The sequence below is a fragment of the Peromyscus eremicus genome, chromosome 13 (assembly GCF_949786415.1).
Source record: "Peromyscus eremicus chromosome 13, PerEre_H2_v1, whole genome shotgun sequence".
Taxonomy (NCBI): Eukaryota; Metazoa; Chordata; class Mammalia; order Rodentia; family Cricetidae; genus Peromyscus; species Peromyscus eremicus.
Window position 1 is genome coordinate 32,400,165 of NC_081429.1, and position 72,089 is coordinate 32,472,253.

Sequence of the window (72,089 nt, forward strand, 5' to 3'; positions counted from 1 at the left end):
AACGTCGCCCATGTGTTTCAGTAATACAGCTTATGGCTCTACAATACATCTGCTCTACAGTTGAGGCATCCATTTCTTCTGGCTCAGGTTGAAGTCCTTAGTGTTCGTTTTAAATTACAACCAACACTGAAAGTAACTGCAGACTACAGACACTGGAGAGAAACATGGTTGCTTTTGCCTGTAAGGTTTGCTGACCCTGTTTCTAGAAACACCTTTACCAATAAGAAGTCTCCTTTATAATCTAAACAGGGCACTTCAGCACACTGTTAAAAGCAGACTCCGACAAGCTAACACTTCTTAGGTGTGTGACATTGACAGTCAACTGTCGCCATGTTTTCGTCTCCTTCTCTCTAATATAACGACAAAAATACCTTCTCATGTACTTGCCATGAAGTCCAAAGGAGTGAATCTATACAAAGGATTTCGAGTAGTGGCTGGCACAAATGAAAGCTGTATGCTAGAGCTGCTGAACAAGCTTTAGTTACTGGCTATTTCTGGGGGTTCCTTCCTCATCATGAAACTGTGTATTTCCTCAGGGATGCTGGTTGTGGTCCATTCTGGACAACCCCAACAGATGATTGGGCAGATTAAATCCTCCGGCACTTCCTTATCAGCTTGACTCTTTGTTGCTGGCTTCAGGTACCAGTGTTCGCCTCACACTTGGTCAATGCAGCTGTGGTCTCATGCATTCAGCTGGACGAATGCGGAAGGTAAATGAAGTTAAACTGGGAGGAGCAAGAGAGACTCCAGTGAGTTTTGATGGAAACAAGAAACAGACAACTAAGCACGTTTCTGAGACTATGTGAGCAGCTAGTAAGTGTAGCTTGATAACGATGAGTTTTGTTATCATAAACTAATTAAACTTTTGTGTGTGTGATGGGATCTATTTGTGTAGCTAGGCTTGAGATCAACTCAACCCCAAATTTGACATCTCCCTAAGAGCTGGAACTGCAGACATCTGCTACTAGGCCTAATTTTAAAAGGATACAACGAGGACTCAGAAATTGGGCATGCTTGCTTCACTTGGTTGCCATGGAGACAGATGAAAAGAGCCATGAAAGACAAGATGATAAAATAGTAGAATGAGAAAGCAAGTTTGATAGGAGCACAAGAGAGTTTCCTAATTGTCTCCATGGTTGATATTGTATGAATGTCCCCACCACAACTCGTGTTGAAATTAAAACCTCATTGTGATTTATTAAAAGGATAAGGGCACAAGGACAGAGCCTTCATGGATGGGTTCATCCATTCATGGATTCATGGACAGGTAAGTTATTCCATCATTTCAAGAGCGGCTCTGTGATAAGACTGAGTTTGACTCTATTCCTCACATGTGCCCACCTTATCTGAGGTGATGGCCTACTCTCTCCTTAGAGACCATGCAGAGTATACCTGTCAACAAGAAATTGGATACCAGATGTGGTCTCTCAGTCTTGGCCTTCCCAGATGCCAACACCGTAAGAAAAAAACTCCTTTAATACATTGCCCCATCTCAGGCTTTCTGTTCTATCATAGAAGCAGAAAATAAACAAGGAAAATGGACTCCCTTTGTCTTAAAAGAGATGTTTATTTATCACAACAGTGTTTAAATGAATATGAAAGAACTGAATGTAAGAGAAATGAAGGCCATCTTCCCTCTAAATGACAATTTTGTATTTTATTGAGTGAAATTTGTAAATGTTTTCTAGACCTTGCGGTGGCACATTTTATGATGTTGCCTGTTACATAGTTACGGTGATGGCTGTTTTTAAATGGTTAATTTGGCTTCTTTTAAACATGTATTGATTTATATGCCCCTTAGAGAGAAAACATAGATTATCTCTTTGGGTGTAGGTGTTTTCTATCATCTTCACAAGTGCCATACTTAATACAGATGCTTCTCAGAAAAAAAAAAAAACAACAACAACAACAACAAAACCAGAAGACCATCCAGACTTCTGAAGTGAACTTCACTGTCAGACTGGGTTGGAAGTCATAGGCTTCAGAAATACATTTCATGTTGGAAAACAACCATCTTAACTTGAACATGTCTTCACTAACTTTGCTTCTCAGTTTCTAACAGATTATACGTCAGGCTGGCTGGATGTGATGCCAAAGCTCAAACAGACACGCACACCATCATCCGGTGACTCATTTCCTTCAGCTCCTGACTCATAATTCTTCTTTGTTCACTCGGATCCACGCAAAAGGGCTCCAGATAAACTTGAAGTGCCCTGTGTTCTTTTGTAAGGAGGCAGGCACACACCTCGTGACATTTTCATTGTTTTTCCAATATGGGTTGCTTTTGTGAGAGGTCACTGAATACCACCCACAGGGTTCAAGTCTTTTTCTTCCCACTTTCCATTCTTTCAAGCATATTCTCCTTCAAGGTCTTTCTGTCTCCAGAATGATGCAAATTAACTTTGTTTCTTGGAACCAATTGGAAGATCCTCTATGTGGGAAACTGGTAAAACGGAGTCAACTATCTCCTCCCTTTCAAGGTTCCCTTTCCCTTAGCTACCTGCCAGTTAGCTCACCCACTTCCTAGATTCAGTTTGCAGTTCAAGAGTGACTTTTCTCTTTTCTCCCATCCTGATGTCCCTCTGCCAGCCAGATTAGGTGTTGAGGCAGGCTGATAGAATCATTCCTCAGGGAACATGACCACTGAAATGAAAACAAAGAGCAGATGTCTCAGAAGTAGCCAACTTGGACCCACTCTTGTGATCAGAATGTATAAAAGCCATTATCTTGATATATTTGGGCAAACTTTATTACCCCATCTCAACTCAACTTCATCTGTTTGAGGAAAAAAAAAACCTTAGAGAAATCAGGTTGAAAGGCCAGGAAAAAATAAAAACTAGGAAAGAATTTTATGCAACTTGGGACCTTAAAAGAAGCCAGCTCTAGGTGCTGAGGAGAAGGGTCACTGAGGAAAGCCTGCTGCATAAGCTTGAGGATCTGAGTTCAGATCTGTAGCCCCTACATGAAAGTTGGTGAGGCAGTACACACTTGTCACCTCAATGGTGGCAGGTTGGTGTTGGTGGAGAGGATGTAGAGACAGGTGGATCCTGCTTGCTCAGTGGCCAGCCAATGTAGCCCAAATGTAAGCTAAAAAAACCCCAAGCATAGCTCAAAAACAAAAGGCATTTGAAGTTGACTTCTGATCTCCCAGACATACGCACAGCTGAGACTCTACACAGATAGGTTTAAGAAAGAAAAAGAAGCCAACTTTAATTGAGATATTGTGGTGGTATTGTGTTCCCCCAAAATATTGTGCATGCTAATAAACTGATCTGGGGTCAGAGAACAGGACAGCCACAATATTAAACATAGAGGATAGGCAGTTGTAGCATACACCTTTAATCCTAGCATTCCAGAGGCAGAAATCCATGTGTTCAAGGATACAGCCAAGCATGGTGACTCACACCTTTAATCCCAGAAATCGAGCCTTTAATCCCAGGGAGTGATGGCAGAAAGCAGAAAGATATATAAGTCGTGAGGACCAGAAACTAGAAGCATTTGGCTGGTTAAGTTTTTAGGCTTTGGAGCAGCAGTGCAGCTGAGATCCAGTTGGATAAGGACTCAGAGGCTTCCAGTCTGAGGAAACAGGACCAGCTGAGGAATTGGCACGATGAGGTAGCTGTGGCTTGTTCTGCTTCTCTGATCTTCCAGCATTCATCCCAATAACTGGCCCCCGGTTTGATTTTATTAATAAGAACTTTTAAGATTCCTGCTACAAGATATATTCTCCAACAGTGATTGCACTGGTTTGTGATGAACAGTGTACCCTCCTGTAGCTGAAAGTTTTTCTGTGTCCCGGCCAGTCAGCCAGTGGTCAGGACAAATCTTTCCCACTCAAGTCTTCCAAGTAAACACACAGGCTTATATTAATTAAAACTGCTTGGCCATTAGCTCAGGCTTACTACTGAGTAGCTCTTACACTTAAACTCAGCCCATTTCTGTTAATCTATATGTCGCCATGTATTCTGTGGCTTTACCTGTGTGCCATTACATGCTGCTCCCTGGACAGCAGCCGGGCATCTCCGCATGTAGCCTTCCTCTTCCCAGAATTCTCCTTGTCTGCTTATCCCACCTATACTTCCTGCCTGGCTACAGGCCAAGCAGCGTTTTATTAAACCAGTGTACAAAAGCATTATGCCACAGCACCCTCCTTAGCTAGAATGAATTGCAATTTTAAGAAATAAGCCCAGAGAAAAGATAGAGCTTTAGGTTCAAGACAGTATCCATTTTAGTTTCTCCAAAAGTCAACACAAAATCAGTTTGAAGGCAAACTCCCATAGTTTCTCCTACAGAGGACTGACGGCTTTGTTTAGTGAGCACTTACAATCCTGGACTGACATTCAGAGGCGTAGCAGGGGATGATGAAGTTACACAGTTGATATTGAGCATATTCTGCTCACATAGCTGCTTTTGACAGCATTTTAATAAACAATGATGTGTCAGTAGAAAGGCCATGCTGAGAACATGCTAGAAAAAAAAGATAAGACTACAAAACAAGGAAGACGTTCATAGAGGTGAGAGACATATCCTACCAACGCAGGAAATGGATCTCTACCCAACCCCAAGCCTGTCTCAAGGATTGCTCCCACAGAAACTTGTATTTAACTGTGTCTTAAATGATGATGTGGGTACAGAAGGTCATCAGACAGTGGGGACATAGTGAAGGCAGCGAAAAAGTATTCTCTCTCTCTCTCTCTCTCTCTCTCTCTCTCTCTCTCTCTCTCTCTCTCTCTCTCAGAATTGCTCCCAGTAGATTCTCCATCAAAGAGAATGTCTCTTCTGGTCCAGGTATATGCTGTGTTATGACCTTGGCAGTGAATTCCTGTGTCTTGCTGTGACTATGTCCTTGCCTTTGTAAAATGAATGGTTTCCCCCCTTGTGATGACTCTAAGCAATCTTTCCGCTTCTCCTTAGTGATCTTAATCCTGGTGAGAACCTAGTTTGTTCTAAATCCCAGAGGTCAGATCACAGTGTTCTTTAAACTGAGTCATAAATGAAAGTTAAATGCATCACCTGGTCCTTAATGAACAAGTGGGTGTGAAATCTCTCTGTCGTTCACATGACTCACAAGAAATAAATGAAAAGGGCTTGTGGAATAGCATCAATGTGATCAATTGTGCCTTCTCTTGGTAATTACAAGACCCCAATCTTATTTGGGCTGGCACAGTCAATGAAAGATCAGTTTCTATGGCAAACCATTTCACTTAAATGTATGAGCCAATAACTAGATCACATGAGCATCTTTCAGCTTCAGGAATTGTGCTTTTCGGTTAGTAATATTTTTTTGAAACATGTTACATTCTAAAAAGTACCTAGGGTCTTAAAGTACTGGTGGGGAGTTATGACAGTCATGACCCCGATGTTATCATCTGGGAGCCTGAGAAAAAAAATGTTGGAAAATGTTAACAAGCCATGATATATCTCAGATAGTTAGTGACAAAATGTTAGGTCCGTGGACTTATAGTTACAATCAACTGAGTCCTCTGAGATTTTAAGCAAATACATTCTTTCCTTTTGACACAATGCTGTTACCTCATGTAATAATTTCAGTTTGTACTTACAGACTAAGAATAGTTCCAAAAGGCAGTGGGATTTAACATAACAATAAAAATCCAGAATAAGAAACAGACTAAGAATTTTATTTCTCTCCATTTAAAGGGAATGTAAGATTGTGAAGAAAAATTGTGTCAATGATAGACACAGGATTTTTATGCACAACCACAGTGTCTTTGCTTGTTACATTGTTCAGAAAACGTAAGAATGTGTCTAAAATATTTCAGTTCCTTTAGGAGAACTGTTCTTTGTAAAAAATCACTTTGCAGCCAGAAGCCATATGTGGATAAAATAGTGTGACTTCATACAGAAACGCGGGACCACGAGGCCATTCTTGCCTTATGCCAAGGAAGCATTGGCACGAGGTAGAAACCACTTCTGTTAAATGGAAATATCCTAGGAAAACTAAGGAAGGAACTCACAGGTTTTATTTAGTTGCAAATTCTCTTAAAATTAATTAGGAAAACTAAAAACTCACTGGAGAGAGGAATGGGGAATGACTTAGCTATTTGCTTGACTGGATTATAGAGAGTTGTTTCTAATTTTTTTTTCTGATCTAGGGTTATGAACTGTGGGTGCTTACCAGACATCTCTAAAGCTTTTAAAACACGCATTTGAGCCCTGCCCACATCTATTGAATTTGTATTTCTGGAGCAGAGTATGGTATTTGCAACCTGTAAGCTCTAGGATCTACTCAGAAGGACAGACTGGGTTAAGAATAGAAGCCCAGAGCTGTGGTGATGGATGGAGACTGAGCTCCATGACTCCTCTTTCCTGTCTTTCTTAGAACGTCCGGGGCTATGGTTTTAGTTATTGCGTTTCCTTGTGTGAAGGCTTAAGAATTGTTTGAAGGGGCTCATAGTTTCCTCATTGCCTGTTCCCTGCTTCCCTCCCTGTCTTGGAGAAGACAGAGAGGGTGCATGTTCTCTGGAGAAAGAACAGAGCACTGTGGAGTAGCAAGGACTCAAGGGACCTTGACAGTGTGTCAGGATGACCTGGTAAGATCCTTCGTTTTAGGACGTTTAGGATGATATAGGAGTGGAGAAAGTAGAATCAAATATTCCAGACAGAAGATGAGGGCCCAAGTGTTGATGTGTTAGCTTTGTAGTGTGGTTCCTCCGAGGAATGCGTTATGGGAAGGGAGACATTTTATCGGCTGGGAATACTAAAAGCCTCTGTGAGATTCTTAATGGCTTCAGAGATCTGGGCTCTTCCCATCGCTCCGCATCAGCTTTAGTGAGCTGGCCTTTTGTTATCATGCTTGCCCCTCATGGTCACGAGATGGCAGCATACAGGATCAAAGCCAGGAGAGAAAAAGGCAGGAGCCAGGGGCTCGTGGAAGTCCTTTCTACAAAGAAGCTAAAGCCTTGTGGTTCTGCTTTTTGCTTGCCCCCTGTGAATTACCGGACAAATTATGTTAGTTAGCCATCATTAATGGGAAGAAACCACCACTGTATACAGAGATTTTTGTTTCCTACCAGGGCAGATGGTAGGAAAGGAGAAAGGAGCTGCAGTTAGCTGTTGAGTAAGTGAACAGAGGCATGCGATGACACATTACCTCTTCATGGGTCTTGCTCTTGAATGATCAAAAGCAATACTCAGAAAAATAAATCTGCCAACTATTGTTTTAGAAGGTTCTCAAGTTCACAGTCTGACTTGGTTTGGGGTAAAGCTGGAGGCCTGTTTTTTTTTGTTTTTTTTTTTTTTTGGAATCCTCTCTGGTAGTTCTGATTCAGGAGATCTGTGGAATCCGCCTTCAGAAAATGGTTTTGAGAAAGCTGAAAATTGGTTCAGCGGCTTTCAAACCAGCTGACTGTTAGAGACCTTCAGAAATGTCAAAGCAATGCTTGCACATGGACCTTTTCCACAACCAAGTCAGTACAACACCGCGAATTGGAGCATCAGCATCCTTTTGCATCCCCTGCGACAATTTTACCGTGGAGTAAGAGAGTTTTCCCAGGGACAGCCTCAGTGGTAGGAAGAAGGTACCAAACTCTCCACGTTGGCTCTTGGAAATCTTTAGAGGAATGGATTCAGGGGAGACAGAGTGAAACAGAAGAAACATTAGGTAAGATAAACACCGATTGATTTGCAAGAAATAATAGAAAAAGGCAATTATCTTAGTCAATGTTCTATTGCTATGAAGAGACACTATAACCATGGCAACTCTTATAACGGAAAGCATTTAATTGGACCTTGCTTATAGTTCAGACATTTAATTAATTGTCATCATGGCAGGAAGCATGGCGGCATACAGGCAGACATGGTGCTGGAGAAGTAGCCTTAGAATTAGTTCTACATCAGGATCCGCACTCAGGCAGCAGGCAGAGAGAGACACTGGGCCTGGCTTGAGCATTTGAAACCCCAAAGCCCACCCCCAGTGACATACTTCCTCCAACAAGGCCATATCTACTCCCAGTAGGCCACACCTCCTAATTCTGTCAAGTAGCGCCACTCGCTAATGACCAAGCATTTAAATACATGAGCATCTGGGGGCCATTCCTATTCAAACCACCACAGCAGTACATCACAAAATAACTCACTCTTTCCTGGCTTTAACTGCTGACTTTGAATACAAGTCTTAGGCACAGATATCTAAATGCTGCTCTCAAGGTATTTTAACATTTGTTATAATATATTTATGAGCACACCTGCATCAATACTTATGCATATATTATAATTAAACACTGAGTTTTTCAGGAATATTAAAATTTTATTAAGCCAGGCATTGGTGGCGCATGCCTTTAATCCCAGCACTCGGGAGGCAGAGGCAGGTGGATCTCTGTGAGTTCGAGGCCAGCCCGGACTACAGAATGAGTTCCAGGAAAGGTGCAAAGCTACACAGAGAAACCCTGTCTCGAAAAACAAAAAACAAAACAAAAAAAAATTATTAAATCAGTCATGTCTGGAATCTTCTATATTACATATTACTAAAGCTAAACTTACCAGTTGATTCTGACATCTTAATGTAGCCCCAATTCTGCTACACAGCAGTTGTGTGCTGGCTAGTTTTAAAAGTTAGTGTTGTTTCTCAATTAAGAAAACACATCAACCAGATTGGCCCACGGGCAAGCCTGTGGGGGCATTTTCTTAATTTGTGATTGATGTGAGAGGACCTAATTTACTGTGGGGCCATGCTACCCCTGGTCTAGTGGTCTTGAACGCTTTATGAAAGAAGGCTGAGCCATGAGGAACAAGCCTGTAAGTAGCATTAAGCACTACTCCATGTTTTCTGCTGTAGTTCCTGTTCCCAGGTCATTCCTTGAGTTCCTGCCCCAGCTGCCTTTGATGAAGATGATGATGATGATGATGATGATGATGATGATGATGGGCTGTGATATAGAAATATAAGCCAAATAAACTCTTTCCTCCCTTGCTCTTGGGTCATGACATTTTATCACAGCAATAGAAACTCTAACTATAATAACAGGGTTCTGGGGAACTGAAGAGCCTCTTGTCATAAGTAACAGGTTTAGCACTTTAAATAATGACCATTTCAAATTCTTACAGTGAATCTAGTACCACTGTGCTGATACAGCATTTATGTATGTGTAACTTTCTATATGACACCAACCTGGCTTCCTAACATGAATGTCTTTGTGACTGATGTCTGTGTGTTTATGCTTCCAAAGAGCCAGGAAGGTGTTAATTCAAGCAAAGTGTGCATCGTGCTCAGCTCCATGGGGATGCACGGCACCAGGTACAGGCATGCTTTGGGTGTTGCTAGTTGTACTTTCTTGTCAGGAAAATGATAACAAAGTGATGGCATGTAAAGAAACTAAAGGAAGGGATGGAAATCCTATCCCACAAACACTGATGAGACACCATCCGTGTGTAAGAGCATGCTCATGGAGAAAGCACAAAGTTCAGAAAGAAAGAAAAATCAAAGAACAAACAAAAACAGTTCTACTTTCAGGAACAAAAACAAACCATGTGGTATAGGAAACATGTTTCATAAGTCATGTGGTATTCAAGACATGACATTCAATGCAAATACACAGTGGGGAACTTATGTCATGTGGGGATGATTTTGAATGAAGCAGTGATCTCAAATGTGAGGATTGAAGTGTAGTATTATGGGATCAATTATGTCCCCCAACTCTCCAACTCACAATAAAGTCCTAACCTCTGTGTCTTAGGATGTGAACATCATTGGGAGTGAGATACTTGATGATGTAATAGGTTAAGATAAAGTTAAACTGGGGTATGGTGGGCTCCTAATTTAATGTAAGTGGTGCCCTATAAAAAGGGAAACTTTAGGGACACTGACAGGAAGCACTTTTTGTGAACAGGAGGGCAGGGTTTGTAGGTGTACTTTAAAGCCAAGGAATGAATGCCAAAGTTCCCAGCAAAGTCCTGGAATTTATTGAGTGACATTCGCACACTCTCTCTCTTGTCACAGCAGTGCTAGGGAGCCACATGCATGGGTATCATTTTGGCCACCAACAATTAGGAAGAAAGCTGTATGACAGCTGCATGGATGAAGTCATGGAGGGCAAAGCATGTTCTGGCTGCAGGTACCAGGTTGCTGTGACCTGGGGGTAGGGGTGTGGGTAGGGAAGTTCAGCCAGGGAAGTATTTTATGGAAGATTCTGAAAACCCTTCAATACTATGTTAGGGGTCAGGGTACATCTTATTTTTTGAGTTAGGAAATATTGAGGAGCTAGGAAGAGCTTCCGCTGGAGGGTAAGATGTCTGACCCTACAGTCCCAACCACCACAATCCCAGAGTTCAGTAGGCTAAGGCAAAAGGGTAGTAAGTTTGAGGACAAAAATGGGCCATGTAGTGAAATCGTGTCTCACTAAGCAATTGAAACCTAAGTTAGTTTTAGCTGTACAAATCATTTTTGAAGGGAATATCTAAGGAAATATTCCTGGAACACGGTATAAGAAAATGGACATACTCGCATTAGCTTATGGATGAGGGACCCTTGTTTTTTCCCCAATTCTGTTGAACACTGCTGTCTCAAGCCACAGCTTCAGCAAGGCTGGGGTACTGTTATGCAGAAGTACTCTTTATATATATATATATATATATATATATATATATATATATATATATATATATATATATTTCCTTTTACTGAAAACAGACTCTTTTCTTATACGATACACCCTGATTACAGTTTCCCCTCCCTTCCCTCCTCCCAGCTCTTCCCCACCTCCCCTCCCCTCTGGATCCACCCCCTTTCTGTCTCTCGTTAGAAAAGAACAGGCTTCTAAGCGATGACAGCCAAACATGACAAAATAAAACACAATGAGATGAAGCAAAAACTTTCCTATCGAAGTTGGACAAGTCAACGCAACAGAAGGAAAGGAGTCCTAGGAGCAGGCACAAGAGTCAGAGACCCACTCATTCTCACACTCAGAAAGTCCCATAAAACACTAAGCTGAGAGCGATGATATATATGCAGAGGACCTGGTGCAGGCCTGTGTAGGTTCTATGCATGCTGACACCGTCTTGCGAGCTCGTATGCACCTTGCTTAGTTGATTCAGCGGGCCTTGTTCTCATGAATATTCTTCTTTTTTTTCTTTTTGGTTTTTTCAAAATGAATGTTCTTAACGGGCACACTGGCCTTTGATTGCAACAGCTGTTAATCACACAGAATTTTCTGGCACCCAGCTTCTTGTATATGGTTGGTAGCTGAGCAGAAGAATTGATCATTATAGAAGTTTAAAAGGGGCATTATCATTTAAAGCACTGGGTGGAACATTTTGTGTTTTTTTATACCTCATTAGTTACTGGTTCCCCTGATGGATAAAGCCAGAATAACAATACCGTAAGCCGGGTATGCCTTAGTCAGTCAAGAGGTTTGCCGTGAGGAATTGGCTCATGTTATTAGGAAAACCATGCACTCTGTCATCTGAAATCGGGAAACCTAGGAAAACCAGCTCTGCAAAGTCTAGGCCAAACCCAAAGGTCAGAAGCCAGGTAACATTAATGGTGCTGAGGTTAAAATCTCCCTTTCTTTTGCTCTCCATTCTGTGTTCTTTCTGCCTTCTACTCTGCCTGTGTAATTGGTGCTGGCCCACCATACTTAATGAGCTTTGTTTTTTTTTTAACCACACTTTTGCTTGTGTGTGTGTGTGTGTGTGTGTGTGTGTGTGTGTGTGTGTGTGTTTCTCATTACTTATCTCTCCTGGCACATATTACAGCATCACATTTCCATGAGAACTCCTCATCTGTGTCAGATATGACAAGACTCAAGCAAACTTCCCAAGCTGCAGGGGAGGAGCTGTGGGAAATCACTGGTGTGAGAAGCAAGCGTGGGCGAGCGGGACCTGCCTCTTATATAAAACGGCAGCACTGATGGATCTGAGATGAACAGACTGCTCTCCAGAGAGACTGGGGTCCCAGGGAAGCAGCAGGCTCCTGAACACAGTCAGCAGACTGCACACTGCTCTAGACAACATTGCTTTGAAATAGGCTGAGGAAGACTTTCTTTTAGGGCCTTTTGAGATCTCATCCCCATGATCCCTAGTAACGAATTATGGTTGGAAAACACAAACAACAGGACATCTGGGTAAACGTGAACGTTAACATCTGGCAAGAGGTGTGTTCCTGCCAGGAGCTCTTCCTGTTTACCTCTGCAAGTGGTATTTATAGCTGGAGGCTCTCTCTGCGCTTGGTATTCTTGCAGATGGCTAATTGCTGAGAGTGTGGCATTCATTGTGACCAAAGTTCACAGGAAAGCTGTACTCAGTCATTCCCTGATTCATAAACAAAATCTATACCATCGACGGATACCTTTATCTGTCAGGAAAAACAAGGTCACACTGCAGTAACAAGTATCCTCATAGTATTAGTGGCTGTTACAACATCATTCTCTCTCTCCCTCTCTCTCTCTCTCTCTCTTAACATTTATTTTTTTTTTTTAGGTTATTTATTGTGTATACAGTGTTCTGCCTACATGTGTCCTTGCAGGCCAGAAGACGGCACCAGATTTCATTATGGGTGGTTGTGAGCCACCGTGTGGTTGCTGGGAATTGAACTCAGGACCTCTGGAAGAGCAGTCAGTGCTCTTAACCACTAAGCCATCTCTCCAGCCCCGTTGCGTCTCTTACTCTCTCTTAGCACAAATGCAGTGAATTGATAGCTCTTGCTTTCCTTTGTAACATCTGCTTTTGAGTATCACCAGTGTGGGAATATAAGACAAGTACTCTGCATATGGTATCTCCTTTAATATATTATTATACATATTATCTATGTTCTGCAGGTATGAAAATTGAGATCACGTTCAGTAAGCGGTAGACCGATTTGTTTTCAGACCCAGATTTTCTGATGCTAAACCTAGGCTCTGCTGCTCTCTTGAGGTCTCAGAATTATTATTATTATTATTATTATTATTATTATTATTATTATTATTTTATGTGTGTGCAAGTGTATCTGCTCACCAAGACAGTGGCCCGTGGAAGCCAAAAGAGGACATCGGATCCCTTGCGACTGGAATTACAGATGGCTGTAAGCTGCCATGTGGGTGCTGGAACTTGAATTTCGGTCCCAGAAGAGCAGCTAGTATTCTTAACTGATCCATGTCTCCAACCTCTTCTGGACTTTGTTTTGAAGTGTGTATTCACTGATGTTATCTCACTACTCTTTTCAGGGTAAAGGAACATAGAAATCTCATTATTTTAACAAGTAGACCATCAAACCAAGGCATGAGACAGTATGAGCTTTACCTGTTTGGCCAACACAATTAGAAACAAAATTTAAGGCCATCTTGACAGCATTCTCAAGGCTGAATCTCCTTGTGTAGCTCGTGGAAACGCAGACTGCAGAGTTCCTTTGAGTGAGGCTGAGGTGATTCCCATTCTGCTGAGAAATAAGGGCACCTTGGGGGACCAGCTAGCTGGGTCTTCAGCTCCTTTCCTGGGACTATTTTCGGTAGTCTATGCTGTCAGTTAGAAACCACTTGGAGGGCAAGGTTGACCCTCTAATGTTGTGAATGCCTCTGCCCAGAGAGAATGCCTGAACTTGAAGGTTGAATTTGAAAGGGTCATGGGACTTCTGATTAAAGTCCATCTACTGTATTAGCTGTGTGAGGATACAGTGTCACTGTCTATAGTGCATTCAAATCGACATTTCTGCAAAGGCAATTAGCTTAATTAGTGTAGTCATGAATAATGTTAACCTTCAAAATATCATTATAGAGTCTGAAATGCCAGCTTACTTCTGTCCCTTGATTTAATTTGTCATTTGGTATTGAGATGGAAGTGGGTAACTTTATAACTCAAACCACTGCTCAATTAGGTGGCACAGGGGACTGAAAACATGTCAAACTAATGGTGTGAAGACGAAAGTATCTGATGGATTATTTAAATGCTTCCCATTTTAATATGATTGTTTCAGCACTGTGACAAGATTGCGGAAACTGAGCCCAAAGGTTTTGATTTGGGGCTGAAACGCTCTTTGATGGTTGTAGGTTTGTTGGTCCAGAATGAGTTTATTGCCATTTTTTTAGTGTGTGTGCTGCCAAAATGAACACTCATTTTTATTTCTTCTCCAGGCAGTGTTTTCAAATCGGCTTTCCATTAGTTTTTAAATGTAAGGATTGCCAGGATTGGATAGGCAGGCCTGTAATCCCAGCTATCTAGGAGGCTGAGGCAGAAAGATAACAAGTTTAAGGCCTGTCCGTATTACAGAGGAACTTTGAAGCATCTCTGGGCATTTTGGCAAGATTCTATCTCAAAATAAAAATTAAAAAGAAGACTGTATTTACAGTTCAGTACTGGAGCACTTATCTTTGTGTCTGAGGTTCTGGATTCAATCTCAACCACTGGAAACAACTATGGAACTTAAAAAATGTTACAAGGTTCCTGATCCACCCTGGGATTCTAGCCAGCATTTTAATTCACTCCCTGAATCTGTTTGTGTCTCTCAATATAGCTGAAACTGGCCTGGAATTCATCCTGTAGCCTAGATTGACCTTGAACTGATAATCCCCCTGCTCGGATTCCTGAGTGTGTCAATTTCTACCAAGATACCCTTTCTAATGGAAGTGACTTAGACTTTACCCACAGCCTACTACCTACCTCAAAGATAAGATGTCTTAGTTTTGGTTTCTACTGCTGTGCAGAAACACCATGACAACAACAGCTCTTATAAGGCAAACATTTAATTGAGGTGGCTTGCTTACAGTTTCAAAAGTTCAGTCCATCATCATCAGGGAGAATGGTGGCATGCAGATGCTGTGCTGGCTACATCTTGACTTGCAGGGAGCTGGTGGTTGACTGAGACACTGGGCAGTATCCTGAGCATAGGATGCCTCTAAGCCTGCCTCCACAGTGACATACTTTCTCCAACAAGGCCATACCCACTCTAACAATAGTACCACTCCCTATGAGATTGTAGGGGACAATTACATTCGAACTACCACATAAAGGATCCCAAAGGGTTGCTGAAAACACCCTTTGAGGTCTTGGGATATTTTCTACAGTTTGGATTAGCATCTCATTGGTCTACATTGAACTCCATCAAAGCAGAGGTTACAGTGTTTTAATTATGGATTTGGTATCTGTAAAACTCCAGCTTCACTTTTCCAGTGTGGTAACCAATGCTGACCCAACAGGTACCACTCAGTTTTTCTCTAAACTGAAAAGAGTTAATGCACTTCTGTGTACAACGGACAGTTTAGTGGAGGAAAACTCCAGAAACTTTCACCCGAAAGCTATGGACCTCACTGGGTGACATGAATAATGGAGCAGGACTTCCAACAAGTGGGTCTGCCCTACCCACGACTGTAGCTTGCCCTTTTATCCAAGGCTCGTTAACAAATCTCTGGCGTCTGTCTTTCTGATATGCTCCCATATTAGAGAGATGAAGCCAACGTAGTTCCTTATGGAGGAAATCAGAGGCAGTGCACACCTGTAATTTCTGGCACCCTTGGAGGGAAACTGCGGAAGGCTCTGGAAACACTGGCTGAATATTTCAGAAGCATTGCCGGTCACTTCCTGAGATGTAGTCTGTTTCCTAACTCCATGAAAGCCAAGTCCCTATAGATTTTGTAGACCTGCCAGATCATATATAATATAGATATAGTTAATATGATAACAAAGTAAAATGTGTCACCATGTAACACATAAGATAATAATTTATAATATGGCATCATCTTGTATTAGAAATATGTTTTAAGTCAGGCTTTTACTTGGAAGCCAGATATATATTTTATAGTAATCATCCTGTTTTATTATAGTACATATTTTATATAACATTGATCTTATAATATAATCCATGGCATATATAGTGTATGTAATAGCATATCATTTTATCATTGTTTCCGGTATTTCCATGGTAAATGCACACAACTGAGATTCTCTGCATGTTTCTGGAACAGTTTACACTTGACAATAACGTTTTTCTATTGTTATTCATGTCTGTGTCCTGGTAGTACAGTTATAGGGTACAAGAAGATTATGGTTTTTTGTTTTTGTTTTTATCTTTTTTTTCTTGACATATTTTCTCTGTGTAGCTTTTCCTGGAACTCATTCTATAGCCCAGGCAGGTCTTGAACTCACAGCGATCCACCTGCCTCTGCCTCCCAAGTGCTGGGATTAAAGGCGTGTGCCACCACTGCCTGGCAGAAGATTATGTTTTACTACTTTTATTGAGACACACAATGATCATTTGTCATGAAGTCTTTCAGTGACAAGAGAATGTGGTGGCTTGGGAACAATTTCTTCTGGCCTCTAGGTCTTTGGTCCTATGGAATCCCCTCTCATCTGGCATGACCCACATATGTTTGCATATTTAAACGTCTGCATATGTAGTTAATAAAGAATCCACCCTAATTCTACTAATATTTATAACAGTGATCAAGAAAGAGGAATGCCAGGCTAGGTTGTGGCACACAACTGAGACCCCAGAATTTTGAAGGCTGATGCGGAGGTTTATCATTTTGAGGTCACTCTGAACCACATAGTGAGACCATGCCTCAGAAAGTTACAAAACAGAGCAAAAGGAGAAAATGATATCTACTTGGAGCTTGGTGAGCACAGGAATTGTGCTGCGGACATACTTGTGTCCTAATCCAGCTTCAGGATAGGTGTCAGAGAAACTGAGCCTTGGGGTATTTAAGGGACTTGTCCAAAGTCACTGGGCAAAACCAGAACTTTATCCAGTCTGACTGTTTTTCCGGCTTACCATTTTACACTTCTGAACAAAAAGATACAGTTTATCTATATTTGTATAAAAACAGTAAATGAAATAAGGATATAGGGAAAAACTCAACCTCTGCCTTAGCATTTCATAACTACTGTTAATGTTTTTTTATGTAGATCTTTTAAGAATGCCCTTCACATACATACAAATACAGATGTGACAAAATACAAGCAGGGATATAATTATCAGAGCACACATATGATAGAAGTTATAAGACTATATTACATCATTTGTATTGATACGTTTAAAATATGCATTTAATTTTAATAAAAGCATATAAAATAGATATCAACTTCTGATCATAATTCAATATCCACCCTTTTTTTCTAATACGAGAACGTATCTCTGTATTTCAGCTTATCTCTCTATTACTCACAGTAATGGGTATATCTTTGTCCTAACTAAGGAGGCTAAGAATTCCAGTTTATGAGTAAAAAGACTCATTTCACCAGCTGCCAATTATTTAATATGTGTGTTCCCTCTCATACTTTTCAATCACAAATGTTTCTTGAGGGACCCAAGAGATAGCTTAACAGTTAAAAGAACTGGCCGCTTGCTCTTCCAGAGGATACAGGTTCCATTTCCAGCACACACAAGGCAGCTCACAACCATCTGAAACTACAGTTCCAGAGGACCCCGTGCCATGAGCTGGCCTCTGAATGCAAAACACACATACACACACACACACACACACACACACACACACACACACACACACACACACAGAGTGCACAGACATACATGCAGGAAAACACTCATATACATAAAATTAAAAAGTACTTTGAGAGACCATCTTACGCTTTTACCTTTGTTAATGTGCCCTCCTGTCTCAGTATAAACTCAAAGAACTAGAATTACAAAGTCAGCATGTAAAACTCAAGGATCATTCCACATACTGTTAAATAGGCTTGCAAACAAAGGCAACTCCACTAGTGTAATTCCCAATGGTATTGTGTAAGAGGGCTTTGTTTCTCCATCCCAGTTTACAGTATACTATTTTTTTTAATCTTAGCCTATTTAATAAGCAAAAAAGGGCACTTTACTTTTCACTTTTATTATGTGTTTATTATTGACTTATCTTCAGTTATGAATTTTATACTCATGTTTTGCCCATTGTCTTGTCAGTTTTTATATATATTAAAGACATTAGTACCTAATTGCACAGTTTGTTCCTCCATTTGTAAAACTATGCCTTACTTTTCAAATGTTGGGTTTTGCTTTTATGAAATCATGGTTCTCCATTTATAAACTTCAATATTTTTATTGTAGCTTTATTGAGATATAATTTGCATACCATTTCAGTGGATTTTTAGTGTAAACATGGAGTTGGACAACCATTGCCACCATTTAACTTCATAAGACTTTCATCACTCTAAAAGAAAAGTACTGCCCAACACCCATTCCCCGTTTCTTCTCCTCCCAAGCTGCTGGGAATCATTGGTCTATTCTCTACCTTCATAAATTTTTGTTTTTTAGACACTTCATATAGATGGAATCATAAACATTTGATCTTTTGTCTGCCGTTATTTTTGTCTCTTGGCTTTTTTGAGCTGGAGTCTTACTCTATAGCCCAAACCAGCCTTGAATTTATCATTGTCCTCTTCTCCAGTGATGAGATTATGTGTGTGAGCTAGCACATCTCTCTGTCTTACTTCATTAATCATGCTTACACGGTTATTTATGTTGCAAATAATTCCTCTAGACTGTCAAATGACATTCAAGTGTATAAATGTAACAAAGTTGTTTATGCATTTAGCAATTGATGGACATGTGTGTTGTTTGTACGTCGTATCTATTGTGAATAATGCTGCTGGAAGCATCTTGTATAGATTTTTGTTTGGGTATATGTTTTACTTCTCTTTAGGTATACATCTTGGAGAGGAATGACTGGGCCACATGATAACTCTATATTTAATGTGTAGAATTAACATTGAGAATGGCCAGCCTATTTCCCAAAATGGTAGAACCAGTTTAAACTCTACCAGTGTGGTGGTTGGAATGAGAATGGTTCCCCTGCAATCAGATATTTGAATGTTTAGTACCCAGTTGGTAGAACTGTTTGGGAACAATTAGGAGGTTGAGTTTTAGAGGAAGCATTTCACTGAGGGTAAGCTTTGAGCTTTTAAAAGCTCAGACAATTGTCACTTAGCACTCTCTCTGTCTTTGTCTGTCTGTCTCTCTTGCTGTGGGATGGTCTGTATGTCAAGTATGTTGCTGATTGGTCAGTAAATAAATCACTGATTGGCCATTGGCTAGGCAGGAAGTATAGGCGGGACAAGGAGAATTCTGGGAAGTGGAAGGCTGAGAGGGAGACACTGCCAGCCGCCATGATGACAAACAGCATAAGAAGATGTCGGTAAGCCACGAGCCATGTGGCAAGGTATAGATTTATAGAAATGGATTAATTTAAGCTGTAAGAACAGTTAGCAAGAAGCCTGCCACGGCCATACAGTTTGTAACCAATATAAGTCTCTGTGTTTACTTGGTCGGGTTTGAGCGGCTGTGGGACTGGCCGGTGAGAGAGATTTGCCCTGACTGTGGGCCAGGCAGGAAAACTCAAGCTACACTCTCTGACTCTATCTCTCTCTTCACCCTCTTTCTACCTGTAGGACAAATTGCTAAACGGTCTTATTAATAAAAATCCAGAGCCAGATATTGGGGTGAAAGCCAAGAGATCAGAGAATAGGACAAGCCACAGCCAAACTCACCTCACCAACTCCTCAGCTTCCAAAGAGAGCTATTTCCTGTATACCCCACACCTATATGCCTTTCTGTCCCTGCCATCTCACTTCCTCTTTCCGCCCAGCTACATCACTTCCTCTTTCTGCCCAGCTCTGTCACTTCTTGTCTGTGTGTACAGACCATCAGATCTTTATAGTTAACTAGTGTTGGAATTCAAGGCGTGTGCTACCATGCCTGGCTCTGTTCCCAGTGTGGCCTTGAACTCCTAGAGATCCAGATGAATCTTTGCCTTCCCAATGCTAGGATTAAAGGCATGTGCTACCATTGCCTGACTCCTATGTTTAATGTAGTAGCTGGCTTTTTCCTTGGGTCCTCAGATAAGCTTTATTAGGGTACACAAATATTGGGGGACACAATATCTCATCACATCTACCCCCACTCCTGACCCCCTCTGCTTCATGCTTGGGATATAAGGTTTCGGCTACTGCTCTATCACTGTCCCTGCTGCCATGCTCCATCCCATAATGATCATGGGCTCACCCTCTGGAACCATAAGCCCTAGTAAACCTTTTCTTTTATTAGTTGCTTTCATCATGGTGTCTCTTCACAGCAATCAAAAAGTGACTAAGACATCCAGCATTGGTGAAGTTTCTAATTTCTCTGCATTCTTCCAGCACATTATCTGTCTTTAAAAGAACTAGCTATTCTAGTGGATGAGCAATGGTATTCACTGTGGTTTCGATTTGCATTTTCCTAATGACTAATGATACTGAATATTTTTTTATGAGCATTTGAGCATCTGTGTATCTTTGGAGAAATCTATTTTCAAGTCTTTGCCCATTGAAATATACAGTTTGTCTTTTCATTTTTCTTTTTACATTCTGAACAGTAGACTTTTTAAAGATATACAATTCAAATTTTTCCTTGTACTTTTTTGGTTGTCATTTTTACTTTCTTCTTGGTAGTCTTTGAAGCGAATGATAATTGAAATCAGATTTATCCTCATTCTCTTTTTTTCAGATACGCCTTTGGTGTCATCTGTACAAAAAACACGATGTAACTGAAGTTTACAAAGATTCACTGCTATTTTCTCCTAACAATTCAGCAGGTTTTGCTGTAACATTTAGGTCTCTGAACCATTTCAAGTTAACCTTCTAATATGCTGTACAAGTACAAATTCATTATTTTATAAATAGAGATCCAGTTGTTCCAGCCTAATTTCTTATATAGGCATTTATTTTCTTACTGAACTGTATTGGCATGCTTGTCAAAATTAAATGAGCATAAATTCATTTCTGGAATCTGTATTCCATTAATCTTTGTTATTTGGGGTCAGGGAAGGAGGTTTTGCTTTGTGCCCATCTTGCCCCAAACTCCCAACACTTATGCTTCCCTTGTGGTGCCCACCTAATCCACGTCTGTGTCTGTTCTCACACTGGCTCTACACTGTTGTGGTGCCCACCTAATCTACATCTGTGTCTGTTCTCACACCAGCTCTGCACTGTCTTGGTCATGGTAATTTGTAGTAAGTTTTAAAGTCAAGGAAGTGTGAATCCTCTGATTTTTTGTTCTTTTTCAAGATTATTTTAGCCTTCGTGTCTCCCTCAAATTTTCGTATGCACTTTAGAGTTAGGTTGTTAATGTCTGTAAAAAGGCATTTGGAGTCTTTTCAGAAATTACACGGAATCCTTTGCTAATTTGAAGGAATAATAATACCAGGTAGGAGAGATGGTTTTAGGGTTAGGATCACTTCCTGTTCTTCAGGAGGAAGGGAGTTAGGTTCCCAGCACCCATATCAGATGACTCACAGCCATATGTAACTCCAGTTCCAAGGACTTTGATCCCTTTTTGTTCTCCACAGACATCCGCACACATGTGAACACACACACACACACACACAAACATACACACACCATAAATAAAAAAGTAAATAATTGCCGGGTGGTTGTGGCACATGCCTTTAATCCCAGCACTTGGGAGGCAGAGGCAGGCGGATCTCTGTGAGTTTGAGGCCAGCCTGGGCTACAGAGTGAGTTCCAGGAAAGGCACAAAGCTACACAGAGTAATCCTGTCTTAAAAAGCCAAAAAAAAAAAAGGTAAATAACTAAATAAAGTAACAAAAGGATGAGTACCATCTGAACAATATTATCTTCCAATTCATACGCGTCTTCCTTTTATTTAGTTTTTAAATATTTTTCAGTTTTTTCCTTTTAGTGATTTATTTTGATAAATTTATCCTTAAATAGTTATTTTTAAACATGGTTTCAGTACTTTTAGTTTTCCTTATCATCAAGCTGAAAAAGTATCTCTTCATCCCACAACTAAAATAAAATGTCTCCTGCATATTCTAATGCTCTTACTTGTTACTGTTTGTATTAATACTTTAATCCAGGTCAGGCTTATTTGGCCATGAGAAATGAGATAGGGAATTATTTTTCCATTTTATACTTTTCAGAACACTGTCTCATGAGTTATGTTTTGCATACGAACATGTCATGTTAAGCTTTTCGTATGGACTGTCTTATTCAATCCACACTTGTATACCCTCATACAGACCCACATAACAAGATCCTGTCATAGAATTAGGTAACACCAGCATAGTAGATAATATGTTTAATACTTTTCATTATGTTTATTTGTTTAGTGTGTGTGTGTGTGTGTGTGTGTGTATGTGTGTGTGTGTGTGTGTGCGCGTGTGTGCGTGTGCATGTATACTGATGTGCAAATGCTTATAGGCCACAGCACACATGTTGAGGTCAGAGGGCAATCTGCAGAGGTTGGTTCTCTCCTTCCACCACATGGATCTCCATGACTGAACTCCGGTCATCAGGCTTGGCAGTAAGTAGCATTACCTGCTAAGCCATCTTGATGACCATAGCAATTCTTTTCAAATGTGTGGCGTTTGTACAGCTTACTGAGGGTGCTGAAGAGTTTTTCACTTGTAGTTTGTATCTACCATAATTTGCCATATTAAATAGTAAATAAAAACATTTAATGCTCATTTGTCATTTTGTTTCTTCAAAAGAACGACAAGAAGCCCATGATTTGTCACCATTATACTTTCAAATGAAATATAGACGAACGGGGGGCTGGAGAGATGGCCCAATAGTTCAGAGTGTTTGCTGCTCTTGTAAAGGATCAGAATCCAGTTTCCAGACCCGACATGGTGGCTCACAGCTGCCTGTAAGTCCACCTCCAGGGCGTGTGAGATCCTCTCTGACCTCCACCAGCACCGCCGGCACACCGTGCCCGTACACATGTGCAGGCAAACCGTCGTACGCATGAAATAAAAAGAAGTCTCAAAGAGTAGCCACATTTTCCCGAAGAGTGGCATTAATTTTCATTTTGGGGAGATGTGTATTTAATGACTTGCTTAATCTATGACTTCAGGAGGATTCTCATAGTTTATTCTACATTTAAATTGTGGTAATACATCACATCGTATGATATATGGAAAATGTAGCACTCAAGAAGAAACAAGTATAAAGGGAAGGTCATATCTTAATGTGCTTACGAAAGTAGCTTTGAGCCCCCAAGTGTCTGAACAGCTCTTGGGCTTTTCTGGTGAAATGTTGGTGTACAGGACGGTTGCTGGGATGACTGTACAGGAAAGTTGTTGGGATGACTGGTAGAGAAGCCAGATGTTTGAGTTTGAGTTTCAACTTATTTTATATTTTTGGCCCAAAGTTTCCTTATTTGTAAAGTAGGAGATATGGTAGTGTGGATTAAAACCACAGGAATACCAAGATAGACAAAACAGAGCCTTAGAAAATGCATGCACATAGTCTATAATAACCAACACTACTGTTATTATCATCTCCTTTCTATACTGAAAATGAGGTCCTGAAATGGGAATTGAATTATATTTCCACATTTTAAAAACATTTTTATTTTCTCTCTGTGTGTGTGTGTGTGTGTGTGTAAGTCAGAAGCCATCTTGTGGGAATCTGTTCTCTTCTTCCACAGTTCCCAGGGATTGAACTTGGGTCCTCAGGCTTGGCAGCAGATGCTTTTACCTGCTGATCCGTCTCACAGGCTCTGCCACCCATTTTTAGCTATGAAATATTGGCACTTTCTTAGTCCTTGACAACTAGAATTCCCATTTGGAGGCTGAGAACAACAGAAGTAGTTTCCAAAAGAGATGTAGTAAAGTGTTGAATGAGACACACATGTAGAATAGTATGATGTCTTCTAAAAGGCACACCTTTGTATTTCTATTGCTATAATTATTACTACTATTTATACACAATTGTTCATATCTTATGTAACTTATGATTCAATACTTGTGTCCCTCCAAAATCTGTAGTTGAAATGTAATCCCTATGTGATAGCATTTGGAGGTGGGGGTATTTGGGACACGATTAAATTATGAAACTATAAAGCTGAGCTTTTGTGGATGGGATTAGTATCCTTATGAAAGGATCCCAAGAGAGCTCTTTCTCTCTCTCTCTTCCATATGAAGATATAAGATGTCAGCAGCCTGCAAAACCTGAAGAGCATCCTCACTAGTGATGTTGGCACCCTGGTCTAGGAGTTCAGTCTCCACCACTGTGGGGAATAAATTTCATTTGTCTCAAAGCCATCCAGCACATAGCACTTTGTTATAGCTACCCAAAATGATTAAAACACTTGCAATATTATCAATGGCCTCTGGGGACAAGCAGGTAAATCATGTCATGGTCAAAATAGGCTGTTCGACTTAATTAGAAATCTGGCCAGCAGGTTGCTGTTTGCACTTCGAGTTTCTGAAATCAGTTGAGAGTTTCCTTTTATTAACATTCAGAGGCAGGAAGCTATGGATGTCAGTCAAATGCCAATCTGCTAATGTCAGTCACCTGGAGCTCTTCATGGACATTTGCCTTCATTCATTAGGAAATTCTAACTGCTGCCTCTTGACAATTAAACCTGAAGAGTCCTACTCTAACATAGCTAAATGGTTGGTTGGTCTTTTGAAATGACAATTTTAGATTAATTAGAAATTAAAGCAGCATGATATTTTACATGTAAAGCTGGGGGATTGTCCAAGCTTCCAGTTCTGTTAACTAAATGTAATGTGTAATGATCTCAATTGATTGGGATTAATTTGTTTGTTTTGCAATAAATAATACTTTCAGGTAAGTTTTATTAATGTGCCTCTGGTACCACAAAAGCTTGTCCTTCGAGAGGGGCTTTCAGGCCAGATCCATCTTGGATTCTCTGGATCCTGTGTCTGGAGTGTTTGGTGTCTACAGCAATAGGAACTTTCCCGAAACCTCTAGGTGGGTGGGGGTAAAACCAAAGGCAACAGCAATGGACAGTGTTTTGGGAGTCTCTTGGACAACCCTGACCAACATCTCAAAGGAGGGCTTCTCATGCCTGGTGTTGGTGTATTTTTTACATAGTCTGCGACTCTGGGGGAAGCATTGCTGGCTGTTTAACTATGTATGTATATCAAATAGTAAATGGCTATGGTTACATGTGCTCATGCTTAGGTTTTCAGTTTTGTTCCATTGATCTACATGTCTGTTTTTGTGTCAGTCCCGAACTGTTTTTTATTACTATGGTTATGTAATATATCTTAAGATCTGAAGTGGTAATCTCTCCAGCATTATGCTCAGAAGCATTTTGGCTATTGGCAGTCTTTTGTGCTTCTCTATGGAATGTAGAATTTTTTTTCCTATATCTGTGAAGAATGAGATAGGGATTTTGATCGAGATTGCATTGAATCTATAAATAGATTTGCATAAAGTGGTCTTTTTCACAATATTAATTCTACTAATCCATGAGCACAAATATCTTTCCATTTTCTAGTGTCTATCTTTTTCTTTGGAGGTTTAAAGTTTTCATTGTAGAGGTTCTTCACTTGCTTGGCTAGGTTATCCCTAGTTATTCTATTTTCTTTGAGGCTATTGTAAATGGAAGCATGTCCATGAGCTCTTTCTTTGTATGTTTGTTGCTGTTGTACAGAAAAGCTATTGGTTTGCTCAAGTTGATTCTGTGTCCTGCCACGCACTGAATTTGTTAATCATTTGTAGGAGTTTGCTGGTAGAATCTTTGGCATCTCTAATATATAATATCACGTCATCAAATAGGGATAATTTGACTTTTTCATTTCCTATTTGTATGCTTTTAATAACTTACTTTATTACCCCAGATAGTGTTTTGTGCACATTGTTGAAAAGGCATGGGGATGGTAGACAGCCTTATTCTTGATTTCAGTGGGATTGCTTTAAGTTTTTCTCCACTTAGAATAACATTGGCTCTGGGTTTTTCATATATAGCTTTTATTATGGTAGGTGAGTTCCTCAATTCCTACATTCTCTGGGACTTTTATTTTGGTTGGGTTTTGTCAAAGGCTTGCCTTTTCTGTGTCTATTAAGATCATCATGTGATTTTTGTCTTCATGTCCATTTATGTGGTTTATTACATTATTGATTTGCATATGTTGAACCATCCCCGAATCTCTGGGATAAAGCCAACTCGGTCATGGTGGATAATCTTCTTGATGTATGTCTGTATTCTGTTTGTAAGTATTTTGTTGAGCATCTTTGAGTCTGTGTTCATCAGAGAGCTTGTCCTGTACATTTCTTTTTGTATTTTTCTATCAAAATGATACTGGCTTCATAGAAGGAGTTTGGGCATACCCTTTCTGCTTCTTTTATGTTAAACAGTTTAAGAAAGCCTGGCTGCAGATTTTTAAAAGTCTGGTAAAATCCTGCTTGTGAATCCCTCTGGCTCTGGACTTTTTTCAGTTGTAAGGCTTTTCATTACTATTTCACTCTCCTCATTTGTTATAAATCTCTTTTTGGTTAATTTTGGTGGTTTGGCAACATCTTAAAAAAATCCATCTTATTTTTCCAAGTTAATGAACTATAGGTTTTTTAAAGTATTCCATTGTAATATCTTAATTTCTTTGGTGTCTATTATGATGTAATGAATGGTTTCTGATTCTGTTAATGTGGATCCTCCTTTGTTTAGTTGGGCCAAAGGTCAACCAATCTTGTTTATCTTCTCAAAGAACCAACTCTTAGATTCAGTGATTCTTTGTATTGTTTCTACTTCATAAATTTCTGTTCTGCATTAAGTCACTTACTTTTGCTCTTTCTGATTTTTTTTTAAAGATGTAGGCGTTGAAAGCTGTAAATTTCCCTCTATGATTCCTTTCAATGTGTCCTAGAGATTTTGTTGTTTTTTCATTGAATTCCGGGAAAATTAAAAAGTTCTTTCTTGATTTCCTCATTATTACTCAAAGAATCCTTTAATGAAGTTGTGTTTACTAGATAATTGTTTGCTGTTGATTTTGTTTCATTGCATGTGTATATTTTAAGGAGAATTAATTGAACTTCTGTTTTCTTTCAAATTCCACTGCCATTGGACATAGAGACACATTTGCTTCCACAAATACAGGCTTAACTCAATAAAATTGCAAACCTGATTATGTCTGAAGAATTTGGTATTTGGGGAAAATCTATATCTCTCTCTCTCTGTGTGTGTGTGTGTGTGTGTGTGTGTGTGTGTGTGTGTGTTCATCTTAGATTGGAGAATAAATTGTATTATTTGCAAAATGGGAAGAATGTAGACCCAATTTCTCCCCTTTAAGGGAATAGGCCTACATTCTCACAAAACTAAAATGAGACGGAGACAGTGTCTGCAGCCCAGACTGAGAAGCCTGACCTGTAAGCAGAGGTAAGTCAGTCACTGTTGTCAGGTCCAAAGGAAGCCCCAATTCTCCAAACTCCAAAAGGCAGTCCAAATAGCCAGAACTGAGTTCCACCTGAACTACAGGAAGATTTCTGACAGTTAGATAAAGGCAGAATTCCTTAGGAACTTGGGAAACTTGTTCTCATCTGCCCAAAGGAGTCATTTCCCTTACCTCTGGCAGAGGGACATATGACCCTCCCTTGACAGACACCTGGGTTGCATATCAAAGTGCATGCTGGTCTCCCAGCTCCCTCAGTCATCCATACTTGTTATCCAGTTTACAGCCCCCATGCCAGTCTTCTGGCTCTCCCCTGTCCCCAGCGACTCATCCTTTTTTATAAGCTGGCTATTCTCACTATTCTCTCTCTTACTCACAGTTTCTTGCTCTCATTCTCTTACTCTCTATCTCTTGCTGTCCTCTTGTTCTTGATACGCTCTATTTCTTATCCTTTGCTCTCTCCCTCTCTCAACTATCCCACTCTCCCTGGCCCTGGCATGTCCAGCCTGCTGGCATGTTCAGCCAATTTCCTTTCCTCTCTGCTCTCTCTCACATCTATAAGAAAAACCTTCCCCTCATCATACCACGGAGTGGTCATATTGGCAGGGTCTTTACTGTGCCCCTTCACATTCAGTGGTCAACTAAAGTCTCAGTCCACCTTTTGGTTTTTCATTTGGGGTTACACTTTCAAAACTCTAGCTTGGATGCCTTTTGCTGGACATTGAAAACACCAAGTGAATTTGACATGCCTGGCTTTCTTCTCTGTCTTGATCAAACACAGAGCAGCAATTAAGAGCGCTTTCAAACCCTGGGAAACAAATTAGGAGCATTTAGCAATTAGCCTCACAAGATTGCTTGCTTTGCAGACCCCCTGTCGCAAAGAGTTAATGCCGTAGCTACTTAAAAATCCAGTGGTGGTTCTGAACACTGTTTAAGGCTCTTTGTTATTTCATGATCACATCAGATTTTCCTTATAGATTTTTAAATATTCACAGTTTTTAAAGTAGCTGAATTTCTTGTTTCATTGCAAATTTCAGATGAATAATTTAGCAGTAACTCTTTTATTTTTTATTTTTTCAATTATGCCATGGGATACTGCCATGCTTCTGGACTAAAGTGATAGGAGTAGATATTCTAAACTATTATATCCTCCTTCTTTGCTAATATAAACCAGTTCTCCCAGGTTCCCCAGCCTCTTCCGTGATCTTAACCTAGTAGTGAGGATAATGGGGCTTTTCATTGACATTCTTTTACAATTTGAGCTGTATAAAGTTGCCTTCATGATTCAAAAAGAATTTTTGAGGTTGAACTATGATGTTCACACTGGGAACTTCCAGTGGCCAGTTGAGGCTCACTGTGTCCTAACACAAAACGAAATGAAAAAAAAAAAAAAAAAAAAAAAAACTCTATAAGGAAGATAAAACCAACCAACCAAAACAAAGACTTTGGTGTCTGCCCTTGACCTTGGAGGGGAACATTAGGGAAAGCAGGAAAAAAGTTATGCATTGAATCTTGAAGAAAGTAAGTGAAGTTGTCAAGCAGCTTGACCCATGTGATGGGTCAATGACTTAAACACATTGTCACTGTACCACCAAGCAATGACGTACACACAGTGTCACCATGCCACTAAGCCGATGGCACAGTGTGTCTTCCTTCCTCAGAAGACATGTCATGAGCTAAGGAACTCCACTGAGCACCCCATTTCACTCATTTTTATCGGCTTATTTCCCTCCTTTGTCTCTCCTTATAGAGGCAGATGATTTGCCTAAGTTCTTTACAATGCTTTACCCTCACTGATTTTCTTGGTTTTTCATGTTCTAGCCCAGATAAAAGTCTCCTGATGTGTGGTATAGACTAGAAAAAAGAGAGGCTGGGTAATGTTTTCTTGCAGCAGCCCCCAGGACCAGTTTCTCTTCTATTCGTCTTCTTCCTTGTGTCAAGCTTCATTCTTGCACAACTGCATCCTTCTTCTTCTGCTTGTTTGGCCACTTCCCATGCCTGTCTTTGGAGCATGTCATGTCTCAGGAGCTTAAGTATCTACCAAAGCCTGTCACTGGCTGTTGATGATGTTTTATTTATTTTTTAATTTATTTATTTTTATTTTTTTAAAATAATTTATTTGTATTTTATGTACATTGATGTTTGCCTACATATCTGTCTGTGTGGGGGTGTCAGATCTCCTGGAACAGAAATTACAGACAGTTGTGGTGAGCCGCCATGTGGGTGCTGGAAATTGAACTCAGGTCCTCTGGAAGATCAGCCAGTGCTCTTAACTTCTGAGCTATCTCTCCAGCCCTGATGATGTTTTAAAATGAGCTTTTTCTTCTTCCATAATTCTTTTGGAAAGACGTTCTTCTTCTTGGAAGTTGTGCCGAACTCATTAATATTCACATTTATTCTGTTGGTTTTTTCTAATCCCTGACAATGTATGGAAGCCTTCCTTAGCTAACTAGAGATGGTCCTATAGCACTGTCCCATTGACCAGCTTGCCCAAGGAGAGCTGCATATTGCAGAGTGAACGGGCTAGAGGGGTAACTAACTGTCCCAAATCCCCTTTGATGGCAGCAAGCTCCTGATAAGGAAAGAAAACACTAGTTCTCAGCTCCCTCCTGTTTTCCAACTTGTTCTTTGTCCCTCGTGCTGTGGGATGGTCTGTATGTCAAATGTGTTGCTGATTGGTCAATAAATAAATCACTGATTGGCCAGTGGCCAGGCAGGAAGTATAGGCGGGACTAACAGAGAGAAGAATTGAGAGAACAGGAAGCTGGGTGAGGGAGACACTGCCAGCTGCCGCCATGACAAACGGCATCTTCACCACGTGGCAAGGTATAGATTTATAGAAATGGATTAATTTAAGCTGTAAGAACAGTTAGCAAGAAGCCTGCCACAGCCATACAGTTTGTAACCAATATAAGTCTCTGTGTTTACTTGGTCAGGTCTGAGCAGCTGTGGGACTGGCAGGTGAGAGAGATTTGTCCTGACTGTGGGCCAGGCAGGAAAACTCTAGCTACACCCTCGCATCTCTGAGTCACCTGTGCTTCCTTGAATGAGGAAGGAAGGGACGATGATGAACTTCTTTCAGAAGATTCTACAAAATTTTCTTGGTTTTGTAGTCAGATAAGATTGTCATCTCTCTCTCTCCCTCCTTCCCTCCCTTCCTCCCTCCCCCTCTTTCTCTTGCTTTCTCTCTTTCTGTTTCTCTCTTTTTCATCCTTCCTTTCTTGGCCAGGTCATACGTAATGTAGCCCAGGCTGACTTCAAATACACTATATAGCCTAGAATTTTGGATCTCACTGCCTCTACCTTCCACATGCTGAGATTATAGGCATGAATAAACTCAGGGCAGTGTGAATGTTACATTATTGCTGTACCAACTGAGGTACATTCCCAGTGTCCCATCAGAGTTTTTATAGCTGATACCCAGAAGGATGAGCTGAACAACATGACTTGTTTCAAGTGTCACAGTTCAAATAAAATAAGCAAGCTGTGGGCACTGGAGACATGGCTCGGTGGTTAAGATCACACACTCCTCTTGCACAGGACCCAAATTTGATTCCTAGCACTTACATCAAACAGATCATAAGTGCCTATAGCTCCAGCTCCAGGTGATCTGATAGCCCTCTGACCTCCTCCTGTATACACTTCCACACCCCAACAAGTAATAAGTAAAATAATAAAAGAAAATAGTTAAGCCGGGCAGCGATGAGGCAGAGCCAGGTAGATCTCAGTGAGTTTGATGCAAGCCTGGTCTACAGAGTGAGATCTAGGACAGGCACCAAAACTACACAGAGAAACCTTGTCTTGGAAAAAAAAAGTTAAAAAAAATAAGCAAGTTGTGACCTTAAGAAATATGCCCCCTTTTTTGGCTTCAGTTTTCCTGGCAATAATAATAGTGCTCACCTAATAGGATTGTTCAGCCTATAATAGCTCCATCTATCTAAAAAATTCTTTTCAGGACTTGTTAACGTTGTCCTAAAGTATTAGGGAATTTCTCTTGCAAGGCCATCTCAGTAAATTATACTCCTTTTGCAGAAAGTGGTTACGGCACATTGGATTAACCTCTTTTCAAGCATTATACTCCCTTCCTAACCAGGTCACTTGAAATAATGGTAATAATAACAATGACAAAAATTAAATTAGATGAGTATTTGGAATAATATCGAGTCATGCATATTTTTTTTTTAGGAGAGTAGCTACACTATTTCCCCAATGTCAGATTGAGTTTTTTAATGAAGATGTTGGTACAGGGTGACTCTTGGCAGATGTATTGAGATGGAATGAGGTCTACCCAGAGAGCTACTAGCTTCATAGCTCACTGGAGAGATTGCTGAATGAGAATCTAGCCTTCAGCTCTGTAACCATTACTTGCCCAACATGAGTTTATTGAAGAATGGATTTTGAGTTGGAGAGGAGAATGGTTCACATACTTAAAATAGCCATATAAAAGATTTTTACACACCTGCCTTTGCATTATGGCTCACATGTTTTATAACTGGGAATGAAGAAGTATGCTCAAGTCAAGTTATTCAAATTGACTATTCTCCATCTATTGCAATTAAGAGATATTTATGACATAGTTAGGATCCAATTTGTTGGGATGATTTGATTTGAAGTGATCAACATCTTTACTTAGATATAACCTTTAAAAATGACCTTCATTTCATAGAATAATTGTTTGTGTGATATGTTTTACAACCTGAAAATTAGGGGCTATAATAAGGATAAATGGTCTGTCATTGTTAATTGCAAAAAAAAGTCATCAGTTAGTGGGAAATACAAGGCTGACATAGCAGTTTTATTCACAGGTGTCTTCATAAAGATCCTTAAGGGCAGTTTTGTGCTTGACCGAAACAGGGAAATGTCCCAAGACTTCCAAAGACAAAGCCTAGGTGTTCACTTCTGTCTTTGGTCAGTGTTCTGTCCTGCTGTGATAAAATATTGACCCCAAGCCAACTTGAGGCAAGAAATGGTTTGTTTGGGTTCTACTTCCACGCTACAATCCATCATGGAGGGCAGTCAGAGCAGCAGCTCAAGAGCAATCTGAAGGCAGCAACTCAAGGCAATACCATGGAGGAAGGCTGCTCGCTGGTTCATTTTTTATGGCTTGCTTTCTTATGCAATTCAGGATCATCTGCCTAGGGTGGCATCACTCTCAGTGGGTTTGGTTCTCTCAGATTAATCACCAATCAGAAAATGCCCCACAGACTTGTCCACCAGCCAGTCTGATGGATGCAATCCCTCAGCCGAGATTCCTTCTTCCTAGGTGACTCAAGCTGTGTCAACTTGACAAAAACTATCCTGCACAACTGACCACTTGTCAGCTCGACACAAACGCTTTACTCTCAAGTCATAGGCTTTCTTTTCTCATTTTTCCCCAAGATCTCATGTTAACATCACAATATAAAACTTTAAAAGTCTCACGGTCTTTAAAAAATTGAACACTTCAAAGGTTCAAAGTCTCTTTAAAATGCCAAAGTATCTTAACTGTAGATTCCTGTAAAATAAAAATTAAGTTACGTTAATACTGCCTTATTATTCAAAGGGAAGAACCAGCATATAAAAACAATCATATTAATAGTAAATCTAGCAGTTTAGCTCCAAAATTTTATATCTCAATGTCTGACAGCTGGGACTCACAATCTTCTGTGCTCCAAAGGGTTTAGGCAGCTCCACTTCCCTGCCTACAGCACACACCCTTGTAAGTAGACTTAGGAGGGCTCTGTTCCACACCTACCAATGTCTTTGGTGGTTGTCTCATGGTCCTGGCTTCTCCAATATCCTGGGATCTCTACTGCAACTAAGGCTGCACCTTCATCAGTGGCCCCTCACAGAGTCTTAGGTGCTCTCTGCAACCCCATTAAATCTTCACCATGTGGGAGACTCTTAGACATGACCAAGTTCAGCTGCCACCCTGAGGTGCAGCCTTGGCATGCTCTGAACTGTGGCTTCTGTGCACTGACCCTGAGGAAATACTTCCAGAAGATTTCACCTCAGTGATGCTGTTCTTAATCACAGGTGATTTCTCAGCCCCAGCTAACCATCATCAATTGTCCCAGTAAAGCAAATATTTTACCTGAGAGGTACTGGTTTATTATTAATCAAAGTGGAGTCTTCAGCCCAGCTCACCAGAGACCACAAATTCTCAATTCAAAACGTGACACAAATAGGCATAATGGAGTCATTGCTTCCCCTGGAAACTTCACAAGCCAGGCTAGCGTTGTGTGTATCTCTTTCAACATTTCTATCATTGAAACTCTCATGAGCACTCAACAATCTCCTTTAGCCCAAAGCTCTAAAATCCTCCCACAACCGCCCCACCCCCCACACCAAAAAAAAAAAAAAAAAAAAAAAAAAACCAAACCAACACGGTCAGGTCCATCATAGCAATATCCCACTCTCTGGTTTCGATTTCTATTCTAGTTTGGTTTTTGAGTTGTGATAAAACACTAACAAAATCCAACGTGGAGCAGGAAAGGGTTTATTTCATCTGAGGCTCATAGCCGATCATGAAGGGAAGTCAAGGCAGACACTCAAGACAGGAACCTGGAAGCAGGAGCCAAATGAGAGACCACAGAACAAAGCTGCTCATGGACTTCTTCTTCATGGCTGCCTTCGCTTGCTTTCTTATAGAACCCAGGACCTATTCAGAGTGGCATTAACCATATTGGGTTGGGCCCTCCCGCATCAACCAATAACCAAGAAAACGCTCCACATGCTGCTCTGATGAAGATAATTCTTCAGTGGAAGTTCCCCCCTTCTAGGTAACTGTACTTTTGTCTCAAGCTGACAAAAGCTAGCTGGCTCAGTCAGAAAGTTGACTCATCTTAGGACTTTTTTACTACGTCTGTTACCATTTAGAGTAAAAGTCCTCTCATCAACAGGTCATTAGTTTCGTCCTTTAACAGTCAATTTCACTAGCTCTTTCAAAGAAACACTCATTGGCTTGGGTGAGTTTATTGTAAACTTCACTGAGAATTTGTAAGCCACAAATCTTTTTATCTCATTTCCATGGCTGTCTTCCCAGCCCTACTTTAGACCTTAGCTTTCTAATTGATTAGTCTGTTACATAATTCTAATTTTCTCTCCTTCCAAATAAGAGTTGCCCGATAGGTGTTGAATACAGGTTCTTTGTCTTATTTACTACAATTTATGAAGTACCAATAAAAGTACTGTGCATATTTGATTGAGTGAAAGGGTATCATATTAGGCTAGCCCCTCATTCATGAAACAAATAAAATCTAAACAATGCCGCTGTACTTTAATGGGTCCTCTTGGATTTGCATAGTTAAGTTCTTAATTCAGCACTCATAGCCCACTCTAATATCTCATCTCACTGTCCACTCTCATCTCTGTCACATTCTCCACTCTATCCCACTTCCACTACTTCTATAGTCTAGGTTGATCTGGAAGTTCCCTGTTGCTGAACACACTTTCCTGGAGTCTTGACCTTTGCCCTTCTCATTTCCTAAAATCCTATTACTAAAAAATTCACCTTTGAGTCTCAGCTCTGGTATCATTTCTACTACACTGCATGACTTCTGTATATTTCTTTCAGCCTTTTTATCTTGTAATATACTGGTGGGACCTTTAAAAAGTGGGACCTATTGGAAATTAGGTTAGGGGCTTGCCTTTGAGGAGAATGTTGGAACACAAGTCTCTTCTTCATATCTCTCTCTCTCTCTCTCTCTCTCTCTCTCTCTCTCTCTCTCTCTCTCTCTGCTTTCTGATTGCTAGGTAGTGAGCAGCATTCCCTCTTATGTGGTCTTGATATCTTGTCCTGTCACAGAACCCAAGTCACATGGACAAGCCATTTGGACTAATATCTCTCAAACCATGAGCTAGAACTTTGGACAAGCCATTTAGACTAATACCTCTCTAACCATGAGCCAGACCTTTCCTCCTTCTTTGTTTGTCTTAGATATTTGTTCACAGTGATGGAAAGTTACCACATGTGCGTTCCATGTATAAGAGATGTTCTTTCCATCAGGTAATGCATCCCACATGTTGTGGTAGGCCAGTCCAGAAACGAGGGCACCACAGTTGCTCAGGTAGATGTTTTGCAGTAAAATGTCTCCCATCAATCTGCCCTAAAGCCTCTTCACTCAGTTCAGATCCTATGAGGCTTTTGGAGACAGTGTTTTAATTAGACTCAGGCATCATGTTGTTTTCGATTCCCTGGGAGAGATGTCACAGTAATTCATTAGTGTAATGCTTGGGATGAGTAAGTCTGATTAGTAATTCTATATCCAGGCCTTCTCGGGATTATAGACAGCAGGAGTTCTCAGCACCAGTTGATTATCAGAGTCACCTGGGATCCACTTAAAATCTAACTTCCTGGAGGTTTGGATTTGAGTAAGTTATGAGCACACCAGGAAAGGTGTATTTGCAAAGGGCTGCTCTGGTGAGTCTAGTGCCAAGCTGGGTTGGGGACTAATGTGTTGTAGAAGTTGATGTTAGGACAACTTCTGTATCTCCAGTTGCCTTCTCTAACTAAGAAAGTTCTTTCATGTTGTTTTATTTATTTTTTTAAGACAAGGTCTCATGACAAAGCTCAGGTCAGCTACATGATGCTTTCTAAAACTTGTACCATTAATTTAAAATTAATTTTAAGCAGTGAGCAAACTGATGTGTTTCATCACTATAGCATTTGGATGTGGATACATCATTGTACTTTGTACATATTTACCCCCATTAATTACTCTCGATTGCCTCCCTCCTCCCTCCTGCTGGTTCAATCCTTCCCTCATGTTTCTTCTTTTTCTTTCATGCCTTGTGTATGTGTATATATTTGTAGTTGAATCTAAATTCTGCATATGAAACATCCAATATGTATCTTTCTCTAGTTTCTCTCAATTTTTCTCTCTTATCACTGATGAAAACAATACTTCTAAGAAGTATATGAAAACACATAATAGAACTGAATATGATGTGTATAAGGGCATGGAAAAGAGAAAGAGAATCAACAAAAGTCAGCCACTTTCTCACTGACAAGTGCTCTTCGTTGACCAGCCTAGGTTGTCATGGGGAACAGACTTGACTCTCACTGGCGTTCTCCAGTGAGGAAGACTGGTAACTCAAGCATTAGAAAGAGAAGAATACAGGATAATTTGCACGTGTGCCTGTCCAGGACATGGGGGTGAGAGAAAACCCCAGGGGAAGATCTACAGTTAGAGTATACAGAAGACATGTGCTGAAGAGGAAGAGTGTCGCCCAAGAGGGACATTGTACACATGAAAGGAAATGATGAAAATAGGAAAGGCATGCGAAGCAAGGAAGGAGGAAGGTGTAAGAACTGTTCAGAGTGGTACCCTAAGATGAACATTTTGGCTGAAAACTGGATGATGGACTAGAGACGGCTCTGCAGCTGTCATCTGAGTGAAGGGTGGTGGTCTGCATCAGAGCAGCAGCAGTGAGGATAGGAGGGTGGCAGTGTGCAGAGAATTTGGAGCTAAACAAAAGTAGGAAGATTCAGGGATACATCCATGACTCCAGTGTGTACAATCACATGGATGGAGTTGCTATTCTTAAAGGTAGATGTAGTTGGAATCTTCTTTGGGCCACCAACCAGGTCCCAAATAAAGACACAGAGACTTATTATTAATCATGAATACTCGGCCTTAGCTTAGGCTTATCCCACTAGCTCTTTTAACTTAATTTGACCTTTTTCTATTCTATTCATCTGTTTTGCCTCAGGAGTTTTTATCTCCTTTCTTTCTTTCTTTCTTTCTTTCTTTCTTTCTTTCTTTCTTTCTTTCTTTCTTTCTTTCTTTCTTTCTTTTTGTTTTTCTTGCTTCCTCTGTGTCTGGCTGGCCCTGGCATCTTCCTGGGGTCTCTTTTTCTTTCTTGCCTGAGCCTAAATTTCTCCTCCTACTTACTCCTCCTGCCTGGATGTCCTATTTATACCTCTTCCCTCACTATTGGCCATTCAGCTTTTTATTAGACCAATTAGGTGCCTTGAGCAGGCAAGGTAAAACAGCAACACATCTTTATACAATTAATCAAATGCAACACATCTTTACATAGTTAAACAAATATTGTGCAACAGACAGAGCTCACAAAAATGGGAATATATTTGTCAAAGACAGGGGGAATGGTCATTGTGAGTTATAATTTCTTGATTTTTGAATGGTCTTGAGAGTATTGTTGATTTACTTAATTTTCAGTTGGATAAAGGGACCCACATTTCAGAAAAGATTCAGACCAGACAAGCAGGTTTAAAAGTAGTAAGTTTAATAAAATTAATAATAAAAATGAGCTCTATATCCCCCTACCATGGGTTTGCCATCAGAATGCATGTGTGAAAAACACTGCTAATTTTAAGCCAAAAAGGGGAAAGGAAATGACTCAAATCAACATTGTCATCATTAGGCATGTAGATTCTTCCCAATGCATCATGACCTGCCATCTTATCTACAAATGTGGTTAAATTGACAATGGAGCCATCAAGAAGTCAAAAAGGAGGCTACTAAGATAAGTGAAGGTTTCTTCAAGCATGTCTGGGTCTTGGACAAACTGAAAGCTGAGTGTGAGTGTGGTTCAACTATTGACATCTCCCTGTGGAAATTTGAGACCAGAAAATCCATGTGACTATCATTGATGCTCTAGGACACAGAGACTTTATGAAAAACATGATTACAGGCCCAGCTCAGACCAACTGTGCTGTTTTGGTTGTTGCTGCAGATGTTGGTGAACTTGAAGCTGGTATCTCCAAGACGGGCAGACCTGTGAGCATGTCCTTCTGGCTTACACTCTGGGTGTGAACCAGCTAATTATTGGTGCCAACAAACTGGATTCCAGCAAGCCACTGGACAGCCAGGAGAGATAGGAGGGATCTGTTAAGGAAGTAAGCACCTACATTAAGAACATTGGCTACAGCCCTGACACAGGTGCATTTGTGCCAATTCCTGATTGGAAAGGTGACAGCATGCTGGAGTCAAGGGCTAATATGCCGTGGTTCAAGAGATGGGAAGTCACCCAAAAAGATGTCAGTGGTGGTGGAACCATACTGCCAGAAGCTCTGTGTTGTATCCTGCCAATAACTCATTCAACTAAAAAGCCCCTGCCACTGTGCCTCTAGGATGTCTATGAAATTGATGGTATTGGTACTGACCCTGTGAGTGGAGTGGACACTGGTGTTCTCAAACGTGGCATGGTGGTTATTTTTGCTCCAGTCAATGTCACCATAGAAGTAAAGACTGTTGAGATGCATCCTGAAGCTTTCGGTGAAGCTTTTCTTGGGGATAATGTAGCCTTTGATGTGAAGAATGTGTGTCAAAGATGTTAGTCATGACAACATTGCTGGTTACAGCAAAAGTGAACCACTCCTCGAAGCAGCTGGTGATTATCTAAACCATCTAGGTCAAATTAATGCTGGTTATGCCATTGTGCTGGACTGTAACACAGCTCATAGAGTTTGCAAGGCTTCTGAACTTAAAAGAAAATATTGGACACATTCTGGTAAGAAGCTGGAAGCTGGCTCTAAATCCTTGAAATTGGTGTGTGTGTGTGTGTGTGTGTGTGTGTGTGTGTGTGTGTGTGTGTGTGTGTGCTCATTATTGATATGGTCCCAGGCAAGCCCAGGTGTTGAGAATTCTTTAACTTTCCTCCACCAGGTCATTTTGCTGCTCATGACATGAAGCAGACAGTGGCTGTGGGCGTCATCAAAGCTGTGGACAAAAAGGCTGCTGGAGTTGGCAAAGTCACCAGCTCTGCCCAGAAAACTCAGAAGGTTAAATAAATATACTAGCCCCTAACAACTGCCATCCCCAAGAGTGGATGAGTGGTCTTAGAACCGTTTGTCTCAACTGGCAATCTAAGTTTAATAGTAAAAGACTGGTTAATGGTAACAATGAGTCATAAAATCTTCAGGAGGAAAGGAGACTGTTTTGTGGACCATTTTGTGTGTGTATGTGTGTGGCAGTTTTAAGCTACTGGTTTTCAAAACCAGTACTTTTTAATTGAAACAACTTGACGAAAAATCTGTAACAGAATTTTGAGACACATTAAACAAGTTTAATGGAAAAAACAAAAACAAGGAAGTGAGGGTTTAATACACACAGACATTGTTTTATAAGTGATGTATTCATTATGTCTTTCCTCATAGCTGTCCTAAGTGGTAGACATCCCTACTTGTGAATGTGAATGTTGAGGTTTAGTAGACTTAATGAATGGCTGAGCTCCACAGCCTGTTGTTGGCAGCAAAATCTAGGGTCGAGCTTAGATGGTCTTACCCCACAGTGCACCTGCCATCTAGAAAGTCATTGAAGGCATGAAAGTAGGGGATGTCTAAAAGTTTCTAGATTGTAAGGTGGTAAGAGGGTCAGGCACAAAGCCTGGAATCCCCTAATACTAAATGGCAGGCAGAGGATAAAAGAACTCAGGAAGGACATGAGAGTACATAGTGATTTAAATAGAAATAGAATCTTTGTTAAAATAAAAGAACAAGTAAACAATAGTAAACCTAATTCTTCTTAGATGGATATCTTTGTCAATTTAAAATGATAGAGAAAAATAATTTAGGTAATCTATGAGCATCAGAAATTCATTTATCACAATTCTGGGGCTAGAAAATCCAAGATCAAGGGCGAATTCATTATTTGAGAAGGCTCTGTTCTATGTACAAGATTTCATTATCTCCCTCTGTCCCTCCCTCTTCCCCTCGTTCCTTCTTGCTCCCACCTCCGATGTGCTGGGATTATAGGCATCCATCACCATTCCTGGCTGCACCGTGACATCTTCTTGAATCCTCCCACAGCAAAGGAACAAACAAGCCACTTTTATAAGAGGCCTCTTTTATAAGGACTCAACCAAACTAACTAGATTATGAGGGCAGGGACCTCAAAACCTAATCATTTTCCCAAAGACCACATCTCTTAATGCTATCACATTGGAGATTAAGTTTCAACATATAGATCTCTCTCTCTCTCTCTCTCTCTCTCTCTCTCTCTCTCTCTCTCTCTCTCTCTCTCTGTGTATGGCAGGGAGGAATGGTGGATACAAACATCCAGACCTCAGCAGGGGTCAGTAAGAACTGATTAGTAGTTATCATGATCTAGGTGATGGTGATGTCATTGTGAGATTGTGAGCACAGTGTGTCTTTAATAGGATGGTAGGAATAGATGACAGATTTCAACAGTTTGGGGTGTGTGGCTGTGCAAGGAAGAAGAGACAGGAAGTAGAGATCACTCCTTTGAGAAGTTTCCTTCCAAGAAGAGACCAGGGACATGCATGGGAGTTGGCTGAGATATGAAATCAATGAGGGCTTTTCAATTTTTTAAGGGTGGGTTTTTAAGTGATAAGTTCTATAATGATAGAACCACATATTATTAATATTAACTGGTCAGTAAAAGGGAGATTGAAAATAGAGTAGTGAGGTCATATTGTCATAAGAGTCCTGGAAAAGGGAGAAGGGATCTACAAAGGAGACTCGGCTATACTTAGGATAAAGAGCTGTGGTTGTTTTTGTTTGTTCGTTGGTTGGTTTTTTCATTGTCATAGGAAGGAAGAAGAAAATGGCAAGGGGCAAATTGAGTGAGGAAGCTCATTGAATTAGTTTAGAAAATCGATGGAGCTCTTGTCTGATTTCATTTTTTTCTATGAGGTGGAAGGGGAAACAGTTTTCAGTCTGTGAGGGGGAATATGTGTCCAGGGTAGAAACATCACAGAGGTGGAAATTATCCCTTCCATGGCATGGGATAGAAGGTGTGACTAAATACAGTGTCTGCAGGTATTATGAGGTCCAAGATGTCAATGGTGGTTACCGAGCATTCTGCATCTGTGCTGTGTAGGTTTGCAAGCACAGCCCAATGCTCAGACTGTAGGAAAGGCAAGCAGTTAGGTTGAATTGGAATTCCAGCATGATGGATCACACCACACTCATTGCTTTCATCATTTTAAATAGAATCCCAATTATGATTAACATCTCTCTTTATATTAGAGATGTCCCTTTGGAAGGGTGGCTCACTAGAGAAGATGGTCCTGGTCAAGCTAAGTCAATCCCTTACCAATGATCGTGACATGCATAAGTACATGATGTAACTCCAGGAAACAAGAGGGATTCCTTAGACATGGACATATTCCCTTGACACTGAAGTGATAGATGTTTGATTTCTATCTGGGAATGAGGTTCCGCTTGCTAGTGATGTTTATGAACCAGCCTAAAGTGAAGGAGACATATAGGATACCATTATGAGAAAGACAGTCGTTAGCGATTAATAACATAATTGTGCCAGAGCCCTACTTATTACATGGGATAACCCCATTTCCTTACCGTTTATTGAGCAACACATAGGAAAAATATAACACAAAAGCTATTGGGGATACTAACTAAATCCTGTTTGAGGTGGTAGACTCTGCAATATAAGGTGCAAAGGGAAAGAAATAGCTGAAGTATGATAATAGGAGATGGACTGTATATCAGAAACTAATACACTCTTGGCTTGAAAGACCCAAAGAAGTCAAAGAAGCAATGTCTTGGGAACAACAGAGAATGAAGGTGGAGAAAAGAGAGGGAGATGGAAGTGGACTCGTTCAGATAATTCCAGAGTTTCGTAATGTTTCCCTTTGAGGGTCCAATTGACTATCTCAGCAACTGAGTACTCCCACAAAGATATTACTAGAGGATCCTGTCAGTAGATGTGGGAGAGGCAGGAGCCCTATTGTCTCCCAGGTGTTTTTCAAATAAGAAAGAAAAATGGCATGTTCCTGAGAACATTTGTGAGGAGATTTGCTCCATTAGGGAGCTGCAAATTGTATTTCTCAACCTAAACTCCATGTCAATTGGAGAAGATGGTAATTAGCAAGGCACACACTGTGGTTCCTTTTTACACATGGAATAGCCTACATTTGATTCACAGACAGTGCAACACAGGGTAGTTTCTGTGAAATAGACCATTTTATGTGGGGCATTTACTTTTAATGGAAAAATTTGTGCTATGATATTCATAGTCTAACTGCCTGACTGCTCCTGCCTTCCCCATTCTTTTCATTGATGCCATTTTTATAACAGGTTATTCTTTTAGAAACAATGTCCAATGTTTTATTCATACTTTATGTGAAGTGATGAATATTGGGCTCAGAGGGAAGTTGTGCTGTATTTTTGAGTGGGCCCTTGGATTGTTCATTCTGACACACACATCAAACATGCCAATCCTCCTGTTCTAGAAAGCTCCTTCTAATTGGCATGTCTTACACCCCACTTCTTAGTGAGTTTTTTGAATTGTAAGATTGATAAATAGGACAAGTAATTTACACAGACAAAAATCAGTCAGTACACTCTCATGACTCTCTTGGCATTTCCCCAGATTAATGTTGCAAAGGCATGTGGCCTTCTTTCTTTTAAATTGTCTTTTTTTTTTTTTTTTAAACTCCTGGATGATCTGTACCTTGATTGTCTAAAACCCTCCCCGTGGTATGTAGTGTGCTCAATGCTTTTGCCCATCTCCTTCTTCAGCAATTCAGTGACCCGGCAATCAAGAAACAAAGATGATATTTTGGCTCATCTCCTCCAGATGAAAATCTTCTTAGAGCTATCTTCCCTAGGGTGGGAGCCCTTAGCAAGTGCATTTCTGGAGACAGGAATGCCTGAGCTCTAAGGGTAGCACTACCTGAAACCAAACACAAGGCAATATGATGAACACTTGGGTTTAGGATGATAATCTGATGCTTTTTCCTTCCTTCCATAAACAACTTGACTTAATATGTTCTAAGCACAGACAGTTCTATCCCAGAGCAGATGTTTTCTATTTTTAAAAGGCCCAATTTTGTGCGTACATGATTTAGAAGATACAAGTCAGAGTCAGCAAAGGTATGCTGCATTAACAGCTAACTTGAGAAACCACACAATTATTTCACAGTTAGTTGTTACTGTACAGTGTGTCTCTAGACCCGAGTGATAGAAACTCTAATATTATACATGAACTCAGTATTACACATTGCTATGATGACCCAGCTGGGGAGAGAAATGAGACGAATCATAGGATAGCTCTTTTCCCTGGCCAGGCAAATACTCTTGGCCTCCCCTAAAGTTCAAAAACACACAGGAAAGCACAAGTCCTTATGTGCCTCAAAAGGCAGCAAGTCCAAAACATGTACTAAGCAGAACGGGTAACCTTTTCAGAGACAACACAAATTAACCACTGAAGAAGATTTGAGAAAGTAGAAAGAGAGAAAAACCAACTGTTTTAGTCTGCTTGGGATTCCACAAGGAAAATCCATATTCTGGATGGCTTAAATAGTATGAATTTATTTTTACACAATTCTGGAGGTTAGGGAGTCCAAGTTCAGTGTCCCACCTATTCAATTCCTGGCTTGTGGATGACTAAGTTTTCATTTTTCTGACTTGGCCTTTTATTGGTAATACACACAGAGAAAGAAATGAAGCTATCTGTGTGTCTTCATATAGGGACACTAGCCTTCACACAGGGTCCCTACGCTTATAAATACATTAAGATTTGATTTCCTCTTTAGGGCTCTACATTACTTTCCTCATCACTGCGACAAAAAAATCTCTGACAAAAGCTATCTACAGAAGGAGCTCATTTTGGCTCCTAATTTCATAGGACATAGTCCATCATGGCGGTGAAGCTGTGGTGATGTGAGCAGTTCCATTACTGGCTGGAGTGTGAATATTAGCAAAATGTAGAGAGGAGATCTCGGGTGAGAACCATGAGTAGATGTAGCTGTTGAAAGCATGCCCCTAGCAACGTATGTCTGTCCCTATGCCGTATAGTCTTCTAAAACACTGTAATTAGTTGGGACCAAGTGTTCAAATACAAGAACCCCAGAGGACATTTCAAAACATAACCAGCCCTACCTCCAAATACAGCCATATTGAGAGTTAGAGCTTTTAACCTATGTGTTTTCAGGGGTGCAAACATCCATTCCACAACATGAATATCAACTGTAGATGTAATTTCAGTAGCCTGGAGGATCGACTAACTGTAGAAATTATCATCACAACAAATACTTATGCAATACGGTTCACTTCCAATACTTATTTGAGCTTGAAAAAATTTAAAGGAGTTCAAAGCCAGAGGGGAAAATTGACAAGAAACTGATTTCCCAGGGACCTCATAAGTCCTGATGTAGATGCTGGGGAATGGGGGTAGGTATTTCCTGCCCAGTGGGAAGCAGAAGAAAAACCTTATGAGTGGACCTGTGATCTAGTCCACTGCGGCAAGAGGACAGGAAATCTTTGCCCAGTGGATCGGAGAAAGATAAGGAAATTCAATGTTCATCTACGAGAGAAACAGATCCCTATGAAAAACTATGACTTCTATAATTCTGCCTTCCAGACTGGTACATCCAGCCACACAGTGCAGAGGAATTAACACAAAAGCTTGCCTAAGTCATAAGCATCCCCGGATCCTCAGCAGAATGAGGTACAAGTTACTCCTTAAGGAACTGGCATAATTCCATAGGAAATAGCTTGGCATCTCACCATCTAAGATGGAAATACCTTCATAGGTTAGTAACATTGCCTGTGGGGATTTTCTACATCTATTACATGTCCACATCCGTACATCTATGCTTGCATCCAGTTGCTGCCCTGACAGTTTTACTTGTGGCAAGCAACATTTTCTTCAGGGGAGATGTGGCTAGCAGCTGCTATCAAAAATGAAAGGGAGTAATTTGAAGCAAATGAGGAATTTAGGGAAAGGTAAGCCATGAGAATGTGGCTCCGTAAGAAGCAGTCCAAGGCTAGCCAAAGTGATGTAGTGAGACTCTGTCTTAAGAACAAACAACACAAGCCAAATGACATTATTGTCCCTAGTGTGTTGTGACAAGTGTAAAGCTATTTCCATTTGATCGATTTGTGCAGGTGTTTCTCTTAGCAAAGAAGCTTCCAGATCTCCTCACCCCTTCATGTCAATGCCTCATGGTTATCTCCTTCAGGTCTGATTAAAGTCAAAGAGGGGTTATTTTCTCCAGAGCATCCTGTGGGAATTTTTCAAAGGGATGATACATCTGCAGGCTGCTTGGATGAATTCAGTGTCAATATATCTCGCAGGATGAGCAGCAAAGATGCCAGTTTTCTGGAAAGCTCCTTTTCAGAATTCTGAGTAGTTACTTAGGACATCTTCTAACCCTTTATCACACCACACAATCTTTCTCTGGACAGGTGGACAACTTTATGCCTCCAGAAACAGCTGGCTTTATTTTTTGGAATGTTTTAGAGATAACTAGCAACTTGCTTCCCTTTCTGGCAGGTTCTATCTAGTTGAGGGCTTATCCAAAAGGAAAAGTGGGCAGGAAAATGTAAGATACAAGTTTTTTTTTCAAGAATCCTGCAAGGCTTCTTTAGTATTGAACCCAGGCTTGCAGGATCATAGAACTGACTTCCTTGCTCAGTTGTAAAGTGAGAAATCAGAACAGCAAACGATGACTCTTGGCTGAATACTGAGCTTGTGGAAGATATTTTTATCCTGCATCAGTAGAAGACTTGTTCCTCACCTCTCTCCTGGAAGTTAGGTGGACTGTTGCAGGAGCAGGGATGTGACTGTTCTGGGATAACAGTCCACATTCTAAGGAGTCCAACTCCAGGTCAAAATCCTATGTGTGTCCAATAGCTCAGAATCAACCACAGGCAAATACAAAAGCTAGCCTCCTCACTCACCCTGGTCTTGGAACACACAGTGTTTTCATTCTTTGGAGGAAGCTGTATTTAAGGAGCAGGCTCCCCTTTCCCTCCCAGGGCTGCTGGGCTTCTGCAACGCCTATCTGCATTCTTAGTCTAAGCAACTCTGGGGAAAGCATCCAAAAAAGACTAGGGTATTGAAGACCCTTAGAGCCTTTTCTTCATTCTGAATCAGTGCCTTCTCACTCTTCAACTCCACCCACCCCTGTCTTCTAGTTTCCAGGTCTATACAATGCCAGGAGCCTTTGTAGGATCCTTTCCCACAGTCCTGACCCATCAACTATGATGCGTGTCACCCGATCCTTACCTGAAACTCATCCCTGCTAAAAAAATTAAATAAGGGAACACCGTGGGAACCAGCATTTTCTGTTGAGTATCTTGCTTCTGTTACCCTGGTGAGCAAACAAAAGGTCGATTCCTCTTTTAGTGTGATCTCTTGTCTTACTTGACATCCCTCATACATACTGCATCACTAATCCTCTACTTTTGTGAAGATGCCTGTGGTCCCAAGCTAGGTGTGTGCCACAAGACTGAAACAACCATCCCATGGAAAATAATAACCATAGTGATATTCTCAGATCCAAAGCAGAACTTAGATGCTGACTTTTACTATAATGTTATCAAAGCTTACCATAAGGGAAGTGTGCACCAAACTGGAAGGAAAAACATTCACCACTTCAGGGCTATACATAGGTCTAAGGTGGCAAGAAGGTTAAAAAACAAATGTTTCAGTGATTTTTGTCCAAGGCAGAAGTCATAAAGGACCCCTTGTTTAATAGGGATCAGTGGATGCCCAGCTCTCTCAGGACTTTCCAATTATATTCATTACTCTTTACAAAGGACGGGAGAATGGAGGGACATAAGAAGATGGGAGTAAGACGATGTTGGTCCCTTTGGAGAAGAAAGTAAAATTCCAGGAGTGAGCACTGTGCAGACCCAATCCTGACATCATGTTCATTTCTGTTACTCCACCAGGCAGGCCACCCAGCTTGGTGGGGCTGTTAAGGTAGAAGAGAGGCAGTGGGAGTTTTAGTTATGGCTTCAAGGCCAATGGCACCAGATGGAGTTTCTAATTTGCTTCTGTAACATTTAACAATCCTAAGGGGGGAAAAAAATCAATCAGAGTCTTGGCAAAGCCATTCCCAGCTGGGTTAATTCTCCTATAAGACATACACGAGTTTGAGTGATGGAAGGGGTAGACTGTAGAGAATACGGAGATCTTCCACTCCTAGGAGCTAAAGCATCTGTTAGGGAATAGAGCTGACAGGGCCATTCCTCAACTGCAGGGGGTGTCGGCTGTCTGCTGCTTGTGGCTGTGTCTCTCACTGGAATAGTCTCAGGGATAGAGATCTGTCTCCACTAACATACATTTTCCCAGTGGATGTTCCAGAGCCACTGACAAGAGGAGGTAGAGATACAAAGTCCTGGGCCCTTGTCTCAAGTCACAGTAACTCTGAAAGGTGCCTTTGCTCGAGAGCTCCCATGGCATAGATTCAGGCCACCAGTGTAGACCAGCTTCTCTATCTGCCACACCCTTTCTTCTTTGTTTCCATACACGTCTATCTTCGGTGACTATTTCCAAATAAAGCTGCACGTAATTTCATGCTAATGCTTGGTCCCAAGAAATTCACCCCAAGTCGTTCTCCTTTTGGCTGTCCACTCTTCCTGCTTGGATCCTAGGAAAGGGAGTAGATAGATACGATACGTTTCTAGTATGTGCCCTGTATTTTAAGTCACTGTTTTGTGTGACTTCTAATATGAAAAAGGAGCATAAGGAGTATGTGTGAAATTACCAGGGTTTTTTCTATAACTGCCAGCTACTGTTTGCAGCTTTTTTCTCTCTCTCTAATTTTTTTACAAGTTAGATAAAGGAAACCCAGACAAGTACTATCTGCCCCTGTAGACAGATGGCTCGAGTGCCCTCTGTAAACCTCCCTGGTGTCGTCCATTGTTGCAGTGAATGTGCTAATGCAGAGGACATGGAGAGCTGGGCTCCACTGGGCCCGTCCATGTCAAGGGAACTTATGTCATCAGCTTCTTTGTGGTTAGTGCTCTGTCTGTCCTTTCTGTTCCCTGTCCCCAGACAACCACCAAGCATAGTGCCGTTGTCTTTACTATTCCAGTATAGTGTTGCTGCTAGTGAAGTACCTTTCTCCCTAGTGGGAGTAATCTTAATTTTATTTTCTCTGATGGGAGAGGTCCTTCTGGAAGAAAACGTCTTGATACAAAGTCCTGGGCTCTTTAAGAATCTTCTTGATACCACTGTGGGAAGGGTGAGTTACCCTGGCTCTCAAGTACAGTCTTTCATTGAAAGCCCTCCTCTGTTCGATGGACTTTCCAGGGCGCAGAGTTGACTGGTGACTCAACTTATTTCTTATCCAAGTATTTCTAAGTACATGTAGATAAGAGTATGAACCATCATTTCTACTTTAGTTTTAACTTAGTGAAGTGGTTCTGTGGTGATATTTTGTTGTACTCTAATAAAACTTGCCTGAAGATCAGAGGACAGAGCCAGTCACAGTCATAGAGCTCAGGCAGTGGTGGCACACATCTTTAATCCTAGCACTCGGGAGGCAGAGATCCATCTGGATCTCTGTGAGTCAAGGCCATACTGGGCTACATGAAATTGATCCAGTCTAGGAGAGAAACAGAGTCAGGCAGTGGTGGCACACACCTTTAACCCCAGTATTTGGGAAGCACACATGCCATTAATCACAGCATTAGGAAGGCTGTGATAGGAAGTGAAATGTCTGGGGGGTGGGGATAAAGGCACATAAGGCATGAGGAGACAGGAACTAGAGCCTTTTGGCTGAGGACTCAGACATTCAGTCTGAGGATTCCTGGAGACAGGATGGGCTGAGAAGTTGGTGAGGTGAGAAGTGGCTGTGGCTTGTTTCCTCTGATCTTTCAGCATTTACCCCAATATCTGGCTCCGGGTTTTTATTATAAGACCATTTAGGATTCATGCAACATGGTTCACATGAATTTTTTCTCTCATAGTTTGGAACCTTGTCTCAAAGTTTTTTTTGTAGAACATTTCTTTTTCGTAGAACAGTCCTGTGAATGTAGAAGGCATACACAATTGAGGTGAATGTGTGATAACCACTTGACAGTCCTGAAAATTTGCTTCATAGGAGTCTACAATAACATATTTAAACTGTTAGCTTTCTTTAAAAATAGTATGTGTGACATAAAGCTTGCTTGCCTAAAACAGCAGATTCGTTCCTCTAAAATCAGTATTAAGTATTGTATGCATAGCTTGAAACATCTAGTCTATCTTACATACATTAAGTTAAATAAATAAATGCAAGTATTCTGAATTACCTAGTTTGGATGACTTGGGATATAAAATGAAAAAAAAAATCTGAAATAGAAATTGATCAAGACCTTCATTTTGAACATGGGGAAATATATTATTTTCTTAATTGGGGGAACTTGGTGAGGTTTCTTCCACAGAATCACAACTTGGTAAGGATCTTTTCTTGCTGATCGTTGTGCTGGTGTTTCCTTTTTAATAGCCATCATGAGCTTCTCTGGTCACATGCAGATCCTGTTCAATCTCCAGACAGAAAACATTAAGTTGTCCCTATGTCTGCTCCCACTGTTTGGCGTTCAGGGCGTTTTTCTTTGGCGGTTACCTGTGTAGCTTTGAGGAAGGAAGAAGGGGCGCTGTGAAGATGATGGATGATAGTTATCCCTATCGAGGGGAGCTTTGACTCTATTAACATGCAGTGGATCACAAAAGAGTGCTACAAGAAAGCTCGCCTTGAGCTTCAAATCCTTTGCGTTTTTTAAAATCAAACAAACACAACTACAAAATGAAATTTCCCCTTTCAAACTGTGCTAAATACACAACGTATGTGAAGATGAAACAATATTGATGAAAGAGTGTTTGACAGATTTTTTTTTTTTAGGGGATACCCTGTTTAAAAATAAAAGAAACTTAAAGAGTAGCCAATTCTGAGTGCCTTCCTTTACAATTGCAAATGATTTGGTCCATTCCTCTTGATCTTCCCTTTGTAGATCGATTCTCATTTTATTTTAGGGGTTTATCCTGGGATCATGTGGGCCTCTTTGGTGGCATTTCATTGACTCATTTCTCAGTCATGGCATAGGAGCTGAAAACTATTGGCTCTTCGTGTAACCCTCTGAACTATTTTGTTTGACCACTGCTGACATGTAAACACTTGGAAAGCCAATGTCCTAGGACAGAACCCAAAACAAAATCCTCCTAAACACAAACACACTGTAACTGGACCATGGCTCTACAAACTGTCTCATGTGTGAGAACCAGAGGCACTTGAGTTTGAAGCTCTTGTTACTCAGCATGGGATTAGTTCTTCCTGGCATATATTAAAATATAGAATTGGTAGAAGATTAAAAGTAAGAGATATCTTGCTAACGTAACTGATTCTGTTGGGGTATCTGGAGGAATCAGGTACAAGGGAAAGGAAGTCCAGTTTGATCAATCACATTAACCACAGACCTCTTTAGAACTTGTATTTCTAAAAGAAGACAATTTATTTCCACCCTGAAGTTTTCATCTCACAAGTATAGCCATGATCATAAATTCATGTGGTAGCATCAAGCTGGATGCTCTTTCTGATCACCAAAGCAGTGCACTGTGGTGTTTACATGTACAGATGCTTGAACAAGATTGCCTAGTCAAAATATGGCCCCATCATGTACTATGTGTGGAAGTTTCCTGGTCATAGAGGAATAAAAACCCCATTGGTTCTACATGGTTTTTGGAAGGACTGTCAGAATAAACAGAAACCAAGAGTTTAGGACAATTTTGCTACTCAGTACTGCTAACATCTGGCTATTACTATCAGCTTGTTAATGCATCAAACATAAATAAAACTTTTTTTCTAGGGATTGTGGTAGGACCTAAATATTCAGCTGTAAACAAAATCTACAGTCACTTTCCAAGAAGGTAAGAATCTTGTGTCAGAATTTTCTGAGCCAACACTAACTTGAGACCATGAAGATCAATGGACCTTCTTGGGGCTGATCATCATTATAGAGCTGGAAGTTTGCATCAGTTACCACTTTGCCTTGTTTTTGTAGTTTTAACACCCCCTCATCCACACTCCTGAGTACAATTCTTTATTTTTTTCTCTTGTAGCGATTAGTCTGTCTCTACCACATGAAGAGACTGAATTGTGTTGAGTCTAAAATTATGACATTTTGTTTACTCACTTTGATCCAGTCCAGGACTGGTTTGGAAGGCCTCATAGGAAGATACATCTGAGACATGTACTTTCACACCCTCACTGTACATTAGAGCGAACGGGCCCAAGAGTGCTGATGAGCATGGCTGATCTCAGAGGACAAACTGGAAAAAGCTTCAGATGGGAAAAGGGGCCCATGACTATCCCTCAGGACTCTTCCAACTACATCCCTGCTTCCACGCCGAATGACTCAAATAGGGTCATGCTTCATCTATGGTCTTTTCCATAAAAGGCAGAATTATTTGCCTGGGCATCATACGGGAAAAGGAAAAACGCCAATGAGATCGACTCACATGTTATCTCTATGCCTGGTTTTGTTATTCTACCTGTGCCAGAAGTGAGATATTCTCCCTTTAAAGCTATGCCTTTGAAACTGTACAGCGCTAGAAAGAAACAGAACTGGACCATGTGATGTGGAGCTAAGGGCAAGACCAGCATTTAACACAGGGAATGGGACTGTCTCTCTTCCTATCCAGGGTCATTCCTATACAAATATTATTGACAAACACTACTGTAAAGAAGAGAACAAAATTTGGAAACGTGTTTGTTTTTATAATGAAACAGTGTTTTCTTTGTTGATAAGACACTTGAAATTGAAGTTTTAAAGATAACAGTAGCTAACTCAGTTCACACATTGAATTGATAAAACTATAAATTCTAGGAATATGGCCTTGTTTTACATGTACATCAAGTTCTTCTTAACATGTGATCTCTTCAGTTCTTTGATATAGGCGCTTCCTCTCAGGAACTATGTTTCAGAATTGCCTTCACTGTGCCCCGTAGATTTGGGTATATTGTACTTTTATTTTCATCCAGTTCACAAAAGTTTTAAATTGCCTTCTTGACTTCTATCTTGATCCAGTTTTCATTTAAGTAGTGAGTGGCTGGCTCAGTTTTCGTAAGTTTGTATACTTCCTGTCATTTCTATTGTTAATATCTAGCTTTAATTCATGATGGTCAGATAGGATGCAGGGTGTTATTTCAATTTTTGCATATCTGTTGATACTTGCTTTGTGTTTTAGTATAGTCAACTTTTTAGAAAGTTCCATTGGATGCTGAGAAGAAAGTATACTCTTTAGTGTTTGGGTGGAATGCTCTTTGACGTCTGTTAGGTCCATTTGATTTATGATGTTTCACCTCAGCATTTCTCTGCTTAAGTTTTGTCCATATAAAGTCTGTGGGTGAGGGTAGTGTATAGAAGTCTCCCATCATCCCTATGTTAGGATCAATATGTGATTCTCCTGTAGCAGTATTTCTTTTATGAAATTGGTTGCTCCTGTGTTCAGTGCACAAATGCTTAGTCTTGCAATATCCTCTAGGATTTTTCCTTCAATGGCTATGTTGTGCCCTTTGCTATATCTTCTGATTAGCTGCTTTGAATCTATTTTGTCTGATATTAATATATATAAGCCTGCTTGCTTCTTGGTTCCATTTGTTTGATTTCAGTACCCTAACATGATGTCTGTCCTAGCTGGTGAGTTGTATTTCTTGAATTCAGCAGAAAGATGGATCCTGTTTTCAAATCCAATATGGTTTTTATATTAAAGATTATTTATTTATTTATTTTTAGGCATTTAAAATTTATTCTTCTCTCATATAATACATCCCGACCACAGTTTCCCCTCCCTTTACTCCTCCCAGTTCCTTCCTTCCCTCCCGTCTCCCTCAGTCCACCCCTCCTCCATTTTCTTTCAGAAAAGAGCAGCTTTCCCAGGGCTATGAACCAAACAGGGCATAACAAAGATACAATAAGACTAGGCAAAAACTCTCACATCAGGGCTGGGTGAAGCAACCCAGTAGGAGGAAAAGAGTTCCAAGACTAGGTGAAACAGTCAGAGACATTCCCACTCCCACTGTTAGGAGTCCCACAGAACACCAAACTAAAAATCCTAACATAAATTCAGAGAACCTGGTGCAGATCCATGCAGGCTCCATGATTGGTGCTCCAGTCTCTGAGAGCCTCATGAGTCCTGCTTAGTTGATTCTGGAGGCCTGGGTCCTACTATTCTCCCTCCCCATCATCATAGGGTTCTTGGGGCTCCAAGGAGAGGGACCTAATGGAGAGCTTCAATTTGGGCTCCCTCTCCGCCTAATGTTTGTCTATGGGTCTCTGCATCTGCTCCCATCAGTTCCCGGAGGAAGCCTCTCTGACGACACTAATCCAATATGTTAGTCTGTGTCTTTATTGGGTGTAATTGAGACCATTCATTTTGAAAGTTAATGGTTCCTGTTATTTTGTTGTGGTGGTATTTTCTCCCCTCTTTTGGTTAAAAAGGATTCAAGGGCTCTATCAGCTCACACTCTCTTATTTACGGAGTCTGGGATTTCTTTTGCAAGGCTATTCATTAGTAAGCCAAACAGAGGAAGATCTCCATTGAGGCCGGCCCTCTTTTCATTAGTCCTGGTTTACTTGGGCTTCATTTGGCTCAAAGGTGTTAACAGATTCAGTACTCAAAATATATTTGACAACATTTTGAATTTGTTTACAAACATTTTCTTAATGTTGGGGAAAGTATTTCTCTAAAACTCATAATTGGTCCTTATGGATGGTATTCATTCCCAAATGCAACTTTTTTTTGTTATTTATTATTAGTTGGAGGAGATATGTGTTCTACACATACATATGTAGCAATCAGAGGACAATGCTACATAGGTTTCAGGAGTTAGAGGATACCTTTACCCACTCACTGGCTCCCAAATGCACTTTCATATCAAATTTTGAAATTTTGATTTATTTTAAGATCTAACATTTAAGCTCACATACACTTCTGTTTATTGGTGTCTCTTTTCTCTATTGCGGTCAAATTCTACTTTTTGTTTTAGTTTTTGAAACAGAATAAGGCACATGAGAAGTATGCAGAAGATATTTTTAACAATGTTATTTTGTTACTGTATTATGGTCAAAGTAAATAAGATTTAGTAGGAACAGTAATTTTAAAACTCATCTAGTAAGATATAATTTGTGTTCATGCAACATACTGGTTTGAACTGCTTTTATGAAGCACACAGAAGTAAATGAATGTGTTTGTAATTAGCTTTTCACATTAGATTTTAAAATCATACTTGCATTTAAAGAGCTATGCATTGTAAATTGAAAATATGTCAAGAAGAATGTAAAATGGTAATATGATTTTGATGTTGACAAATTATTCAAAAGTGGAGCTGATTATTTTAACTAAATCAGTCTAGTTTTAGCTTTCATTGGTTGCTTGAATTGACTCTCTCAATGTTCATTTTACCATTCTACTATGTATGGAAGACAAAAAGGGAGACATGCTGACTCCCTTGCAGCTAAGGCAATGTGGATTAGATTAGTAAACTGATGAACTTTCATGGTATCTGAAAAACAAAAGGACATTGGGTTCATCTCTCGTTAGAATATAGATGGATAATTAGGTTCCAAAGAAATGAATTTTCAGCAGTGGCTAGATTTCACATGCCACTCTGGTCATTGTGACCACATTGGCTTTGTGGCTTGAAGCAGTTTTGAAAGTGACCATAGTGGTGATGGCTGTATTAAGTGCCTAACCTTGTATTGCCTTTGCAGTGGAGGAAAGCTCCCCCAACCCTTAAATCAATTTTGTGGACATTCAATCTTCTCCCAATAAATACCCTTTTTAACTGATTTAACTTTATTGACAAACAATAAACCATATGCTCAACACAACTACAATTCAGTGCTCTATCCTTCATTCATTGCTCCTACCCCATGATTTACATGGATGGGACTTACCCAGCCATTGAAAATGCCATGAAGCATGGATAAAGCTGCCACTTATGGAATTCATTGGATAGACTCTCCAATCTGCCTGATAAGACCCAGGCCCTTCACCTGTGATTTTTGCACAAACTTAGTGCCTTATACCTTATGGGTGTTATTCAAAAGTTGATGATGAAGTGGTGAAAGATGACATCCTTTGGCTTCATACATCTTTTAATCTCATGGCAGAACATGGTGAGTGAATACTGCAAGTGACTGAGAATAAAAACAGGTGATAACAAGAACCCTCAGGAGATGCAGGTGGTTTATATAGCACTTAACACATATCAAAGCTCCCAAGTAATTAATTAGCTCCATATGATCACCAATCTGCTGGCCATGGTGGATACAGAATAGGAAGACCCAGACGAACCTCCTTCACATTGAGATCTGAAGTTGAGAAATAGCATATGGCTGGGATCTTTGGTGGAGGTATAGGATTTTTTTTTTTTTTTTTTTTGAGACATGGTTTCTCTGTGTAATAGCCCTGGCTATCTTGGAACTCGATTTGTAGACCAGGCCTTGAACTCACAGAGATCCACCTGCCTCTGCCTCTCTGAGTGCTGGGATTAAAGGCATGCATCACCATGCCTGGCAAGGATTTTTTTTTTAATTAAAACATTTTCCAGTATGTCTTTCAAAATACTGTCCCCTTAGACCCCTTGGTGCAAGTTTGTTGTGATAGTTTTCAATAAATCATTTTACGGTATTTTAAAAATGTTTTGACTTTAGTTTGAAGCATAGTTAAAAACAGTATGTTTCATTTCTGACAATTTTGACGTTTATATTTACTACCAACAGTCGATATGTAGGGTAATTAAAGTAAAATGTATACCTGATTCTCATACTAAATACTAACACAGGTTGGTATATTTCTCACTAATTACTTGTTACTTACTTGTTTTTGCCATTAAATATAATATCTAAAGGTTGCTAAGCAAGTACTCTACCACTGAGCATAACTCTTCTTTCTACTTTTTTCTGAAGCAGGGTCTCACTAAGTTGCCAAGGTTGGCCTTGAACTCACATTATAATGTAGGCTTGTGGTGTTCCTACCTCAGGCTTCTGAGTAATTAGTATTACAAGCCTGTACCAAGAAGCTTGGCTGTATGTCTTATATCTTTTAATATAAAATATATAAGTAGAGGCTCTGGGTTTTTAAACTTAAAATTGTCTCATGCACACCTTTAGAATTACCTATTTTTAGAAACCCATGACTTGAAGGAAGACATTGATGGCCTGTCATCTGACCCTGTACATGATAATTTACAACTTTGAGCCACTTTGAATGTTCCAATTAGGTATTATATCATACTATTTCTCATATTTATTCATTTAATAAATAAATACTGATGACAGCAGTTCAAGGGTTCAGGATGAAAAGTGACAAAGCTAATTCAGGTCTTAGAGTTTGCACACTAGTCCCATGGAGACTAGATGACAGATGAATGAACAAACAAGATGCGGTGTCAGGTAAGTGCTACAAGGTGACAAGAAGTGCTGGGTGTCCGGTCAGCTGGGGCCTTGGCAATGTGCTCTGGAGACAAATGTGTGCCCCTCTTTCTGTCTGCACAAATGATGTCATATCGGTCACACAGCAGCTTGAGACTGGCCATAGTGAAGACCTTGATCGTGCAGAAATGAATGAATGCCATAAACTGGAATGCATTTTATCCAGAAAAGCCAATACTTAAACATCTACGAGCATGTAGCTGAGTGCACGTGAGAGGGTCTATGTTAGGGGAGGCCTCATTTGGAGAACCACGAAAAAGGTAAAGGTATGGACCACACAGATATCAAAGATCAGGAGCAGGATCCTTCAAAGGAAGAACAAGACTCTTGACAGTGTAATCAAAGAAAGGAGAGCAACATATCAGAAGCAGTGGAAAACAGAACTATAGGGAGTAAGCAGGGAAGATGGGTGGAGAGTATTGTAGGCAACGGGGAGGGATCTGATGCTCTGTCTCAGCCGTGGTGAAGTGAAGTGGCAAGATCTGATTTCAGAAGGGGACCATTTTGCAGCTGTCTTCATAACGTCGCACTAAGCCCATCTCCTTCCACTTCCAAGTTTCCCATTTGCCTCTTAGGGATTAGGGATTAGAGTGACCCTATTCAATAGCAATTTGCTTCAGCCTTGGGTGGTGGACACTGTCTGTCTCTGTCTCTGTCTCTCTTTGAATCAGGGCAGCCCACTTAACTAAATTAAAACAAAAACTACCTTTTAAAATGTCTCTTTGTTGGAGTCCACTCAGCAAATAAAAATTGTATCTATTTAAGGAGTACGGCATATACACATATTGTAAAATGATCACCACAATCGGATCTGTAGTTGTTGAGGGTGGGCCTGGGATAGGGAGGCAGATAGCTCCGTGAGACTCGAAACAGCTGCTATCAAGCAAGCGGGTACGGAAGCATTTCATTATTTTAAGACCTCGCATGACCATACCCCTGAGTCCTGGGCCTGGCTGTTATTCTGATGATTATTCTGGCAGACAAGCATTCTTCTGGAGGCAAGAATCTGCTTATCACATTAAATAACTTCTTTATGCTGATGATACATATTTCTATCTGCGGGCCCCTTCTGCTCTACTGCTCTCTCAACATCTCCGCTTGCATGTCTTACTGGCATACTGAGCTGAAAACTTCCAAAACAGAATTCCCGCTATCTTCCCTGAGGTCCTGTTCTTCTGGTCTTAGCAGTATCAGATGTGTATGGCATATTGCTTTCTCTCTGGATAAGAGAGCTGTGCACTGTAGTAATTGATATGTGGTACCTCACCATAAATGTAGCATCAACAGATATAGCCTTAAAGGGACCCATTGTCATTTGCTGGAAGTGGCCTTGAGTAAGTCATCAGATTTTCATGAACATGTCATCACTTCTCTGCTTGATGCGAATATTGCAGGATGACTGTGTACATTCACAGTAGGATGCAGGAAGGGGTCAGCACACAGTAGGCACGCGGATGGGACGCTCACATTTGTTGGAACTATGGTGATGTTAGATCACTTAGATTAAAAAAAAAAGCCAAACAACTGTGGGGTGGGTCAGGGAGCAGGAAGCGAGAACTCTCCTGTGTTTTCTCCTTCAGAAACACATCATCTCTAGTGTGACTGGCTCACGTAGCCCTTAATTCTTCATGCTCAGAGCATCCCTCCTCCTGTGCCCTCAGAATTATTTCCAGTGACTTAATTTACTCACTTTCAGAGAGAAACAGATAATAGGTTATTTATTTATTTATTTATTTATTTTTTTATTTACAAGGCTTAAATCTTTGGAGAGTTAAAGACTTGAAAATAGGCAAAAGAAAATACTGGACTGTTTTTTTATCTCCCTCAAATATTTCTGTTAAATTTTAAGCCTCGATATGACAGTATTTGGAGATGGGGCCTTTGGAGGCAATCAGGGCTGCATGAGGTAATAGATTCCTCCAGTCCTTTGTGACTTAGAAGGAAAGACTCCACAGAATTTGTACAAAAGGGATCATCTGAGCACACAGGGAGATGGTGGCTGCCTATAGACTAAGAGAAGAGAACTCAGGATGATTCAGATCTTGCTGCCACCTAGATCTCAGACTTATCACCACCCAGAACTAGGACTAATCAACGTTTACAATGTGAGCCACCCACTCTCTGTATGTGGTAGCCCACATGGACTATGACACAGTCCTAAGTGCCATCTCATGCAGATGCAGGGCTACAAGCTTCCAGAGGTCCTTCCTTGCTGACAGTACCCCAATTTTCCGAAGGATAAATTCGCTCCCTACTAACCAGTGATTTAAGAGCTTCACGACTCTGAAAAGGGAGGAGTCAGAATTTAAGAAAGGTGACAGCGGGCCGGAGAGATAGCTCAGTGGTGGCTAAAAGCTCCTGCCACACTAGCCTAATGACCTGAATTGGAGACCCAAGGGACTCCTATGAAAAAGAAACTGCTGGGGTGGCGTATCTGGAAAACAGCATTCAGTGTCAAGATGGGAGGCAGAGAAGTGCCTGGACAAGTTATCCTGGAACTGCGGTGGAGTCCAGGAGAAACAAGAGAGACATCTTATCTCTGTGGGGTGTTCGGGGAGAAAGGTCTCCTGAAGGTTGTCCTGACTTCCACATGCACATAGCGGCATGTGCTCCATCTACACACACACACACACACACACACACACACACACACACACACACACCCCACACCCCCCCCACACACACTGATGATGATGATGGTGATGATGATGATGATGATGATGATGATGATGATGGTGGTGGTGGTGGTGGTGATCATGGTGATGCTGACAAAACCACACTTAAAAAGAAAGCTGCTAACAACACCCTTTATATTTGTCCTTTTGGGAAGTACTTATCCATACAGGACAGATCATCCCCAGAGTCACAATCGCTGTCTAGTAGGGCCGTCACCAGTATCGTAGCTATTAATAAACTTAGCCCAGCCTCCTACTGTCTGTCTACTTCAATTCGTCTTTGAACGAGTAACACTATTTTACTGGTTCCTACATTGACTAAGGAGAGAATTTGACTCTTTCCACGTGTTCACTTGGCGTTTATCTAAGAATTCTGCTTTCAACTTTTTGGAAGTCCTGTTTTGATGGGAGTACAAATGAATGTTTGGAGAACAAGAAGTCCCTGTTTACAGTGTGGTACCCTGTTGCCTAGCGTTCAGAGAGCATTTGTCACTTTCAAGATGGGAGATGGGGATAGAAGAATTGCCCAGAAGTCCCTGGGGCAGTTATCCTGGGATATGCCGTGCATCCTTCTAATTAGTCTCCACCTTTCAGGATGGACTTTGGTTGTCACTGACATTTCTAACCATTCTGGATGTGGGTTTTGTTTTTCAGTAGATCAAATGCAAATCTGGCTGATTGAGGCATATTTTCCAGTAGGCAATGACATGGATCAGGTGGTTCCGGACTTTTGTAAAGTAATTTTTTCTTCCATCCCATGAGCTGGTTAAGTTTGTGAGCACGGAACTGGGATGTGCTCTTCACCACAATCTGCCCAAATGTTTAAAACAGATAAAACGTAGTCACCAGAGTAATCCATGGCTGTGACATTTCTGATTTTTCTAGTTCCACAAATTAATGGAAACAAATCAGATGCCACTCACCCTCAAAGTACTTTATTCCAGCCTAGCCGAGCCATAGGTGAGAGTCGGGATAAAGTGTTGGGACTAACAGCTTGATTGCATGGTAAATTATGACAGTTTTAGTGTTTTTTTTTTTTTTTTTTTTTTTTTTTTTTCTCGAGACAGGGTTTCTCTGTGTAGCTTTGCGCCTTTCCTGGGACTCACTTGGTAGCCCAGGCTGGCCTCGAACTCACAGAGATCCGCCTGGCTCTGCCTCCCGAGTGCTGGGATTAAAGGCGTGCTCCACCACCGCCTGGCAGTTTTAGTGTTTTTATCCTCATTCTTATTTCAACACTGGACTGACTTACCGATTTCTCCTAAGGGTCAAAGAAGAAACAAATTCACCAATTTAAACTGAAACATCCCTATTCCCTAGTGCTGAGTTTTAGGTCAAGGTCACTAAAAGCCTGGAGCAGAACTATCAGCAGAGGGTAATTTATTAACCCTGTGTAAATAATCCTCTTTCGTTTGCAGAGGTCTGCCTGCATCGATTTTGGTGGTGAATGATAAGCCATCCCCTTGCTTCTAGCAGATTCCACATTGGCTATAGAGTTTCCCCGTTGTACAGTACAGATCTCTGAACTTACTTGTCCTATATACCTGTACATTCTCGCAGCATCTCAGATGCTCATGGTTGGAAGCATGGAGTGAGAACCGTATGTACACCAAGTAAGACTGACAGGAGCAGTGGGTACATGCTCCTTAAAATAGTTTCTCATGTAATTTGGTACATAACCCATACTTTATGGAGAGTATGTTCTAGAAGATAACAGAAAGGTTAAAAAAAATAACTAAAAGCATGAAGAATGCTCCAACAGGCAGTCCAGAGGGCTGAGGATATGATTGTATATATAGGTTCAGCACTTCTTACGTTCTTCTACCATATTAACCTTTTCGTCTGCATTTGGCACATTACTCAGACTTTTCACTATCCACCGGTGTCTGCTACATGCTTAGCACCAAATTGTCAGGAGTTATTGACACCCTGATCTTTGAAACTTAAAGCAGAAGTCCACTTAATATCCAGGCATGTTTTTAGCTAGGGGTATTTTCAAATAACTAGGAGGAAATAGGGAGATGTAGAACAAAGGGCATAAACTTGCAGTGATGTATGATAAGTCTAGAGATATATATTGTACACCAGGGAAATGATAGTTCCTAATATTGTATATTGCAAACTTTCCCTGAGAGTAGATTTGATGTGCTTCACACACACACACACACACACACACACACACACACACACAAATATGGAAGATGGTAGATAGGTTAATCCATCAGTATTAGGCCTTTAAACACACCTATGTATATTGAAACAGTTCGTTGTATGCCTCAAGTTTATGAAAAAATTAAACCTTTAAATAAGTAGAGGACCAAATACAGAGGCATATACCAACTAGAGAACTCAGTCAAGGCAGTGTGTTACTTATAACTTAGAAAGGGGAGGACCACTGTGTGCCGAAGGCAGGGCATGAGCCAGGCAGCACAAGATGGAGGGAGGGAAGTTACCAGCAGCCATCCAGTGGTAGAGTTGCATGTAGTTAGCAAATACTTCTAGAATGCTTGTGATATAAAGGGAGCTGGTTTTGAGTGCCTTAGAAATGCAACTCTTTTAATACTTACAACAATCCCGTGAGGTAGGTACTAGCATCATTATGTTCATTTTTACAGAAGCACATAGAAAGCTGAGCAGCCTGCTGAGATCCCAAAGTGTCAGGAAGCTGTGAGCCAGGACTTACCCTGGGTTGACACCTGTGAAAGAAAGCATAGCTCTGTTTGTGCTTTCAACCGCTTTCCAGGCTGCTGCCTCAGCATCATCTAAGGCCCTGCATTGGAAAAGGACCAGAGCCACAGGAACTCAGCTGGTGTGCATGGCACATCAGAGTGGCCAGGTAGGCAGTCAAGGATGCACGTGGACTGGCGCTTGTTTGGAGAGCTGAAGCTGGAGGTACAGATCTAGAAGGGAGTGATGTGCTGAGAAGCACAGATGAAGCCAGGGATATTTGCATAAAGAGCAAACCTGAACTGTTCCCAAATTGGGACACGATTATTAGAGAGGAAGAAATATTTTCATTGTCCCCCCCACAGCATGTCACAAAGTAAGAGGATGAAAAGCTGAGATGCGAACATGCAAACATATGTGCAACACGCTGGTCCTTGCTGTGTCCCTGGGCCCAAAGCCACCAACAGGAACCCAGGCACTGGAAAAGGGGGCAGGCTCTTTGAGGAACAGCAGAGCTTTGGGAAGTTGCTCGTTTTGTTTTGAGAGCAGAGACTGAAGTTGTGGAAGGAACTCCTGTCAACTTTCACAGTATTTTTCTTTTCTAATTTTTTTTTCAAACTCATTGCAAATCAAATCAAATGGCTAAAGAGTGCTTGAACTGCTATGATTCCTCTGATTAACAATTCAAAGCCAGAGTTTGAATTATTCATGGTATTTAAATAACTTATCAATGTGAGCAAAAGTGATGGGAAGCCGGTCGCAATTAGAAAAGCTTACTTAAAGCCTGTAGACAAATACCCCTAATTAAATAATATTGCCCACTGGAGACAGAGTTTCTGGGAACCAAGGAAGAGTTGGAGGAATGGGAGTCCAGGAGTGACAGGAAAATGAAACCATACAAAAGCCTATGTTTGAGTGAGTCCTCTATGTACACAGATGCTATGAGGTCCCCTGAGAAGTCATTATGCAGGATTGGATCTGCAGAGGTCTGAGAAAAGTCTAGAAAATAAATTTTTTACAGGAAAAGAAGATAAATGTGTGGGAGGACTGGGAGAGTGGAGGGAGAGGAAATGGATGTCGAGATGTAATATATGAGAAAAGAATAAATAAAGACAAGTAGATGAATGTGATAACATTCAACTTTCAATACCTTCTTGAAGAAAGGAAGGGTCCACACTAACACATAAGTAATCAGAGTAGTAGGAAAAAGTCACCTAGAGTCAGTAAAGTTCAGCAAGGAGTGGAGAGGAGTCCCAGGCCATGTTGAGGGTGTGGCCTCTGAGTACCCAGTAAATAATGATGGTCTTCCTCCCTGGTTTTCTTAGAGTACTGGCCATTTTTCTCCAGACTATGAAGGTTAAAAAACAATAACAACAAAAAACAACCAGATGTTATGGACAGATGTGGTACTGAAATTGGGTCTGAAACTAAGGCAAAAAAAATTCCTGGTTCTTGTTTCTTAAGTGGAGGTGCAGTAGAGGCATTGCAGGGTACCTGGAAACATAGCAGAGGACCCTTGTCCTTGAAGGCTCAGAGAGAGATGAGTCCAAGTCTGAAGAGACTCAAGGTCACTAGGATTAGGGGCCCACAAGGTCCAAATGGATAAGTCACCAATTCCAGTACTGTTCTTGAGTCCCAACAGCAAATAAACCCCTGATGGATGTACCTAGCAGTCAGTGGAAGGGGCCTTCAGATTATGGAGGACCAGAGAGGTGGGTTTCAAAAGGATGCAGAAGTAGAGGAGCTTGGAGGGCAAGAGCAAGGCAGGGTCACCACATCATCTAATGACGTGGATGGCAAGTATCAGCATCTTTCAGACACTTGTCACCATGTCCCTGCTATTTTCACTCTTTCTGACAGTCTCTGCCTGTTTGTGTTATATTCAAATCCTCTGCAAGATGTGGAGTTTGGTGTGAGAGTATCTGATTGGCTGGGCCTCAGTCACATGCCACAAAGTCAAGTTTGAGAAAGGCTTTGTTTTACAAAGTGTAGATAGTTGGCACATATCTCTGTACCCATAGATGAGTGCATTTCTCAGCCCTTGACTTGGGGTTTCTACTGATTCAGGGAAACGCCACAAATGAAAAGCAAGTTGGGGAGTAAAGGGCTCATTTGGCTTACAGTTCCATAACACTGTTTATGGAGGTTATCAAAGGAACTCAGGACAAGGAACTTAAACAGAACAGGAATCTAGAGGCAGGACCTGATGCAGAGGCCACGGAGGGGTGCTGCTTACTGGCTTACTCCTCATGGCTTGCTTAGCTTGCTTTCTTATAGAAGCCAGGACCATCTGACCAGGATGGTACCACCCACACTAGGCTGGGCCCTCCCCTATCAATCACTAATTTAAAAAAATGTCTTACAGATCTGCCTATAACCCAAACTTAGGAGGTATTTTCTTAATCGAAATGTTACCTTCTCTCAGATTATTTTAGCTTGTGTCAAGTTGACATAAAACCATCCAGCACAGCCCTCATCAGAGAAGCTCCCTTTTATAGTGGATAGTGACTAATTCAGAAACTCACAACTCATCAAAGTGCAGAGAGTAAGCATTTGTGGAGTGCTCAGCCATGAATGAGACATCTAGATCACACCACTGCCCCAAGGCTTAGGGAACAATATAGAAAATGGGGCAAAAAGATTGTAAGAGCCAGAGCCTGGGGAAGATGAACAGTGTCTTTTGAACATGACAAAAACCTTTGCACTTATGAACTCAGCAGCTGCGGTTGCCTGCACAAGACCGACATAAGATCAAGCCAATCAGCATTCTAGCATGGAATGGAAAGGGGACTCACAAGCCTCCTCCACCTTCTAACTGAAGATCTGTTGACAGTCGATGACTTCTGGAGGAGGTGGGATTCCTGGTAGGTCCACCATGCTCCAGTGGGTGGCTCCACACCCATGAATATATAACCAGCATGAACTGGACTTGGTGGGTTATAAAAAAAATAAAGATGACTTGAAGTTGGAAAAGATGTGAGGGGTGAATCCATGAGTCACAGGGATGGATGGGAGGCGAGTGTGATCAAAATATGCTGTATGGAAGTATGACATTATCAAAGAATTAACAAAAATGTTATATTAAGAAAACAAGCAAACAAAAAAATGTACCTTGTTTCCTAAATCTGCCTCCTACTTATGTGGAGATTCCCTAAAATAAGGATGGATGTTTGGTTGCTATGGCATACCATATTCACTGGCTCCTATCTCTAGCCAAATGCCTCTTCCCTTAGCTCATTTAGGGAGCTAGGCTCTCATGTACTTCAGGTTGACTTCAAACTCCCTGTGTAGGTGATAATGGTTTTATATTACTGATTCTGCTATCCCTGCATCAAGCAACTTGGATAAACTCACAGAGACATAATGAATGGATAAAACACAGGGAATGTCACATTGGGCAGAGTAGCACATGACTTTGATGCCAGCACTAGGAAGGTGGAAGCAGGAGGATCAGATGTTCAAGTTCATTCTACTCTACATGTCTACGTAGCAAGTGCTGGACAACAAACAGGTGTCACTACACATAGTGTAGTGTAAGAATGTAGAGATAATGAAGTTACCACTATTTTTAAATATTATAACTATCCACTTAAAACAATCCAACAAGTACATTATCTAAACTATTCAAATTAATCAAGGGTTCAGTGTTTAAGGGTTTAAGCTTGAACTCCAGTGACAGTAGAGTTTCTAGACAAGCACTAAGTATAATGAAATTAAGATACCATACATATTAGTAACAAAATCCATAAGGTAATTAGGAATTAACTTATGCAAAAAGCATGAATTATCAAGCTTTAATTAAGAACATTTAAAATTCTATAAATAAATGAAGAGGTATTTATGTTAATGTTGATGTTTTAATATTGTAAAGACATCAATTCTCACAAAATTAATCTTTACATTCAATGGAATGCCATTCATCACCCTAGTATGCTTTAAACAGAACTTGCTAAGCCTCTGTAAGATTGGTTTACCAAGAAGGAAGACCCAAGAAGCCTAAATTTCTTAAAAGCAAGTTATATTATAAAAACTATTATAATAAAAATTGGGACGTGTTCAAAGAACAGATCATTTAGAGTAGAATCCAACAATGGGGAGACTAGTAACAACCCATGAATGTACAGAACTCTGCATCAGGTGGATGTGGCACCAGGAGCAAACAGGAAGTTGGCAGCTTAGAGGTTGGGACAGGAGAACCTGATTAGTCTATGGATTTCTGCAACTGCTACTAATACTAAGTGGTGGGCGTGAAAGGGATTATTAAGAAACATAGACTCTCACTCTGGGCGGTGGTGATGCACGCCTTTAATCCCAGCACTTGATAGGCAGAGGCAGGAGGATCTCTGAGTCTGAGGCCAGCCTGATCTACAGAGTTCTAGGATGGCAGCGCTACACAGAGAAACCCTGTCTCAAAAAACCCTCGGGGGGTGGGGGAGGTAGATTCTCTTATTGACACAGGAATATGGGAAATCCTTTTACACAAAGCTTTCAATGAACACTTTAGTATAAAAAGGATAAATATGATAAATGAAGCATTTCTTGCAAAGATAGTATACATGAAGTTGATAGATGACATAATGAGATAAATAGGTTCAATATTTAGAACGTGATATGCTGTTTCCCCCATATCAAGTAGCAAACATAAAATAACCATAGGTGAAGGGTATAAATAGGAAAATCAACAGTTCATTGAACCCATGGAAAGTGTCTGAGAATCATTAGTAATCAAATAGATGCAAATTCAAATAATAAAATATCACTTTACATGTATAAATTTGACAAAAAGTAGGAGGTTGGAAAATGCCACCAGTTGTCAAGAATGGGAATGTGAGAAAGAAGAGCTCTTGAGAGCCTCTGGGGGAACAATTTGGCACTTAGAAAAGCAGGGGTGTATGCAGATAGCATACATGTGGAGATGCTTCTGCAGCACTCAAGAGATACAAGGCTGAAATCAGCTGTTGAGTCCATCACTGGACCAGTGGTCCAGCGAGGTCTTCTGTATTCACACTACTCCATGCAAATTTGATTCACATTAAGCAACCTGGATGAACCACAGGGACACAATGCTGAATGGATACCGAACAGGACATGTGACACTGAGCAGGGCAGCACGTATCTTTAATGCCAGCACTAGGGAGGTAGAGGAAGAAGAATCAGAAATTCAAGTTAATTCTTGTGGACCTGGGATGCACGAGACCCTGTCTTAAACAAAAACAAAAACAAAACATGGAAGGGAAATTTAACATAACAAGATTAGGCAAATTAAAAATGTGTATTGGGAACAGCCAAGTCCATCTTGCAAGACTACAAACAAAACACGCACATTAAATTAAGTATGCTTGCCTATCAGTGGTGGTTAAGTAGTAAAATAGGGCTATGAGGAGATTTTTATAAACTTGCCTTCCAGGAGAAGCAAGCTACTTAATTGGATTTGGGGGAAAGAATATTTGATATGATGCTCTCAGTCTGTCAATTAGAAAACACCAGGCGAGGTGTTTGGATGCGTCACCTCCTGGAGCTCAGCATCAGCATCCCTGAGGCTGGAAATAGAATCAGGAGCTCCAGAGACTGCCTCCCACTGATGGGGTCAGAGGTGCTGGATGCTTGGTTTCTAATTGGATATGTTGTGTCAGAGTGCAGGGCAGGGCTGCTTGCACAGCACAGGAAGTATGTTTAGCCTTTATGACGCATTTTAAAGGTTATAAGAAAAGGAACAACGACACTCATGAATCTTGTGATTAAGCCTTGGAAGTAGCTAGGAGGCTGTTAACTTTACAATTTGGACTATATCAACCATCAGTGGGATTGTGCTCCTAACTGCCCTTGAGGTTTGGTGGACACATTTCCTGAAGCAGGAAAGAGCTTAGGATTTTTCTAAGAACACAGAAGTCTCCTTTCACACAAATATTTGAACTCCTGGCTATTTGTGACTTCCTCTTTGGAAAGTAGCACTATAATTTCTTTGTTTCTTAAAGACTTATTTTCTTTTTAATCGTGTGTGTGTGTGTGTGTGTGTCTGTGTGTGTGTGTGTGTGTGTGTGTGTAGTGGTCGGGTGTTGGGGGCACTATGTGCACCTGAGTGCAGGTACCCTTGAAGACCAGAAGAGGGATCTCCTGGAGCTGGAGTTGTGAGCTGTCTGATGTGAGTGATGGGAAACAAGTTTGATCCTTTGGAAGAGCAGCAGGTCATTTTAGCCACTGAGCCCTCTCTCCCTGCCCCATGGAACTCTTACTTCGTTCAGCTTCTTTCTGAATCAGGTATCATTGCAGTATTCCCATTTTACCCATGTTAGTAAAGACACACAGATAAAGTGTTTGGCCTGTTGAGACTTCTTCAAAGCGAGACATACTAAAATGCTAGTTTATTCATTGGCTAGAGCAGCCATGTCTCCCCAAGTCCCCCAGACCTGTCAACTATTCATGGATGCCCTTTACTTGTAAGCTAACGTGCCTGTCTCCAGTGGAATTGTACTGGTTTCTCCCGGGTGGTGGTGGTGGTATAGTCCAGAGCTGGATCAGCTAGCTAGCTGTAGCATGGATTGTAATTGGTCTTATTAGAAACCCAGAGTCAGGTATCAGGGTAAATGCTGAAAGATCAGAAAGACAAAGGAACAAGCCACAGGCACCTCTCACCTCACCAACTCCTCAGCCGAAAGAGCTGAGATCCTTCCTCTGTCTGCGTAATAGTCCTGTCTCCACCTCCCTAGTGCTGGGATTAAAGGTGTGAGCCACTACCTCTGTTTCTCTTTTAGATTCAAACTCGTGTAGCCCAGGGTGGTCTTGAATGAGATTTTCCTGCTTCCTCCTCCTAAGCGCTGGGATTAAAGGTGTGTACCACAACTGCCTGGCCTTTATGGTTAACTAGTGGCTGGCTCTGCCTTCTGCCCTTCAGGCAAGATTTATTTGTTAGAGCACGAACAAAATATCACCACAGCCAGCCTTTTTCATTTGAGAGGCACACTGGACCCTTACCCACTTGGCAAGCCTTTACTCATACACATCCTGATCCACCAGAGTGGGGTTCCTGGCGTGATACATTTAGTCCTTCACATGGGACCAGGCATATTTGTTCTTTGGTAGAGTCTCTCAGAAGTGCTACATAATAGGATAAGAAGGTCAGCACAGACAGACATGGGACCTTCTCCTAGGAAGCTTCCAGTCTACTTAAGGAGATACAGAAACAAGTCATGGGGATGACTAAAATAAGTCTTATGAGATCAAATGAGTGAAAATGTGCCTCACGCTTATTTTAGTCAACACGGTAAGGGTGTGAAGAGCAAGAAATGGTAGATGTAAAGAAGTTTATACATGGGCCCCCCTATGTCTCTGAGTGTTTAATCTACAGGTTTCTCATGGATTCAAGTAGACGCAGATGGACAGGCTTAGGGAAAGGATCCTATCTGAGCTGAGCATGTGCAAATTTAATCTCTGCTCATTATTCCATGAATAGTACTGTCGTTTGAATCTTAGATGGTCTTTTAATAAAAAACCCAGAGCCAGATATCAGAGTGAAAGCTGAAAGATCAGAGAAGCAGAGCAGCCAGCCACTAGTTCTTACCTCTACGAAATCCTCAGCCTAAAGAGAGGGAATTCCTCTCTCCACCCGGCCTTATCACTTCCTCTCTCGGCCCAGCTCTATCACTTCCTGTCTGTCTGTACAGACCTCCAGACCTCTATAGTTAACTAGAGGCTAGCTCCTCCTGATTTTCAGGCAAGCTTTATTTGTTAGAGCACAAATAAAATATTACCACACAGTACAGTGTAAAGACTGTTTACATAGCTTTTACATTGCATTTGGTAGGATAAATCACTAAAGATGGTTTTAATGTATGTGTGTGTGTGTATGTTATATACAACATTAAACAATTTTGTTTTATTACATTTTAATTAGTTAATTTGTAGGGGTGGGTGGCTTTGACAACTCTGGAAGTCAGTTCTCTCTTTCCACAAAGTGAGATTGAACCCAGGACATCAGGTTTGTTAGCTGGTACCTTTACCTTGGATCCATCTCAACAGCTCTATGCTATTTTATATAAGGGACTCAAGCATCCTCAGATTTTGAATGACTTGCAATGTGTCCTGGAATCAATACCCCAAAGATACCAAGAGATGGTGTTTTTAGAGGTCTCTTGAAATGGGAGGCATAGCACAGCATGCAGTCACATAGGGAAGCCCCAGAATTGGCCAGAAGAGAGAGGGGAGGAGAGAGTAGGGTAGACCCAGAACTTTTATTGGGGTTATTAAAAGAAAGAATGGTCAAGACAGGGTAGATACAAGAAGTAAGCTTAGGATTGGGTAGTCAGTAATTCTGGTGCTCTCTGGCCTATCAAAATGTCCTGCAGTAGCCTGGAACTTGGCCCTTGGATAATTTAGATGGAGTGAACATGGGCTGATTCACAAATATTTGATGAAAGAGAAAGAGATGTAGGCTCTCGATTTGTTGTTGGTTTGTACATTGAAGACATGTTTGCAGGGGAGCCATGTTTTTTCTGTCTGTAAGAATTAGCTATCCCTGAGAGGACCGAGGCCCTATACTCTAGAGCATCAAGCACATCAAAAAAAGAAGAAAATATTATAAATTCAATAAGAAATTGGGTTGAGAGTCCATGAAAAAGTAACCTGCTTTCACCTGGGAAGTCAGGGATGGCTTCCTTTGGGAGTTCATGAGTAAGATGAGGACTAAGGGCTGTACATATAAGCTAAGGAGGAGTGTGTAGTCCTACTCCATGTAGGGGACATAGCATAGGAAAGGTCCTAGACCAGCAGGAAGCCTCAAACCTATGAGGAACATAGAGTAAAGACTACAGTGGAAAGAGGTGAGGATTGAGAGGCTGGAAGGGCTGGCAGACAGTGTGCAGGACTGGGGCGTTTGTCAGAGAGTAGGGCCCATTCCTTGAAAAGCTTTAAGTTGGAGGTGCTCAGGACGCAGCAGGTTGGTTTTGCCATCTGATGACCTGGGTATGAGCAGAGTGCCTCTCTGGAGAGCTGTGTGCTGCTGCTATTCCTCTAGACACTAGACCACCAGCCGTTGGCCGAGTTCCAGAGATCTCATGCCACTGGACACACTGCCTCTCAGCCAGGCCTGCATTTGCTCCTCTGGCTGCCTCTGTGGCACAGCCAGAGACAGGGCTTCCTCTGATTCCCTATCCTCTGTCTCTTGTCCCTCCATTTCAGCTCCTGTGGCTGTTGTCTCATCTAAGGGAGTGTGAACTGTGGTTCTTGAAGCCTCACCTACACTGAACTAACTTTTTCTTCCTTCCTTCCTTTCTTTCTTTCTTTCTTTCTTTCTTTCTTTCTTTCTTTCTTTCTTTCTTTCTTTCTTTCTTTCTTTCTTTCTCCTTTCTTTCTTTCCTTCCTTCCTTCCTTCCTTCCTTCCTTCCTTCCTTCCTTCCTTCCTTCCTTCCTTCCTTCCTTCCTTCCTACAGTCTGACAATTTCATACATGTGTATAATGAACCAGTTGTTTCCATATCCCTTCTCTCTCTCTCTCTCTCTCTCTCTCTCTCTCTCTCTCTCTCTCTCTCTCCTGAAAATCTTCTTCCCATACGTCTTAGTTAGGATTTCTATTGCTGTGAAGAGACACCATGACCACTGCAACTCCTATAAAGGACAGCATTTAACTGTAGGTAGTTTACAGTTTCAGAGGTTCAGTCTATCATCATGGTGGGAAGCATGGCGACATGCAAACAGACATGGTGTTGAAGGAAGGAGCTGAGAGTTCTACATCTTGATCCAAAGGCAACAAGAAGGGAACTGACATTGGACATAGCTTGAGCATAAGAGACCTCAAAAGGCTGCCCCCACAGTGACACACTTCCTCCAAGAAGGCTATACCTAGTCCAACAAAGCCACACTTCCTAATTGTGCCATTCCCTGTGAGCTTACAGGGCCAATTACGTTCAAACAACTACAGCATCTCTTCCCTTTCCTGCTTTCATGTCTTCTTTTTGTGTGTTGCCCACTGAGTTTAGTTTTTCACCCAAGCATGGATGGGAGGTGATTTACTGCAAGAACAACTTATCAGTGGCTACACCACTAAAAAAGTTGACTCCCTCAACCGTTAAATGCCAATCATCCCGACACTGAAATTTTATAGAGGCTCATTTGTGGGAGCCCAGCTGTGCGACCAGGTACTCTTGAGGAGTGAGGGATAAGAGATTTAGATAGAAGGATAGAGGGGAGAGAAACAGATAAAAACACAGGATAGCCTCAGGAGGGCCTGGATCATTATCCACCGGCCCCTTCTGTCTCTTCTAAAGGGCCTTTTCTAGGAATGCCAAGGGGTGGAGTAAAAGACTTCCCCCTAGCACAGCCAAGTGCAGACCCTTCCAATTACCTGGTGACCACATATGTGGTCAGTCATCCTCTAATGCAGCCCTGGTGGGTAAAGCAAGCTCAGATCTCACTAGGAAACCTTTGTGGGCCTCCACACTCATTGACTTGATTAAAACTCAGGAATTGTGGGAATCTTGGAACATTGCAGGTCTAGAGCCAAATATCTTAGCCTAACTTACCCCTGTAAATAGTCATTTATCAC

The 72,089-nt window shown here is 41.0% G+C and overlaps 1 pseudogene; it reads left to right on the top strand.

The window, feature by feature from the left end:
* The first annotated feature begins 388 nt into the window (after window positions 1-388).
* LOC131923659 (elongation factor 1-alpha 1-like) lies at window positions 389-38,808 on the top strand (annotated as a pseudogene).
* Window positions 38,809-72,089: the final 33,281 nt, after the last annotated feature.